The 72,089-nt window shown below is 35.7% G+C and overlaps 1 protein-coding gene, 3 long non-coding RNA genes and 1 pseudogene across 4 annotated transcripts; 1 reads left to right on the plus strand and 4 right to left on the minus strand.

Annotated features, from left to right (window-relative positions):
* Window positions 1-15,280: 15,280 nt before the first annotated feature.
* LOC149192406 (uncharacterized) lies at window positions 15,281-16,519 on the minus strand. The gene is made up of 4 exons (XR_016254882.1): window positions 16,186-16,519; window positions 16,054-16,081; window positions 15,786-15,853; window positions 15,281-15,710 (listed from the first exon to the last, which is right to left on the minus strand). It is a non-coding gene; the product is annotated as an uncharacterized LOC149192406 (long non-coding RNA).
* A 2,256-nt stretch (window positions 16,520-18,775) lies between these two features.
* LOC149192407 (uncharacterized) lies at window positions 18,776-19,179 on the minus strand. The gene is made up of 2 exons (XR_016254883.1): window positions 19,102-19,179; window positions 18,776-19,026 (listed from the first exon to the last, which is right to left on the minus strand). It is a non-coding gene; the product is annotated as an uncharacterized LOC149192407 (long non-coding RNA).
* Window positions 19,180-29,191: 10,012 nt separating this feature from the next.
* Window positions 29,192-30,034, minus strand: LOC149192408 (uncharacterized). The gene is made up of 3 exons (XR_016254884.1): window positions 29,921-30,034; window positions 29,697-29,765; window positions 29,192-29,621 (listed from the first exon to the last, which is right to left on the minus strand). It is a non-coding gene; the product is annotated as an uncharacterized LOC149192408 (long non-coding RNA).
* Window positions 30,035-31,606: 1,572 nt separating this feature from the next.
* Window positions 31,607-32,537, plus strand: LOC149192409 (non-specific phospholipase C2 pseudogene; annotated as a pseudogene).
* A 30,466-nt stretch (window positions 32,538-63,003) lies between these two features.
* On the minus strand, window positions 63,004-65,233 carry LOC149192410 (non-specific phospholipase C2-like). The gene is made up of 3 exons (XM_089406374.1): window positions 64,036-65,233; window positions 63,677-63,853; window positions 63,004-63,551 (listed from the first exon to the last, which is right to left on the minus strand). Exons 1-3 carry the CDS (start codon window positions 65,042-65,044, stop codon window positions 63,190-63,192), a joined length of 1,548 nt encoding a protein of 515 aa, XP_089262500.1. The 5' UTR covers window positions 65,045-65,233; the 3' UTR covers window positions 63,004-63,189.
* Between the last annotated feature and the right edge of the window lie 6,856 nt (window positions 65,234-72,089).

Here is a 72,089-nt window from a genome sequence, read left to right on the forward strand (position 1 = left end):
AGGTTGACAGTTAGACATTATTTTAGACAAGTCTTACTGGAATTTGAGGATCTAGAGTCGAGTTACTTATTTGATTTTGTTTCTCCATAAAATTTTAAAAACATCCTGAAATTTGCAATCGAAATAAAAATAACATGTAATAAGAATTTAGATGATAAGGTTTTAACCATAGTTGGACGACAGAGGAATGAAGGCCATGGTTGCTATTTTGCTTAGCCACTAGGCATTCAATGTCCTCTACCAGGATTGATAACACTGAGCTGTTTAGTTAAGCAGTTTTCCCAATTTCTGTCTCCTTGGTAGATGGTGTTTTTTCCATGGTCAGATTTCTTTCCTTTTTTCGAGCCTTATCACGGAGGACAACGCTGTTCTGGTTTCCGCATGGATTTCTGGGGAAGCGCTGAGAATGATAATCAAAAAAGAAAAACACTAAACAAGTATGTCCCCATCATCAAATATTAAGCCTAATACATAGGTATTGTTGCATGCTAAATGTGTTTTTCTGGGTTAAATTTATGGTCTGTTTGTTGGATAATTGAAATTATGCTGTAAGTTTTTGGGCTAAACTTTTAGAATGGTCTTCATCAACTCCTAAAATGTCTAAGATTTGAATCATTTTTTTGCTGATTTGCACACTAAATGTTCATTCTGGGTATAATATCCTACTTAATGATCATCGTAATTTTACTGGATTGTCTGGAATAGCATTGTTTTTCCCTGTGCATATAGTTAAGTTCTTGGCTTTAGGGGCTTACATTTATCCCCCCATTTCCATATGCCATGGGGATTACAAAATTTAAAAGACAATTTAACAGGTTTTCTCACATACTGTTTATCCATTAATTAATTCAACTGTCATTTCCCGTCATGGCTCAAGCTTTCCAACTTCTTAATTATCTCTAGCCCCTTTAAATAGTGCGGGTTTCGGTTCTGTAAATTGTGGTTTGTCTCTAACTGTTGCTACTGATGCTGTGTGAACTTCAGATGCTAAATTTCGTTGTTCTAGCTGCATTAAACCTTGTCTTAATGAGCTAACATTGATTTCCTTCCCTCTCGGTTCTATCATACTTCTCTCAGCCTCCTCATTTTCCTCGTCATTATAGAACCCCACCATAGCTCGCCACCTTCGTTTGATCCTGTTCCTTCTCGACCCTCTCAATTATCTGTTGGTTTCAGACTTGTCTGGGCGGTTTCAACATTTCCCGGTGGGAGGTGGGATTCCGGTCACATCTGACATCGTATATCATTTATGACACTTATTCTATACGCGTCATCCGCACTCATCTCAAGGCACCTATTTATTTCCACATCAGGCCATATCCGCAGTATCATTCCTTTTGTCAGTTTTTTAATAAATATTTCCCATTTCGGATTGTCAATCGGCGACGTCCGAACACAAGGTTCAATATAAATTTTTACCTATCCCCCTCTTGGATTACCTCTTTTCTCAGAACTTGGTGATCCCAAGGGGTTGTACAGATAACCACATCAGACTTTCTCTTTTTTCCCTAACGTCAGATCTGAAATTCTTTAAAAAGCTGTCAGAATCCGCTGACTTATTCGCCAATACATACCCTGAAATATTAATTCATGGCTGATTATCCTTCTAATGTTTCTGCCATATTTGCTCTCATTCGTGCCACTATGGAGGCCGAATCCCATCAGATTGGTGCTGATATCCATGTAGGCCAAAGCAGTCCACACTCACTTGATGCATGGCACACTATCTTGGGTGACGACAGTGTGCTACATGCCGCATAAATGCCTCCTGATCAATTGGGTGGTGGACTTACATTTCAACATCGACGTTCAAAACATCGCTCCATTAAAACCACTCCTCCACCTCCGACTTTGACTTTGGACAATGATACCCTGGCGGACCATATTACAAGTCTCCAAAAACGTGCCTTAATTGGTAGATGGTATTTCTCGGAGATGGAGGACTCTGAAACATGTAAATGGATAGATAAGAAATGGAAATTGATGTTAGGGTATATGCCTACGGTTGTTAGGCTTCTAAAGGGATGGTACAGCTTTCATTTTCTCAGTCATGAAGACTTTGAGAAAATTATAGCCATCCCATGGATTCATGGAAAAAGTTTCCTTGCCCTCCATAAGTGGTACATCGGGTACAATCCCCTTCGTAATACACCCTCCAACAAGCTGGTATGGGTAAAATTACCAAGACTCCCTCTGGAATTATGGACCAAACAGGCACTTGCTGACATTGGTGACGCCATCGGAAAATTTATCTACGTGGACCCTCGCTATTTGGGAGCACAGGACAAAAGGGTAGCTTGGATCCTCATTGAAAAGTATTATAGAGGGGGAATCCTTGATCACATCGAACTTCATTGGGGTGACACCTTCCTTTAGCAAAGATTGGACTATTGGGGGGTTCCCTTCAGATGCTCTTTCTGCCACAGAACTGGACACATGCGTGATCAATGCCCTTTCCGTCCGGGCGGACGCTTCCATGGCAGAAGATGATATAATGGCGACACGGGGCCTCACTCAGATATGGGTCGTCAGAGTCTAAAAGTTAAAAAGAACATGCCACATAAGCATCCTCCTCATCAATTAGGTATGCACTCACACCAGAATTCCCACCTTCCTCATGTTTTTTGGATCAATTGTTTCTTCGCCCATTACCATTCCATCATCGAATAATTCGGCCAAATTGGATTTCCCTTCTTCTGACAACCCACCAACTTTTATGTGTCATCCACCTCCCAATCTTGCAACTAACCATGACATACCAATTCCCTTTACAGCTCCGCATCCATATCTAAACATTCTGTCCACCTCGCAAGTTGCATACGTTACCCCTCTGGCTGCACCTCGCCGACAATCAAAAGATAAAGGCCCATGCCTTAGAATTACTCCTCCAAATTCTCCCACAGCTTCGCCTACAAATTCGGTCAGGAGTGACTTAGACTTCCTCCTACAAAGGAAGATCCTTGATCTCCGTACCCTCACTATCCACAAACCCGTAGGTAGCTCATCTCCCCACATTAGGCCGACCTCGACGAGAAACATTACAGTGTGCAAGAAGCAAAACCATGGCAGTCGCCACTTTCGGGGACTGATCCAATAAAAATCCTTTTTCCTCCCCCTTGGATAGGTTTCTTATTGATATACCCATTGTTGACATCTCCCCCTCACGGGCCCTTAGAGCACAGATGCTTGAGAAAGACCTTCCATGATGTGCATCATCTCCCTTAATATTTGAGGTCTGGGGAATGCCCCAAAATATTTAGCCCTCAAAAACCTGTTGTTATCTTTAAAACCTTTCATTATCCTTATTCAAGAAATGATGCATAATGTTCCCGACACTATTCAATATTTTCAGAAAATGTTTTCGAACTAGTATATATCTACAACTGCTGCCATGGGCCTCTCGGGTGGTTTGGTGGCTTCATGGGATCCGAGTTGGATCAACATTAAGGCCTTTGAATGTTTCGCTGGTATACTACTGGAAGGTAGTATTCGTGGCCTGCTAGGTCATGTACCTATCTTAAACATATATGCCCCATACAAAGATAGGGGGAACTTCTGGGACCGGTTCATATCGTTAGGTTTGATGGACCTAGAGATGCTCACTATAGCAGGAGACCTAAACTGTACTATCAATCTTGATGAAGTTTGTGGATGCTTCATGAAAGTCGATCCACTGGCTGGGAAAATTCAGAATGCCATCATCATGAACAACTTTGTGGATGTTTGCCCCTCCAAAATTGCCCCTACTTGGGACAATGGACGCTCTGGATCTACCTGTGTTGCTAAGAGACTAGATCGTTTCCTGATCCATGAGTAATTTCTGGACCACTTGGGGATGTCCAGGTTAACACCATCAGTAACTTTATATCGGATCATAGGCCCATCACTCTGCAATGGAGGAAAAGGGAACTCTGCTCGGGTTTCCCTTTCAAATTCAATAGAACAATCTTGGAGGATCCTGACTTTAATAAGTTGGTGCTCGAAACATGGGGCAGTATTAAGGTCACAGGATCCTCTCCCATGCTCAATATCCTGGAGAAACTAGACTCCCTCCGGGGAACTGTTAAATACTGGCAGAAAAAGAAAATTAGGGACAGTAGAAAGGAGCTTGTGAAAATACAAAAATGTCTGGACTCTCTCCAGGCCTCCATGTCCACCCATTTCTTTCCTGATCACATCCGAGCTAACATTCAAGCATTGGAACACAGGAAGAAGCAAATTCTAATGATGGAAGAATCTACATGGAGACTAAAGAGCAGGGCACTCTAGTTAAAAGAAGGTGACCGAAACACAAAATTTTTCCACAAATATGCAAACTACCGCCGAAATATAAATTCCATATGGAAAATCACTGACTTAGATGGACGCATATCCCAGACACAAGAAGAAATAAGTGATGCTGCTATAAACTTCTTTCAAAATGCTTATGGAAGCAATGAAAATTCTTTTGTGGAAGATATGATTTGGGGAATTGATCCATACCCTATCATGTTTGATTTGGAGAAAAATGAGGATTTTTTTAAGGAAGTTTCTGAAGATGAGCTACTGGGAGTCCTCAAGTCTTTTAAGAGTGACAAAAGTCTCGGTCCTGATTAGGGAAAATTTTAAGAACCCCCTCTAAATTTATATGTATAATAAATGGGCGAATCTCCATGGTATATAGGAAAAATGGAAGGCGATTTTATCAATAATATAATATGTATATATAATTTTTTGGCGAATCTCTCATCAAGCATGGCGAATATTTTATTCAATTATAAAATCTTGTGAGATCTTGGTGAGTCTTTCACTAAATAATAAAACTTTGTAAGGTCCTAGTGAATCTTAGCATTGTGAACTCTTAGAGATTTTTTGAAAGAGTATAAAACCATATATGACAAGAGCCACATGGTGGCAATATCACTGTTTTTTTTCACATTTCCACGACATGGAACTTGTTTATAAAATTTTAAAAAAAGCCAACCAAGTCCCTTATAATATGCAGGTAAGCTTATAACAGAGTCTGATACATCTACTATGCTTGTCTTCATTCAAGTGTCATAGCTGCTATACTTAACACTGTGAATCACAACTCTCTTAGAACTCAATTCTATAGTGTAATTAAAACCTTTGGAAATTGAAACTGACAACTCTATAAAAAGGATTAGTGAAATAGAAGCTTTTGAGGATGAGCCCACTAATTATCACTGTTAAACAATCAATCTAGACTATGAAGTCTTCCATCTTGATCACAATCATGCTCACGATCAAGGGAGTGTGACCACCTAGCCTGACATAATGGCCATCATAGCTTCCAATAATCAATAACCACCTTGCAAGGACATCCTAGCTCATGTCTCATGAATTTTATTCATCAATCTTAACTGATATAAATCTTATAAAGATAATATTATAATCCTCTTCGGATTCACTGTTAAGACAAGGGTAAAGGAAATTTTCTAACTCAAGGCACTAGCCAATACCAACTTTGGTATTTGTGACCCCTTTGTGGGGATGCACCTACCCTTCCCCGTTGGGTTTCTGCCTTGTAACATAGTTCAAGGATCACAAGACTTTCCAATCTTCCTACTCCATTAGACACACTTTATATGCTATACATAGTGAATGGAAAAGAAGCATTATAGAACACACAATTTCACAGAAGGAAGAAAAATCTTAGCCAGTTCAATATCAAAATCTTAACCATTGATTAATAAAGAATAACAAGTAGTGTAACGAATTGTTCCGAGTTATTTATTTACAAGCTGTAAAGAATGTAGTGGAATGGAAAATATTACTCAGGAAACCCTTCAATATTTTCTACTAATATGTCTATGCATGTACATATGAAATTAAGAGCATTGTTGAATACAAATTTTCCTTTTCCCTTGCCTCCATTTTGACAAATCAGTGTGAAATCAGTGTCACTTTGAATCTCCTTTCCTGTGTGGATGTTTTGACAAATCAATGTGAAATCAAAGTCACTTTGAATTTCCTTTCCTGCAAGGGATCACATCCACAATTGATTAGTAAAATATAATCTACTATATATTATGTTCAACAAACTGACTGCAATCTACAGTGGAAACGAGACCTCAATTCTTATTCTGAATTTGAATATCTCAAGACAACATAAGAGATAAAAATGCATATGGCCTTAGTAGCTAGAAAACAATCACTCCATCATTACAAGACCACCTAGATTTCAGCACTTAATCTAAATAATGGCACTAGTTGTAGTGCTTATTTGCATGAACACCATGGAAAAGCAACAACAATGTTTCAAAGCATACTTACTAGAAAAGTTGTAACATTCTGAGAATATTTAATGATAGCATCTGAACCTCATAGCTATGGTGGGGAAATTAGGGAACCCAAATATTGGAAGATATCTCATACCAAATCTGAGAAAAAAATAAAAAAGGGAAGAAATCAAAATCTATAAATCAAGCAATGAATTGTTTACAAATCAAATACAATTCCTTTAACTAACAGTGAAATTGTGGTGATATATTTAAATATTTAGTAAGAGGGTAACTTCAAACCATGGAATATTACCTTTGTCATTACTATCATCCCTCAATGACTAAGATTACAAATCAATACTTATGGAAAGATTGTAAGAAATTCTGTGAAATAGTAAAGCGTAACCTCTATTTTCAAGCAACAAAATCAAGACATTGTTACATCAAGAGCCATAATTGATACATAATCAATGAATCAAGTCCTTGTATGGCACAAGCTTGTTTCACAACCTCTATTTTCTCAATAACAAAATCAAGACATTGTATGTGGTTATTGCCAAAAGGAAACTGCATTCTAATTTGGAAGAGGATCTTATCAAAAGACATGGATTTATTCAAAGCCACAAAGCCTAATGGGTTACTGAAAAATAAGTTGGAATATGGGATCATGATACTTAAATTGAAAAAATATGCTTTCCTTTTAGAAACATTATAGTTATACAATGCTTTTTGAAAGCATTAGAATTGAAATTGGGCCTTTCTATCAAGACAAATTTTCATTAACAGAATGTACTTTCCTACCTGAAACATTGTAGATATCCAAGAAAAACTTGAAAAACATAAGAGAACTTAGCATAATGTACTTTCTTTCCTTCCTTAACATTCTTAAAGAGTTGAGGTTCTCCAAGTCATAAGGTAACTTTCGAAGGAAATGACAGTTAGTAGTAGTACAATTCACAACTGAAGATGTGTCACAAATACGAGGGGGCATCTCCTCCAAATCACAAAAGTGCTCCAGGTTAAAATCTAGCATTATTGGAAGCTTAATGCTCGACTGGTTGTTATTGAACCTAGACATTTTCCATTCTTCACTAAAAGCTTAAAGATAGCTTCTATAAGTTCTACATGACTTTACTATGCTCTTGAAGTGGGGGCACATGCAGGCTCTCCAAGTGAATAGTCTTAAACTAAGTGAAGATAAGGCCGATAGATCATTCAGTGTGGATCTCTTTAACCCATAATTGAATACTACGTCTCTCTTGAACCCATAATTGAATACTATTAGGACTTTCAAATTTTTCATGGAACTCAAAAATGTTGGAAGAAAGTATTTACTTCCAAAAAGAGTAAAACTAAAGCCTCTGCTTGGGGACAATTGATGTCACACCACTAACACTTCTCCATGGAATCTATATAGGTAAACCACAAATCTAGAATTCCATTAGAATATTGTGTTTATTGAATACACAAATGAAATCATTGCATTTCTTTAAAATATCTTTTGAAATCAAAATTACCAAAATTACATATTGATAACCTAGTGGGTGTAGGATAAAATTGACCTGTGTCATTCACAGAAAGCATGAGAAAAAATCTAATACTATATATAAAACCAAGAAAAATTCAAATTCATCACTTCTAGGGACCTCGTAAACACCTTGCTAATACACAAGTATGTCCCTGTTTGCAGTTAGAAAAATTACTCAAATTACAATTTTTTTACTCCAGCATATGTTGGAAAGTTATAGAAGGATGACTAGTGCAATCAATCCGTTCCTTATAGCCCTGGATTTGTTTCAGTTTAAAACAGAAGTATACAAATATACTTGTCCAATGTCTATGTTTTAACCATTCACCTTAAGATGTTTTTACAATATAATTTCCTAAGTCTATTTAATATCTTCATTATCATAAAAACCAACCTATATCCATCTTAACTCCACATCTACCACTCTTAGGGGGATGAAATCTATTTATCCCTCGAGCACTTGGTAGACCCAAAATTAAGATGGATCTAAGATGATAGAATTTCCCCTTTAAATAGTCTATGCTCACATGAATACCATGGTATTACCATGGGTCAATACCATGGGTTATCATAAACCTGGAGCTTAAAAATTACTATTAGTAATTTATAAAAATTAATAAAATTAATAGTTGAATTTTATTTTATTTTTTATTTTAACCAAGCTAAAATGTTTAACATACATTAAATCCACCAAGCCCCGAGACGGATCAAATATTTTTACACTCTATGCTAGTTTGCATATCACGATATTTGATACCTCTCGGGGGTTAGTAGATCCAGAGTAAAGATGGATCTATGCTGGTTTAATTCCCCCATTTAAATAGGCTACATTCCAGGTGAATACCATGGGTCAATACCATGTGCCATTTTGGTGAATACCATGGGTCAATACCATGTGCCATTTTTATTTTTATTAATACTAATATTAGGGTTAATAATGTTTTTTGCATGGTATTAATAACAATCTAGTCCATGGCATTTGTCCCATAGTATTTTGCCCATAGGTTTCACCTAAATATAACGCATTTTTTGAGTGTTCGTAAATATAAGGTGACTTTTGGAGTAAATATAAAAAAAATGTTTTATTTGTTTACCATACCTCTCGTTTATTTATATTTTTATTAATTTACCGTACCTCTTTTACAAATATGGTATTTGGCCCATAGGATTCACTTAAATAAAACCTCTTTTTTGAGCCTTCATAAATAGAACGAGGGTTATGGACTAAATATAAAAAGAGGTTTTATTTATTTACCATACGTCTAGTTTATTTATATTTTTATTTATTTACCATATTTTGAGTAAGTATAAAAAGACGTTTTATTTATTTACCATACCTCCACTTTACTTATATTTTTATTTGTTTACACCCTTGCATGTATATAAGGTGACTTATGGAGTAAATATAAAAAATGTTTTATTTATTTACCATACCTCTCATTTATTTATATTTTTATTAATTTACCATACCTCGTTTATAAATATGGTATTTTGCCCATAGGGTTCACTTAAATAAAACCTATTCTTGAAAATGGGCGAATGGATTCACTTAAATAAAACCTATTCTTGAAAATGGGCAAATGGAAGGTTGTAACTCCTAGTTTCAAGGGCTAAATTTACCTTTTTTACCCTCTACATTAAAATAAGGTGGGCTATTTGAGGTGATTTGTAAAAAAGTGCTATGATACAAAATATTCGCCCACTAAAAATTTAGAAACCCCTTAATTTCGCCAAAGGGCGAACATTCGCACCTAAAATTTTCTATGGTCCTGATGGGTGGACTATCGAACTTTTCTCTCACTTCTTCGAAATTATCAAGATGGTCCTACTGGGTATGATTGAAGAATCTAGGAATATTGGCTTCATTCATCATAAGATTACTTCCACATACATCACTCTCATCCCTAAAAACAAATCTGCTGAAAGTTTCATGGACTTCAGGCCTATTTCACTGTGCAATGTCATCTATAAAATCATATCGAAGACTATTGCGGGGCAGTTGCGCAGGACTCTCTCTCTCTTCATATCCCCTGAACAACATGGATTTTTTTCGAGCAGAATCATCCACGATGTTGTGGCAAATGCACAGGAAAGCATGCACTCCATCCACACAAAAACATGGACGTGACTATTCTTCAAGTTGATCTTCGTAAAGCATATGACTGTCTGGATTGGGGTTTTCTTAGACTAATTCTTAGCAAGATTGGTTTACACCCTAGGTGTATTAACTAGATCATGGCCTGTGTGGATAATGTAAATTATGCTATCATTATCAATGGATTCCCAACAAGATTCTTCTGGGCTGGCAGAGGTCTTTGTCAGGGATGTTCGTTATCTCCTTTATTATTCATCCTGGTCATGCACTGTGTGAGTTTACATATCAGAAAAGCGGTCCTGGAGGACCAATTCAAACCATTGAAGCTAGGGAACAACACCAATATTTCTCATAACCTCTTTGTTGACAACATCCTTATAATGGGTATGCTTTGCCATTTTTCCTGGTATTATCTTTTTCATATTTTCAGTAGATTTGAAAATGCTTCGGGACTGTACATGAATTCCAATAAATCTGTTCTTTATCATAGTCAATCTGATATGGTAACTATTGCATATATTAAAGACTTATTTGGAATTGAGGCTAGACCTATGCAAAATGGATTGAAATATCTTGGTTACCGACTTAAACCCTCTTGCTATAGAATTTTTTTATTGGAAATGGCTAACTGAATGATTCTATAATAGAATCTCTGGGTGGGAATTTAGATGCCTGTCCTTAGGGGGTAGGGCCATCCTTACTCAAGTTGTTTTATCTCAACTGGGTGTCTATTGGGCACATCTTTTTCATATTCCTACCTCCATCATTAGTGACATAAACCGACTTATGACAAATTTCATCTGGGCGGGCAACCACAATAAAAAAAAAAATTCCATCTGACCAAACTATCAAATATTACTCTTCCAAAAGACATGGGTGGTTGGGGAATTTTGGACCTTCGTTGTTTTGGTGAGGCATTGCTTATCAAATCTCTCTGGAGGGGTTTATTTGGAGCAGGCACATGGAGCAAGATTATCCATCATAAGTATTTAAAGAATAAAGACTTCATTTTTTGGTACCGATTTGGAACAATCGGTATAAAACAAGGTTCAACAATCTGGTTAAGTTTCCTAAAAATCGAGAAACTTTTCATTCAGCATCTGGCATGGAAATTCCAGTCTGGAAATAGTATTCTTATTGCCATTGACCCAATATTGGGTGCTGAATCGAACTTCTCCATTTGTGACATTATCATCCAGCACCTGAACGAGCATGGTTTCTTTTTCTGGGGCCAAGTCATAAAAGGCTGGCAAGGTACGCTCCCCATATGGAAAAGTGCCCTCGAGTTGGGGTTAACCGACCACTTGGAAGGGGAATGGTTTTATACCACCTCAACAATGAAGCAACTTGGCATCTGCCGATCAGGGACTCAGGACAGAATTATATGGTTAGGCAAAATGATTTCTGATAACATTATTGTGGTGGACATTTATCATGCATTATCAAATATGGTCGCCAAAAAAGGGGAGCATCATACTCTTTATGCTTTCTGGAAAGCTAAAGCTCCAATAAAAATTATACTTTTCATATGGCTTGTTTATCATAACAGGAATCTTGTATGGGGTAACCTGCAAAAAATGAATTGGTATGGCCCTGGTATATGCTACTTATGCAAAAATTATACAGAAGATAATGATCACATCTTCCTGCACTGTCATTTCACCACTCAAGTTTGGAAAAAGACTACTTCCCTATTTGGCTTCCCACATATTAAACACTCTTGCGTTAGAGATTCATTGAAAGTCTGCCTGGCGAATTATTCCTCTCTTCCTCTTCTGGGCAATCTGGAATTGTAGAAACATAAGTATTTTCCAGAACTGTAGGGAGGAGTTCTCTATGATAATTGAAAAAATTGCCTCCAATCTTTCTTTCTTTTTTCTACACAACCTATACGTTCTAAAGGTGACCCTAAAATGAAGGATGATATTCAATTCACATACCCCATGGGTTTTTTTGATGGGGCCACACAAGGTAACACCTTTGCTTGTGGATTTTGGATTGCCATAAATGCCGATTTGTCATACAGAATGTAGTGGAACTGTGGTGGTGGTACAAACACAAAAGCTGAAGCAGTGGCTCTCTGGGGTCTCCTATGGTTCAACAACTTCCTTGGGAACCCCACTCTGCACATATATGGTGATTCGATGATTATAATTGATCAAGTATTGGGGAGGGCATCCATCAACAATCCCAAACTTCAAGGATGGATGGAAAGAATCGAACTTCTATGGCAATGTCAAGATAGCTATACAATCCAACACATTGGAAGAAGCCTTAACAAGGAAGCAGACAGATTATCTAAAAAAGGTTTGCAAGCTCGCGTTGGCAAATTGTATCTAGAGATCTCATGGGAGCAAAACACATTTGATATGGGGGATTTTCCAAATCCGGGTTAAATTTCCTCTCTGCATGTTTTTTCACAATTTTTTTGTAAATTTTGTTATATAGGCTTATAATCTCCATAATGTAGTTCAATATGTCCAAAATCTTCATATGGCAGCACATTGTGCGAAGTTGGCATACAGATAGGTCCTTTTAAGGTTGATCAATTGTGTTTAAATTTTTGTGACATTATTGGATAACTACCTATTTCTTCATTTTTCTTTTTGAACTTGTTTGCCTAGCCACTGAGCATAAACAGTGTCCTCTACGAGGGACTTTTACTAGTTTCCTCGTTAGATGGTGTAATTTTAAGTACCTATATCTCTGTTTTGACCGGGGTGCATTGTACCAACAGAAATGGTCTCGTTGTAACTGCCTTCAAATGCTACAAGACTCTCATGTGGGAGTAACAAATCTACAACTGATTCATGCGACATCAACACTGTGTGGTTTTTATCTCTGCTTTTCATCACCTCAACTCAATATTGATGCAAGACAACAACACAGTTCTGAATTGATGCATATCTATATTACTGACTTGTAGCTGTTGAAATATGAATCTATTGTCATCCTTCATTTCCAATTACCGGAATTCATCTTGTATTAAATTATTTTGGTATTTGGTTTTTCATGATGTAAACGGACTATGGACTGCTTATTTCCCGGTCATAGCAGAGTTTTAAAGCTCAAGGGATCTGTATGACTTTTAAAGCTCAAGGGATCTGTATTTTGATTGACCAAAGAAGCACTTGATATGAATTATAGCATATGTATATCTATTTTCTAATATAATATAAATCAAGTTTTTTTTTCGTACTGAAGAAGAAGAAAAAAAAAACAACATGTAATAAGAATTTCTTGCTTTAAAAATTAAGTTGAGGTTGAAATTCTATTGTTAATCCATTCGAGTGTGTCCTCTTTAGTAAAACTTCTCAACTCAGACCTCCACTATGATATTATGCATCCAAGGTAAAATTGTAACCTTACTTTCAATCCACGGTAATGTTGGTGAAAAATATGTGTTAGATCATTTGACAGAATTGTTGAAAGATACCAAGAATAAGATGAGATTACAGATCCATATCTAATAGACAAAGCTCGAGATGAGGGACAAAACCAAATAAAAGACTTAGGTCGAAAACCAACCCAAAGATGAGAGATAGAGGTAGATCCGACATTGAAAAACAACTTCAAAGGAATCCATGGTAAAGAGTCCCCGCTGGAAGACAACAAACTGAGAATATCAGAAGAGCCATGGGCATCCCTATAGCATCACATGAATGGGTGCATGTGAAACCCATGTGGGATACGTGTGTCCCATGACACAAACCGTACTCTCAATTGGTAACCTGACGAGGTGGAACCTCCATGGGTAAAGAGAGTTTGAGTTTGTATGACGTGATTCACTAAAAACAAAAAGCAACTGCAAGGGAATCCTTGCTGGAGATTTGTCTGATATATTGGTGTCACAGGTGGAGGGGGTTCCCTAACGAAAAATAATTGAAATTTTATTAAAATAGAGACGAATATATTCCATAATCAAGTTGTATTATATATGAAATTCAAGGAAAGAAAGGCGGCGTAGTTGTTTCCAAAATTTTAGAATGGTTGTTTCTATAACTCAATGACGACAACAACTTTGGAGTTTTTAAACTTTGAAAATTCAAAGAAAACGTGCTCCGTGTTCCTTTCTTTTGTGTCTTTTCAAAATAGAAAAATATCCTTTTCTTTGTTATTCATCTTCGTTTTATATATCATATTAAAGAGAATCCTAATAATAATAGCATTGTAATTTTTTTTTATAGTTTTAATTTTATTATTCTATTAAAAAATAAATAGTACAATATTTGTTCAATAAATTGTTTTTTAGTGTAATATACCTATTGTGATTAACCCCACGTAAAGTAATTTTAAATTACCACTCAGTTAATCAAACCTGCGTAAAAGTAATTTTAAATTACATATCAGTTACAACTGATTCTTGGCATTGGTTAAAATGGATCAGCAAGCACCCTAACAGGGGGGTGAGGATCAGATGGCAGAGAAAAAGAAAGGAAAGAAAAAGAAATGCTATGTCTGGTTAGGATCAGATAGCATAAGGGGAAAAGGAATTTTTCCTGTGCACGCTATGTCTGGTTAGGATCAGATAGCGTTGACTGGCGAGACCAGTGTTATTGCGGTCGAGTAGGACCTGCAAGTGCTTGGGGGTGGAAGCTCAGCGAAGAACTTCCTACGGACGGGTGGATTGACAAGCACTCAAGTAGGTTTGCAGAATAGCAAGTATGGCCTACTGTGAGACTATTTATTTACTGAAGTTATTTCTTATTCTGTACTGTGCTAAACTATTACACTGTTCTGTGAGAAGAAATGGAGAACAGTAGGGGTTAGTTGACTGTTAACCTTATCTGAATATAAAAAGAGATTCAAGCAGTATTTGTATAAACAGAGACCGAAACGCATTTGTATTGAAAGAAGAAACAGACATCAAACGCTTGCATCTTAATTAGAAATGACCATACGACATAAATCTGAGTAGACGAGTCTTTATAATCAGAATGATATTTAGAAATATGTAAAGGGTATACCGTAGACCCTCTGTTTAATTTACAGGACAAGCAAGCGAAATATACATTCGACCCAGCAAGATTCGAGAAAAGTAGGATATGTATTCCTGATAGAAAACCCTTAATATGCATTCACAACATGACATTGAATCATAAGGCGGACTGGTAAAGTGCCGCAATAATAACGAGTGCACATATTTATTACAATGTTGTCAACATAAAATAAAGAAAACATATGTGCAGATTAAACCCTGGACTCGGATAGCCGGAGCCGGAGAACGACAAGAGCCTTATACATTATGAAATCAAACTCTGCAATTTTGCATGCACAGAATACATATCCAGAGCAAACGTATTGACCGTCCAACAAATAAATAATATATATGACCAGAATAGTATGTTAACCGTGGTGTATGCATTCTTCAGACCGACTTACAAATAAACCCCTAGCTATACAGTTGAACGGAAAGGAAAACGAGCCGCAGGGTATCATAAACAAACCAAAATGTATCATAATGAAAATGTATAGCTGTATATTAAACATTCTGTGTGGAAAGCTCAGAATATAAATCTAGGAAACAGAGGATAAAACCCGTCCGAGAGGACTGTAAACAAGAGAATGGGAACAAACCAAACTTAAAGGGTTAACCTCATTATACAAGAAACTAATAGAGCAATCTATGTCAGAGTCAAACATTAAGTTCGTTCATAAATATTTGTCTGTAGACATAATGAGCCGGATGGCTTAAAGCTTAAAATAAACATGCTAAAATAGTTCCTGAACTAATCCATCGAAGCTCAGAGTGCTGTGCTTCTCGACAATGGAGTCCCGCTTGAGCAAGGTTAGAAGTCGTTTCATTGCCAGAGAACCCTGGTATATGCGGAATCTGAATCGAAACAGTCAAAGTCTGACAACCCTGATCAAGGGAAGCCGGATTCAGACTTCGGTTCGATTGTTGAGAATGGAAAATAACCTACAGTAATGGGCATACCTGGTTAAGGGCGGCCGACAACATGTTGGAGGTTACCCTTGCCTCAATGTGCGATGGCAGCCTCTTACCTGAACCAGAAAACCATTAGTTAAGAAAACCTGAGAACGAAATGCAGTATGGAACAGTAGCATTATAAAAACCAAAACCGATAAGTAATAGCTGGAAATCGTGACAGACAAAGGGACTGTAATAATTAGAGATATGAGGAGAAATGGCGTATTACCGCTAGTAAACATTGAAGCATTGCAAACTCTAATGGAACGCATACCTGAACCGTTTCATAACCCTGACAGCAGCTGTAAATTGCATAAGAACTATTCAGGAACTCAGAGCTACAGCACACTCATCGCAGGACCAAATGAACAATAGAACCCGAAAGAAAGGGGATAGGATTATAAACCTTCCATACCAATGATCGATTCGTGGCATGAATTCCTCCGTCGATCTGCCATATGCATTGTTCACCGTTCGATAGTCGGTGGAGATGGGCGCGAAACCAAACATCACCGAGAAGCCAGACTGTATCACCTCGAGCTCCGGGAGCACATGGCCAAGTGCCATCACAGCCGTCCACCTTGCCAAATGGACGACGCAGGTTTGAACAGTTGGTACCAAATGCAGAGGCCGGACGAATGTATTGAATGCAGGTAAGTTCGGGATATGGAAAAATCCGAATGGTAGCTGTTGCCATTTAATGATAATTGAATTCTGTGCATTGCATGTAAGCCGAAGGCTTCGTAGTGGCGGAAATTGCTAAGGGGTTATGTAATTAACGCTATGCACATATGTATAATCATATAACTTCGTCAATCAACCAGGGTTAATAGTGATGCGTGCAACTATATACTTGCCACATATGCATGTTATCATCTTTAATTTATGCTGCCACCTTTTTATATATAGATATTGGAAGTCCGCTGTTTGTGTAATAAGTTTATAGTTTAAAATCAGGTAATGTAATTTACATGTTTTATATGAACCCATGTATTTACCATATCTTAGTGTTAAGATAAAAGATTGCCATGTAATATTAAATTTTTTTTTTACTTAGTATATGGGAGTGCCGTAGACCCCGAAAAGATTAAACCACCTCATTTTGATGGAGAATCTGAAGAAGCTGCAGAGGCATGGCTGATTAATATGAATAAGTGTTTTCAGGTATACGAATACGATCATCATCTGAAGGCAAGGCTGGCTATATTCCAGTTGCAAGCGAAAGCCACATTATGGTGGGAAGAGGTCAAGATGGTGCGGGGAATAAGTGAACAGGATGTTGTAGAATACCTGGCGCGCTGTTTGGAGTGTCAGCAAGTGAAAGCTGAACATCAACACCCTGCAGGATTGCTACAGCCAATACCCATACCGGAATGGAAATGGGAGACCATAACCATGGACTTTATTTGAAATTATATATATATGTGAGTGCGAATATAACAACATATATATCCACTTACGTTCCACACACTCATGACTTCAATGATTCAATATACATTATACCCTAATTATTTGTGAATGAAAAAGGCATAATCCATGGCTTATGGAAAAGATTAATCGTTGACCACGCAATATATATAGTTGTATGCAATGTTGATCATGGAATGTTTATTACATATCCCGAGAGATCGGGTTTGATAGTTTAGTCTTTGTTGTATATGGATATAGTACCTTTACGACCGTCTGGTCATTGGTTTCAATGGGTCGTGCCATTTGCTTCCAATGAACAATATAAACGTATTTCCAGATCTTTATTACATGTTTGAGTTTTTACTATCGTTCAGATGAATGACCCTAAGGCCATTCGACTCCGGCTTGGTTACTCCACCGGCTGAGCGTAAGCTCCCGCTGCAATAGTTACCAGGTCAGGGTTTTCCACCGGCCATAACCGCCTGAGAGAGCTTGTAACCCTGGTTACGCTGCTCTGTCCTCGGCGTCCATTATTTTTACATATGTTATATAATAATGCTGCATGTCTCATTTCCGCGTTTACTTAATATGTTTAGAGTAATATGAATGCATTCTGTTTCAAATACCCGTTGAGGCCCTCCTCACGGCTTTACACCAGGGTTTCTATATTTAATACCCTTATTCATTCGAGCGTTTTATATATTACAGTGTGAAGAAAGACTCCAGTTCGACATTGCTGTGAATGTGAAAGTATATACAGATAGTCTCTATATTTTCCTTTTGATGTGGAACACTTGTGTCCATTACATCTTAAAATGTTGCTGTGTAATGTTTCTTGGTTCGGTTCTTGAACGCGTCTTAGGGTTTCTCAGTAATCTTTACAGAACTGTATATTCTCGTTTAATAATGAGGCCTGTACATTTGGTTTAGCTTCTTATATGCTAATGGTTGCAAATCATTTGGAATGGAATACGTTTTCCCTATCGCAGGCCTATCTCTGCATTCTCTGTTATAATACAAAAGACTGCATTCTCTGTTATAATATAAAAGACTGCATTCTCTGTTATAATATAAAAGACTGCATTCTCTGTTATAATATAAAAGACTGCTGTAATAAAGAGGGTTTTGTTCTTCCTTATACTCAGTTATAAATGAGTAACTAGTATCGAGCTCTGTTTATAGAGTTATTCTTATTTTTATGTTATTCTCAGGAAAGGAACAGCTAATATTAGTCTCAGTCCGAGTTATAGAGTTCATCTTTCTTTATCATTTATCCTCGAGAACAGAACAGCTAATATTAATCTCTGTCCGAGTTAAAGAAATTAATCTTCTTTACATCTTATACTTAAGAAAGAACAGCTAATAACCGTCTTTGTCTGTGTCTTAGAAATTACTCATCTTTATCATATATTCTCAAGAAAGTAGCAGTTATTACCAGTGGTTTTTCCTTCGACACAGAATAATAACAGAAGTATTTCTAGTAGGTGTGAGCATTATGAGCCATACCTGCTCTTCCGCAACCTACTTGCAATTGCTTGGGGGTGGAAGATCAATGAGAGAAGTCTTCCTACGGTCGGGAGGTTAACTAATAGAGCAATCTATGTCAGAGTCAAACATTAAGTTCGTTCATAAATATTTGTCTGTAGACATAATGAGCCGGATGGTTTAAAGCTTAAAATAAACATGCTAAAATAGTTCCTGAACTAATCCATCGAAGCTCAGAGTGCTGTGCTTCTCGACGATGGAGTCCCGCTTGAGCAAGGTTAGAAGTCGTTTCATTGCCAGAGAACCCTGGTATATGCGGAATCTGAATCGAAACAGTCAAAGTCTGACAACCCTGATCAAGGGAAGCCGGATTTAGACTTCGGTTCGATTGTTGAGAATGGAAAATAACCTACAGTAATGGGCATACCTGGTTAAGGGCGGCCGACAACATGTTGGAGGTTACCCTTGCCCTCAATGTGCGATGGCAGCCTCTTACCTGAACCAGGAAACCATTAGTTAAGAAAACCTGAGAACGAAATGCAGTATGGAACAATAGCATTATAAAAACCAAAACCGATAAGTAATAGCTGGAAATCGTGACAGACAAAGGGACTGTAATAATTAGAGATATGAGGAGAAATGGCGTATTACCGCTAGTAAACATTGAAGCATTGCAAACTCTAATGGAACGCATACCTAAACCGTTTCGTAACCCTGACTGCAGCTGTAAATTGCATAAGAACTATTCAGGAACTCAGAGCTACAGCACACTCATCGCAGGACCAAATGAACAATAGAACCCGAAAGAAAGGGGATAGGATTATAAACCTTCCATACCAATGATCGATTCGTGGCATGAATTCCTCCGTCGATCTGCCATATGCATTGTTCACCGTTCGATAGTTGGTGGAGATGGGCGCGAAACCAAACATCACCGAGAAGCCAAACTGTATCACCTCGAGCTCCGGGAGCACATGGCCAAGTGCCATCACAGCCGCCCACCTTGCCAAATGGACGACGCAGGTTTGAACAGTTGGTACCAAACGTGGGCATAACATTGATTTTTATTATACTTGTGGCCTTTACTTCACTGTTACCAACCGCTCCGCTCCTCACCTTTAGGATTTGATTCTTTATACCCTGACCAAACTTGCCTTGAGGTTCATTAACTTTGAATAGGCTTCGCTCACCGCTGCGCGCCTGCTGCCACTTGTCTTATTGGATGGAAGGAATCACCTTAAATGCTGGCGCAGAGGCCGGACGAATGTATTGAATGCAGGTAAGTTCGGGATATGGAAAAATCCGAATGGTAGTTGTTGCCATTTAATGATAATTGAATTATGTGCATTGCATGAAAGCCGAAGGCTTCGTAGTGGCGGAAATTGCTAAGGGGTTATGTAATTAATGCTATGCACATATGTATAATCATATAACTTCGTCAATCAACCATGGTTAATAGTGATGCGTGCAACTATATACTTGCCACATATGCATGATATCATCTTTAATTTATGCCGCCACCTTTTTATATATAGATATTGGAAGTTCGTTGTTTGTGTAATAAGTTTATAGTTTAAAATCAGGTAATGTAATTTACATGTTTTATATGAACCCATGTATTTACCATATCTTAGTGCTAAGATAAAAGATTGCCATGTAATATTAAAAAAAAAAAAAAAATTAGTATATGGGAGTACGACACAAATGAATATGCGAATGATTAAACTCATACCTGAGTTAATGCCTACTAATGGCGTACTTCAATATCCTTTCCGCTTACCAATTCCCAAAGGCGCCAGTATTGCAACCTTTAGCTCTGATACCAATTTGTCACGCTTCCACAAATAATTTTTTTTTTTTTTTATTATAATACAGCAATGTTAGTTTTTCTACCTAAGCATTATTACTATGACTTACACATTATTGGATGCATTCAAACCTTACCAATACTTAAACATTGCTACTTTGTTGTACTCATGGCTTGATATATATGTTGTTATATTCGCACTCACATATATATCCACTTACGTTCCACACACTCATGACTTCAATGATTCAATATACATTATACCCTAATTATTTGTGAATGAAAAAGGCATAATCCACGGCTTATGGAAAAGATTAATCGTTGACCACGCAATATATATAGTTGTATGCAATGTTGATCATGGAATGTTTATTACATATCCCGAGAGATCGGGTTTGATTGTTTGTCCGGCCACCGTATTCCCGGACCAGGTGTATGCATCCTCCATCGTCCATTTGGAAAGATGTGCGGCAGATGGCAATCTTGCCATGTGCGTCCTGTACATGGCCCTGACTCCTCGGCCTTGATGCTTTTCGCGCCAGAGAACCTCCACGGTAAACCGGCAATCGTATGGTTGACAATTCTTTCTGCAGATCAAGGGTTCACAATGAGCCACGAGCCGGTAACCTTCTGGAGGGTTTATAACTTGTCTAAACTTTCGGGTTGCCATAATGTTTATTCCATTTCCTCCGCCTCGTTCCAGCTCTGTAGCCTCATGGTGCTCCGCCGCATCGGTCTTTGGCCTCAGGCATGCAGATCAGGCCACCATTCATCCTCATTGCTGTTTGAAGGTAAGGTGCCGTGTTGCAGAAACCAGGTGCAGCTCGGTTATGGTTATGGTTTAGTTTCTTTGCTCTGGATTCCTTACAGTTTTAATACCAAGTTTATATGATGCTAACAGTGTGTAGTTTTTGTGCAGAAATGGAATCCTTCCGCCATAAGGGACGAGGGTTCTTCTTCTCCTCGTCTTCCTCACCGACGGGTAAGTTTCAACCACTTATGGCCGCTGTACATATGAGTTCTGTGAAGTTGAGTCTAAGACGTGCTCATCCGCTTGACAGGGGTTCCGACACTGAGTCTCAAATCTATTCCCTGCACAAGCTCAGGGTCTATTGAAGGCATGTAGTGTTAGCTTTTGTATATTAACCCTTCGCTAGGACTCCGAGGGTTGCATTACTGGCTCATGAATGATTTACAGTTCTGTCTCAGGCACTGTACTGACATTTTATTCTTTTTGAAACACAGTCTAATATTATTTCTTGAGCTCGGCTTCGGTTCTAATGGTTGTTTAGTCTTTGTTGTATATGGATATAGTACCTTTACGACCGTCTGGTCATTGGTTTCAATGGGTCGTGCCATTTGCTTCCAATGAACAATATAAATGTATTTCCAGATCTTTTTTACATGTTTGAGTTTTTACTACCGTTCAGATGAATGACCCTAAGGCCATTCGACTCCGGCTTGGTTACTCCACTGGCTGAGCGTAAGCTCCCGCTGCAATAGTTACCAGGTCAGGGTTTCCACCGGCCACAACCGCCTGAGAGAGCATGTAACCCTGGTTACCCTGCTCTGTCCTCGGCGTCCATTATTTATACATATGTTATACAATAATGATGCATGTTTCATTTCAGCGTTTACCTAATATGTTTAGAGTAATATGAATGCATTCTGTTTCAAATACCCGTTGAGGCCCTCCTCACGGCTTTACACCAGGGTTTCTATATTTAATACCTTTATTCATTCGAGCGTTTTATATATTACAGTGTGAAGGAAGACTCCAGTTCGACATTGCTGTGAATGTGAAAGTATATACAGATAGTCTCTATATTTTCCTTTTGATGCGGAACACTTGTGTCCATTACATCTTAAAATGTTGTTGTGTAATGTTTCTTGGTTCGGTTCTTGAACGCGTCTTAGGGTTTCTCAGTAATCTTTACAGAACTGTATATTCTCGTTTAATAATGAGGCCTGTACATTTGGTTTAGCTTCTTATATGCTAATGGTTGCAAATCATTTGGAATGGGATACGTTTTCCCTATCGCAGGCCTATCTCTGCATTCTCTGTTATAATACAAAAGACTGCATTCTCTGTTATAATATAAAAGACTGCATTCTCTGTTATAATATAAAAGACTGCATTCTCTGTTATATAAAAGACTGTTGTAATAAAAAGGGTTTTGTTCTTCCTTATACTCAGTTATAAATGAGTAACTAGTATCGAGCTCTGTTTATAGAGTTATTCTTATTTTTATGTTATTCTCAGGAAAGGAACAGCTAATATTAGTCTCAGTCCGAGTTATAGAGTTCATCTTTCTTTATCATTCCAAATGCAGAGGCCGGACGAATGTATTGAATGCAGGTAAGTTCGGGATAGGAAAAATCCGAATGGTAGCTGTTGCCATTTAATGATAATTGAATTTTGTGCATTGCATGTAAGCCGAAGGCTTCGTAGTGGCGGAAATTGCTAAGGGGTTATGTAATTAACGCTATGCACATATGTATAATCATATAACTTCGTCAATCAACCAGGGTTAATAGTGATGCGTGCAACTATATACTTGCCACATATGCATGTTATCATCTTTAATTTATGCCGCCACCTTTTTATATATAGATATTGGAAGTCCGCTGTTTGTGTAATAAGTTTATAGTTTAAAATCAGGTAATGTAATTTACATGTTTTATATGAACCCATGTATTTACCATATCTTAGTGTTAAGATAAAAGATTGCCATGTAATATTAAAAAAAAAATTTACTTAGTATATGGGAGTGCGTGACAAATTGGTATCAGAGCTAAAGGTTGCAATACTGGCGCCTTTGGGAATTGGTAAGCGGAAAGGATATTGAAGTACGCCATTAGTAGGCATTAACTCAGGTATGAGTTTAATCATTCGCATATTCATTTGTGTCGTACACTACTTTTGGTATGACAGGTGTGATTCATGTTTATAACTTCTTTGAGAAGTAGGTAATAAGTTGTTGCATAACTACATTCATAACATTGGATTCCTGATGAGGAAAAAGACAATGAAACTTTTGTCGCACTTAAGAACAATATTGAACACTCATTGAGGAAGTGACAATCAACTACCAAGTTTTAATTTGCAAATATGGCAATAACAATGATGCATAAATTGAACTAGATTGAAATTACAATGAACGAAACTTAATAGGCTAATGCATGAATATAAATCAGGGGAAACATCCTTGAATAGGATGAAAAATTGTTTTTAAAAAAAAAAAAAAAAAAACATGCAATGAGTCAAGCAGCGAGACTTGATTGTCATAACTAACTTTGATTCAGTCTTATCATGGATGCATGAAGATGATTGGTAGTTGAGATTGGTTAGTGTTGTATGACTAACCCATGGAACTTATATGCATTAATTGAATTGGACTAAGATTGCTACAATCCGTAAACAAGTGAAGTTGATTGATGTCGCATGCATGGAATGTGTGTGTGAAGATTCTTACTCTCTCTGTGCTATAGTTCTAGTTGTTTATGAGAAGAGTTCTTAATTTTATTCACCATGGGAATGCATGATGAATAGTATATGCTTATGTCCTAATAGATTTAAAGATGATTGCCCTCTAATTAATTGAAATCCATTAGCATGGTATCTGTTTATGTTAATCATTACTTGTTGGGAGATAAAAACCATTGGAGCCTCGATTTAATGATGGTTGAATTTATCTCTACTATGGGAATGATGGATTTCTTATGCATGTTGCATTACAGGGTAAAGTTAATTGTAGAGGCATGTTCAGTGGGTAACATTTCTAGGACCCATTCATGGTATAACTACATGTGATAATTATTCATTAATAGACTACCTGTGTTAATACAGTTGTCAGTGAACTCTAACTACCTTCCCCAACTATAGATGCTTCCAAAGGAAAAGGAAGCAAGGAGAAGGAAGAAGACCGTGCTGTAGGGACAGACGGAGATGGGAAAAAGAGTCTGGGAATGACTAGATAGCGCTTGATGTGCATGTGAGTATTCCCTTGACCATGCTTAAGGAGTTGGAAAATGATAACTATAGTGTGTTGCTGTTAATGATTTTCGTAATGTCTCCTTGAAGTCATTATTCTGAAATGGATACATAGTACTGTTATGATAGTTGTTGCATCTAGCATCAAGTGGTAACTCTGGTGCGTGTGTGACACTTAGGAGATTATGCTTCTAATTGCATAAGTAGAGCAATTGTTTCCGGTAAGGGTAGTTTAACTTGTTAAGTTATGCATGTTGACCCAAGGATAAGATAAGTGTCTTGTTCACTTACTTGAAGAACACGTATGAATGTTTTATATGATTTCTTAGTAGAGGAAGTATTTGAATGCATGCAATAAAAGAATGGTTCTTTTATAGATTTTCTTGGTAAAGAAAATGTGTTAAGGCATGCAGTTAAAGATTGATTATCTTGTATGTTTTCTTGGTAAAGAAAATAGGTAGTTCCTATTAGAAAGACTCCACGTGAGTCTTGTGTGTGAAATGCTTGTCTCTGGTCTATAAAATCCTTGTTAAATATAGCCAAGTATCTTCTTGAGAAAGAGGATGAGGTATATAAATGTCCTGAGAACATAGCATGGAAGGTGGCCAAGTTTGCTTGAATTAAAATATGTATCTTTATTTGATAAAAGCTTCTTGGAAAATATATATATATATATATATATATATATATATATATATATATAGATATATATATATATATATATATATATATATGCTAATTGCATTATGATTCTAGTTAGTCTCTAAGTTCTAGTGAAATGATTATGCATTACATGCATGATAAAAGATAACTAAGGATGTGCTTCTAGGCACATAGATATTTATCCCTAATTTCTTGAGGAAAGAGTATATTACATATATGCATAAATATAGTCTCATCCTAAGAGTATGCATATTTCATGTATGAAGATGCAGGATTTTATGAGAGTTCTTGAAAATGGAATATAGAGGTTCTTTTCTTTAAAGACACATTAGAATAGTGTTCATACAAGAACCAAAATCCTTACTTGTTTCATGAAAAGAACTATGTGCATTAAAGTGAAGTAATTGTGTTAGGAGAACACATGTTGCATATTGGTAGCTATTTTGACTTTGGAATTATGAGACTGTACGTACTTAGAGAAAGTGGTCATGATAGCTTCCTTGAAAATAATAATCTCTTGGAGAGATTGTCTTGTTGGAAGAGCTGTGTTGATTGCTTGATTTGATGCATAAAGGATAAGTAAACCTTGTTTTTGTATCTTGGTTTTCATGCCGAAAGATAGACATCTTTAATAATTTCTTGAAAGGGAATCTTGAGAAATCCTCACATCAGAAGATAGAGAAATGAGGATTAAAATGACTTCCTTAAGAAAGAGGTATGTGGTTTGTCGTATGAAATGATGGTGGTCTTCTAGTGAAGGGAATAAGTGTTGCATACATTAAAGAAGGGCTTATATGATAAGCAATAGTATGCACAAAGATTAGTCATTGTGACATAAGAGTTATGTTCTTGTATGTTAGAGAAATTATGTTTAATTACACTAACGATGCATGACTAAAGCTAGCCATAGTAAACGTAAGATAATACTCCGTTAATGATGATTTGAATTGGAACAACAGACTATGGCAAAATTGGGAATGTTGAGAGTATTAACTCAACTGTTGTTGACATTTATACATTAATGAGTATTTGCATATGTTTTTATACATGACAATATTGTATGCATGAACATTCTGGGAAATGGAATACGTGTTAACTGATGCATATTTATAACTAACGTTGCTGATGGGATTAAGTAGTGGTAGCTTAATGGCAACAAGAAAACTCATCACATAAATTGCTGCAATGTGAAATACAATTATAAATGAGAAAGAATGATGTTATATGATATGCATGAATTATGTTATTTGGAAAATTTGCATGCATACAACGTGTATGATGGATATGTTTCCCATCAATCTTGATGTTGTGGACCCATGTTGGGGTTAAGTGTAAATGCATGGTATACATGCATGTTTGTTGTGCTAATGATAATGTTCATATGGTTCATTGTGTAAATTACTTTGAGAAAGAGTATTAAAAGAGAAAATATTCATGCTATGTCTGGTTAGGATCAGATGGCATAAGAGGAAAAGAATTTTCCTGTGTACGCTATGTCTGGTTAGGATCAGATAGCGTTTACTGGCGAGACCAGTGTAATTGCGGTCGAGTAGGACCTGCAAGTGCTTGGGTTGATGGCAGTACCTGCCCGGAGGGGTTGATGGTACTTGTCTGCCCGGAGTCGGGTTGATGGCAATTACCTGCCCGAAGGGGTTGATGGTACTTGTCTACCCAGAGTTGGGTTGATGGCAATTACCTGCCCGGAGGGGTTGATGGTACTTGTCTGCCCGGAGTTGGGTTGATGGCAATTACCTGCCCAGAGGGGTTGATGGTACTTGTCTGCCCGGAGTTGGGTTGATGGCAGCTACCTGCCCGGAAGGGTTGATGGTACTTGTCTGCCCAGATCTCCTCTCCCTAGAATTCTTGAGCTGGTTGGCCAGTGGAATTCTATGTTAGACTTGGTAAGGTCTCTATCGAAGAAACTGTCTGGATGTGAAAATGACTCGGTTTGGTTATGGAAACCGGTTCCCATGGGTTGGGAATTCTTTAGCCTTTATGGTACTCATAGTTAAAGAAATTAACGAATCAGCTATATGATATGTTAAAGATGAATTCTATATATGGTTGTGTAAAATATGTTATGCACGTTTAACAGGAAATGAATTTAGTACTCAATAAGGAATTATTGGAAATTTTAATTCCTTTATCATATTATTAATCTTGTGAAAGTCTTAGTAGGGACTAAGACCATTTTCAAATGATGCAGTGATTGATTGTTTTGATGATTAGAGAGCTAGGTGCTCTTTTGATACATCTAGAAGCACTTTGCGGATGTCTTTAGTGAGAATTCGTTCAGTGTGCACGTGAGCAGTGATTTATCATTTGATGATTAGTGTTAGTGCTCTTTAAGTACATGTAAAAGTACTGTGATTTAGAAATCATCTAGCATTGCACAGTTGAATTGATAGTCAAAAATATTTCATTTGACTCAAAATATAGTGACTAATGCAATTGAATTTGTTAGTCATATATTACAGGAATTACTTACCGTGGAGGAATGAAGAGATTTCCAACTACTATTAAAATGCTTACATGAAAGTATTCATGATTTTCAAGCATAAGATGGTAAGTTATGGTAAGTTGACACAGAGAATTGTTTATTATGAATGAATAAGGGCCAGGTGGTGGCGATTAGAAGTTGCATATTTTTGCAATTATGAATGATTATGACTATTGATGCTTATAACTAATGATATTTCTTATGACTATATCATTACTATTTTGTTTGTCGTCTTTTCTTGGAATGAAATCGTTGATTTCAAAGAGAAAGGATCACATTTTGTGTGGATTAGATGGTAATACCACAAGTAAAATATCAAGTTCCGACGAAAAATGAACACCGAGGACGGTGTTCCTGTTAAGGGGGGGAGTATGTAATATACCTATTGTGATTAACCCCACGTAAAGTAATTTTAAATTACCAATCAGTTAATCAAACCTGCGTAAAAGTAATTTTAAATTACATATCAGTTACAACTGATTCTTGGCATTGGTTAAAATGGATCAGCAAGCACCCTAACAGGGGGGTGAGGATCAGATGGCAGAGAAAAAGAAAGGAAAGAAAAAGAAATGCTATGTCTGGTTAGGATCAGATAGCATAAGGGGAAAAGGAATTTTTCCTGTGCACGCTATGTCTGGTTAGGATCAGATAGCGTTGACTGGCGAGACCAGTGTTATTGCGGTCGAGTAGGACCTGCAAGTGCTTGGGGGTGGAAGCTCAGCGAAGAACTTCCTACGGACGGGTGGATTGACAAGCACTCAAGTAGGTTTGCAGAATAGCAGGTATGGCCTACTGTGAGACTATTTATTTACTGAAGTTATTTCTTATACTGTACTGTGCTAAACTATTACACTGTTCTGTGAGAAGAAATGGAGAACAGTAGGGGTTAGTTGACTGTTAACCTTATCTGAATATAAAAAGAGATTCAAACAGTATTTGTATAAACAGAGACCGAAACGCATTTGTATTGAAAGAAGAAACAGACATCAAACCCTTGCATCTTAATTAGAAATGACCATACGACATAAATCTGAGTAGACGAGTCTTTATAATCAGAATGATATTTAGAAATATGTAAAGGGTATACCGTAGACCCTCTGTTTAATTTACAGGACAAGCAAGCGAAATATACATTCGACACAGCAAGATTCGAGAAAAGTAGGATATGTATTCCTGATAGAAAACCCTTAATATGCATTCACAGCATGACATTGAATCATAAGGCGGACTGGTAAAGTGCCGCAATAATAACGAGTGCACATATATATTACAATGTTGTCAACATAAAATAAAGAAAACATATGTGCAGATTAAACCCTGGACTCGGATAGCCGGAGCCGGAGAACGACAAGAACCTTATACATTATGAAATCAAACTCTGCAATTTTGCATGCACAGAATACATATCCAGAGCAAACGTATTGACCGTCCAACAAATAAATAATATATATGACCAGAATAGTATGTTAACCATGGTGTATGCATTCTTCAGACCGACTTACAAATAAACCCCTAGCTATACAGTTGAACGGAAAGGAAAACGAGCCGCAGGGTATCATAAACAAACCAAAATGTATCATAATGAAAATGTATAGCTGTATATTAAACATTCTGTGTGGAAAGCTCAGAATATAAATCTAGGAAACAGAGGATAAAACCCGTCCGAGAGGACTGTAAACAAGAGAATGGGAACAAACCAAACTTAAAGGGGTAACCTCATTATACAAGAAACTAATAGAGCAATCTATGTCAGAGTCAAACATTAAGTTCGTTCATAAATATTTGTCTGTAGACATAATGAGCCAGATGGCTTAAAGCTTAAAATAAACATGCTAAAATAGTTCCTGAACTAATCCATCGAAGCTCGGAGTGCTGTGCTTCTCGACAATGGAGTCCCGCTTGAGCAAGGTTAGAAGTCGTTTCATTGCCAGAGAACCCTGGTATATGCGGAATCTGAATCGAAACAGTCAAAGTCTGACAACCCTGATCAAGGGAAGCCGGATTCAGACTTCGGTTCGATTGTTGAGAATGGAAAATAACCTACAGTAATGGGCATACCTGGTTAAGGGCGGCCGACAACATGTTGGAGGTTACCCTTGCCCTCAATGTGCGATGGCAGCCTCTTACCTGAACCAGAAAACCATTAGTTAAGAAAACCTGAGAACGAAATGCAGTATGGAACAGTAGCATTATAAAAACCAAAACCGATAAGTAATAGCTGGAAATCGTGACAGACAAAGGGACTGTAATAATTAGAGATATGAGGAGAAATGGCGTATTACCGCTAGTAAACATTGAAGCATTGCAAACTCTAATGGAACGCATACCTGAACCGTTTCATAACCCTGACAGCAGCTGTAAATTGCATAAGAACTATTCAGGAACTCAGAGCTACATCACACTCATCGCAGGACCAAATGAACAATAGAACCCGAAAGAAAGGGGATAGGATTATAAACCTTCCATACCAATGATCGATTCGTGGCATGAATTCCTCTGTTGATCTGCCATATGCATTGTTCACCGTTCGATAGTCGGTGGAGATGGGTGCGAAACCAAACATCACCGAGAAGCCAGACTGTATCACCTCGCGCTCCGGGAGCACATGGCCAAGTGCCATCACAACCGTCCACCTTGCCAAATGGACGACGCAGGTTTGAACAGTTGGTACCAAATGCAGAGGCCGGACGAATGTATTGAATGCAGGTAAGTTCGGGATATGGAAAAATCCGAATGGTAGCTGTTGCCATTTAATGATAATTGAATTCTGTGCATTGCATGTAAGCCGAAGGCTTCGTAGTGGCGGAAATTGCTAAGGGGTTATGTAATTAACGCTATGCACATATGTATAATCATATAACTTCGTCAATCAACCAGGGTTAATAGTGATGCGTGCAACTATATACTTGCCACATATGCATGTTATCATCTTTAATTTATGCCGCCACCTTTTTATATATAGATATTGGAAGTCCGTTGTTTGTGTAATAAGTTTATAGTTTAAAATCAGGTAATGTAATTTACATGTTTTATATGAACCCATGTATTTACCATATCTTAGTGTTAAGATAAAAGATTGCCATGTAATATTAAAAAAAAAAATTACTTAGTATATGGGAGTGTGTGACATTTAGCCTATTATAATAATTTATAAATTAAAAGTAATTTAGTAATATTAATTATGAAAATAAATTTAAAGATTTAGTCAAACCTCATATTAAATCATATCGTTATATATCTTTTATTTTTAAATTTTTTCCTTATTTTCTTTGTTCTTTGGTGTTTTCTTTCTCCTCTTCCTTAAACTCATATCTTGTTGATTTCCTCCCTACTATTACTTTCTTTTAATTCAATTGGTTGTTCTTTGGTGTTTTCCTTCTCCTCCTCCCTAAACTCATATCTAACTGATTTCCTCCCTACTAACTATGGCTTTCTTTTAATTCATTTTTTTCATCTATTTTATTTATGTTGATATGAGATGAATCACTATATGGTTTGTCATCTATTTTGGTACTTTTTAAGGGGAAATATAGACTCACGGACTTGGGCAACTCATTTTAAGTTAGATCTTATTTTGGTGATTTGGGTCATGGAATTTTAAAAGGCCATTTCCAATTCATTTTAGGTTAGATCTTATTTTGGTGATTTTGGTCATGAAACTTTAGAAGGCCATTTCTCCATTAAGTGATTGTTTATGGGGTCAAAATTTTGTAAACAAAGTTGCCCTGCCTCTATTGTTATTCTACTCTTCTAGAAATCATATCAATAATAATCCATTCTAGGAAGTTATACCTACTATTAATTTACTTATGCTTTGATCACCTTACTAAGTAGGTGACACAGTCACTTGTGAGATTCCAAGAATATTTCATATTATTCAAAACCCTAACCTGATTCCAAGAATATTTCATATTATCCAAAACCCCAACACTAATTGAGAAACGAAAAATGCAAAAATCCTAATTCTAATGCCCTCCCCATGTGATATCGTTGGACCGGCGCCTTATTACTTCAAATTCGACAGATGGGGCGTCCATGTACCTACTATCATGGTTTCCCCTTCGATCAACAAAGGAAAAGGTTAGTTGTCTTTTCTTTCTTGAGCAGCTGGAGAACAATTGAAAATTATTTAAAAGACACATTGTGACCAGAATTATTCGTAGAAAGCCATCATTTTCTGGTACATAAACGATTGTAATTAATAATACGAAGATTGATGTATTATAGTAATAAATTTTGCAGTGGTACATGGGCCAAATGGGCCATATCCTTCCTCTGAGTTTGAGCATTCGTCCATCCCTGCAACTGTTAAGAAAATCTTTAATCTGAAATCAGAGTTTCTGACAAAGAGAGACGCTTGGGCCGGCACTTTCGAAGGCATTTTACAACTCCGGGACAGCCCACGAACAGACTGCCCAGCTATTTATTTCTTGTCCATATTTGTACTATTAAGACCAAAGTTTTAAGATTGAATTGTGAGAAGGTCATAACCTTTTTTTTTTTTTTTCCTTTTTTTTCTGGGTATTTGGATTTGATGTTGTGAGATTAGATAAGATGTCCGAACCAACGAAGCTGAGACAAACGGAGGCGAAGGAAGACGCCGCGTTGAATGATTTTCAGGTGGAATTGGTGCAACTGGCAGCTCAACTGAACGGAGATCACACACTGGATAGCTATCCAGACGAACTCTCTAAGAAAATGAACGTGGCAGAAGGCAGTTTATATGTCGAGCGTGCTGTAAAACGCTTCCTTGAAGCGGGTAAGACTGCCATTAAAAACGGTGAAAAGGATTGAGAAAAGATTGTGAAGGTTACAGCGGGTGAAGTGTCATCCACTGGTTCGTCAATTCGGGCGTTTCTGGAAAGTATGTCCTCCTGTTTGCTTTGGACGAGAGAGTAGTCATTGCAAACAACATTTCTGCGTCAGATAATTAAGCTTTGATCATGTGTGGAATAATTCTTCAATATTTTGTTAGGATGTTTTTCATTAGTTTGGAATAAAACTATGGACCACATATGAAATGAGTACCCGGACTATCGTGGAGTTTGACTTAATATTAGTTTGGTTCTATTTGTATATTTTATCTAATATTTGGAACATTTATTTATTATATAGAATTAATTTGAAAATAAATAAATTAAATTTGTCTTTATTTAAAGTTAAAGTGTTTTAATGAGATTTAATCATTGTTTAGGATGATGATGGTGGTTGATGTCCATGGAGACCAAACTTTGGTTTATTGGACCTAAAGAAACAAATTATTTAGTTTGATTTAAGATTTTATTCCTACACTCAAAAAGCTTGGAGAGAAGCCTTCCAAGCTCACTATAATTTTGAGCGGTAAAGGCTAGGAAGGTCAGTGTTGCGACAAAGATTATGAAATTGAGATCTAATGTGCGTACACCACGCTAAGAGGAAGTGGTTTTCATCCTCGATGATCTTCTCACAGAGATGGATCCTATATATATATGAGTTATTTTTAGTGAGATGTTTTGGAATTTTTTTTGGAGTTTTTCTCATTTAATTTTTCTAATTAAAATATATAACTATATATATAACTATATATATATATATATATATATATAAATATAATAGGCAAGATATACTTTTTTATTATACATAAGTGTATGATCTCAGAGTATTATTTGTTTCGAACCAATTAATATGGTTTATAAGATGGAGACAATCTGATCAAGTAAGGAGCAAAAAGTCACAAAATGAGTGTTAGAAAATTATTAAAATAAAGCAAATTCACACTTAGGAAATAATAATAATGAGAGTAAGATGGTAGTAGAGGAATAATAATATAGTATTAAGGATAATTAGGATAAAATTAAGGAAAGATAAATAATTAATATATTAATAAGTTAGATAAATAATTAATATATTAATAAGTTAGAATATATATATATATATATATATATATATATATATATATATATATATATATATATATATTAGTTGTAAACTTTTTTGTCACATCAAAGTGGTAAGTTGTATGTGTCTATTTTATTATGGGAGAAAATAATTGGAAGATGAGTTGCAATTCTGAGGTGAGACAATTCTCATGTTGGAGATTGCTCACACTCACTCTTAAATTCATCAAGCCAACAATCAAGTACATATATAAAATTATAATATAGTTGAATAGAATCTTAGAATATGAGATTTGAAAATTAATAAGTACTAATTAGGAGAATTAGTCCTAACAAAATTCTAACAAACATAACAATCTCTAATACTAGCTAATTATGGAATTCTCCATTATTCTGATACTCCCTCTTAATGGAGAAATGTATTCTCACCCACACCTAACTAATTCATACTTATTTTGAATTTTCCTTTCTAAGAGGGTTGATAACGACGTCAACTACATTTTCATTGGTATTACAATGAACTACATCAATTTTCTCAGACTATATCTTTTCCCTGACTAAATGAGAGTGATTCTCAATGTCTTTAAATCTTGCATACTATACAAGGTTGTTGGCTAGTTTGACGGAGCTTTGATAATCATATTTGATAATGGTTGACATTTTTTGTTCTTCTCCCACATCTTCAAGAACTTGTCTCAATCAAATTGCTTCACAAGTAGAGTTACAGAAAGCTTCGTGAATAGCTTCAGTTGACGATAAAGAAATAGTTAGTTGTTTCTTGTTGCTCCATGCCACTATCCTGGATCCAGCACTAAATGCATATCATGAGGTTGATCTTCTCTCATTAGGATTTTTGGCCCAATCTAAATCGGAATAGCCTACCAACTCAACATTTGTTAGACTTTCCAAACACAACACTCAGTATTCAGTTCCCAACAATTAATAAGCTCAACAAATACACGGCTAGATTCCTAACTCATAAAAAGCATATCAAAAGAAAAAAATAATACTTGATCTGAATCACACACACTCATAATAAGTATAGAAAAAGTAAAAAATAATACTCGATCTTCTCTCATTAGGATTTCTGGCCTAATCTGAATCAAAATATTCTACCAATTCAATATCAAAATCATTGTATATTTAATACCAAAATTAGCAATCCCTTTCAGATAGTAAAGGACTATCTTCATTGCTTTCCAATGGATTTTGAGAGGCTTATTCATGAACTAACTTAGGATGCTAACTAAATATGATACATATGGCTTGGTTGCAGCGAGATAGTTTAGAATTCCCACCAATTGACGATATAGTGTACGATTCACCTCTCTTGCCCCATCATCACTATAGAGTTTGATATTCTGTTCTAAAGGTATTGATACTTCCATACAATAATCCATTTTGAATCTTTTGAGTATCTCTCTTGTATATCTAGTTTGTGTCACCAGTGTCTCATTAACTTCTCTCCATATTTCAAGACCTAAGAAATAATGCAATTCACCAAGGTATTTCATTTCAAAATCTTGTAACAATTTTCTTTTAATTCCATCAATTAACTTTGAAACATTACCTATTATAATAAGATCATTAACATACAAGGAAATCATAGCAACATACCCCTTTTAATCTGGCATGATATATAGGTTAGGGTTGCTCTTTCTTTAAATTAAACCTTTCTAAAGAAAGAAAGAGTCAATCTTCACATACCAAGATCTTAGTGCATATTCTAATCAATGTAAAACTTTCTTTAATTTGGAAACAATACGCTCTTGACCCTTCTTTATGAATCCTATTGATTGAACACGATATAATTCTTATTTTAGTTCCCCATTTAGAAAAACGTATTTAACATCTAAACGAGGTAGTTTCCATTTATATTTTGTAGCTAATGCAATCATTATTCTAATTGTTCTTAGCTTATCTATAGGTGCAAAAGTTTCTTCATAATCAATTCCCTCTTTCTATGAGTAACCTTGCACAACCAACCTAGCTTTATATTTATTTGAACTTCCATTAGCATTAAATTTGTGTTTGAATAATGATTTGGATCATATGGGTACTTTAGTTTCACGAAATTTGGTTAATTCCCAAGTATCATTTTTCATTATGGACTCATATTCTTCATTCATTGTGTCTCTCCATTCTTTATGCTCATTATCCTTTTCAAATTTCAAATATTCTATGACATTCATTATTTCAGTCATTAAGGAAAAATCTTCAAACCTTACTGTTGGTTGAGTTTGACATGATGACCTCTTTGGTGATTCACTTCTTTCATCTCTTCCCCTACTTTGTGATGAATCATCCCCTTCTCTTCTTTTAGTTGTGGCTGCTAGAAGTGTCAATGTCACTAGATTCTTCCTCCTCTTTTTTAGACTAAGGATGAAACTAATTATTATGGAAGACAAATTATTGGAAGATGAGTTGCAACTCTCAGATGAGACAACGCTCATGTTGGAGAGTGCTCAAACTCACTCTTTCTATTCTTTTTTTTCATCTGATTCCTCTTTGACATCATCATAATCATAAGAAATATGTCATGCGTCATAACTACCCTCCTTATTACCTTCATCTACATGCTCATAAAGTAACACATCTCTACAGTTTGAAAAATTTTTATGTGTGTAGGGATCAAACAATTTATATGCTTTATGATCTAAACACTGATCAATGAAAATACACTAGATAGCTTTTGCATCAAGTTTTCTCTTGTATTCTTTCAGAATATGAGAAAATGATTTGCTTCCAAACATTCTTAAATGACTTATTATTGGTTAGTAATCATAAAGAGATCCAAAAGGAGTCTTATGATCTAAACTTTTAGTTGGACTTATATTTTTCAAATAAACAACAGTACTAACAACTTCATCCCATAAGGCATTGGTAAGGTTTTTACCCTTTAACATGCTCTGTGCATATTCTACTAGGGTTTTGTTCTTCCTTCCAGCTACTCCATTCTTTTGTGGAGTATGTGGTATCATGTATTGTTGTACAATTCCACGTGCTTTGAAGCACTTGATGAATTCAATTGAAGTATATTCTCCTCCTTGGATTAGAACATAATCATAGTTCCCTTGATCGAGTTAATTTTTTTTTTTTTTTTACTGAGTAAAATGTTTATATGACATTACATTACATGATGCAACAATGTCTCTACCATATTAGACTAGAGAGTGCCTCTCGACACAATTAAATAATTTTACTTTAAATAAATAAATAAATAAATATATATATATATATATATATATATATATATATATATATATATATATTATATATATATATATATATCAAAAAAAGTTAATTAGTATTAATTACTTTTAGATAGAAGGGTAAATTATAATTAGTAATATTTAGTTTCAAATATAAAATTTATTAAATGTTATTAAAAAACATGTTTTTGTTCGAGGTAATTACAAAGAATATTAGCTTTTCTTATGTATACGGTTTAGGCTAATGTTTTCTTTGGGTTTTAGAGAAAGAAAGAAAATTGCTTTTGATTTACTAAAAGCTCATCCTCTTAAAATTTAGGGAGATAGGGTACCGAATCAAGATCTAAATGTATATGAGAGAAGTGAAAGTCTACCCTTCTAGAGACCACCAATGAGTTATTTCAAATAGTATGATTTTCCTTAAATAATAATGATGAGTTAACTTGCATTTGTGAATAAAAATTAATGATCAATATCATCACTAGTAACTACTAGTGAAAGTCTACCCTTCTAGAGACCACCAATGAGTTATTTCAAATAGTATGATTTTCCTTAAATAATAATGATGAGTTAACTTGCATTTGTGAATAAAAATTAATGATCAATATCATCACTAGTAACTACTAAATAAATTATGATAAATTTCAACGCCTTTAAATCCTAATAAATATTAATAAAATTATTAAATTAAAAATAAAATAAATATTTTCTCAATTTTACTAGAATCTTTAGAAAAAATTTAATATTTTTTTTTTTTTTGGGAAAACTTCATGGGCTCTTATCATTATTTGAATAATATTAACTTTATAATTCATAATCGCATTCAGAAATCGAACTTGATTTTTTAATTGCTATTCCTAACCTTTTTAACCTTTAATAAAAAAACATTAATTAAGAAATCAAATTCGAATCTTTCATTGCTATTCAAAACCCATGTATATTGAATTATCTTTCTTATTAAAAAAATATTTATGAGGATTATTTCTTATTATTTACGTAGAGATTTAATATTTATATAATATTTTATTTTTAATAATATAAATTAAAGATTAAGATTTATTTCAAAAATAGTTATTTCTTTTTAATGTACCTATAGTTAAATTGATTAATTAAAAAAAGAACATTAAACATATAGATATGAGTTATGATTTTTTTAGGCATATGGTATTAAAAAGAAATCATGATATTAACTTGTAGTATTGTAACAACACCTATGACTAAAAAATATTTTTACTTTATCTATATATATATATATATATATATATATATACAACACACACACACACACAATAGCCCCAAGGTTTAGCTCAATTGGTCGAGTTCTTGTCACTAAAGCACCTCGTTAATGAGAGGTGACCATGGAGTTAATTCTCCTCGATGCCTTTGGGGTGGGGCTCTACTAATAAGTCAACAAGATGTGCAGCCTTTGGGTGGATCTGCTTGGATATTTACTTAGAAATAATAATAACAATAATAACGTTAATTTTTATGGCTTTTTAAATCTTAGTAATGTATGATGTATGTATGATAAGGTAAATGTCTTAATGTATTTTAAAGCCTATGGACTTTTAGTAGTCATTCAATTTATGTGGCTATGCTAGTTATAAGTAGTTTTTAAAAGAATATTTTAGAGAGATTGGGTGTTTGTCATTGGAACTAGTTTTCATTAAAATTATTATTATGCCGAGAGGTTCTCTACAACCCAGTATACGAGAGATGTGTAGGCATTAGACACTAGGCGATAGATGTACATATATTTCAATATGGGGGAGAGGTGTAGTGATTAAACGCTAGATGTTAGATGTAAATAATGTTAGCTCTATTACTCATTACATATTACTATTGAATGATTTACGAACAAAGGGAGAACAATGAATCAAGATTCCACTAGCAAATATTATGAGTTCAGAGGACCAAATCTCTTGAGATGCAAATACTATTTCTTTGTCAAATCATGAATTCAAAGGTTTTTGAAATCAACATCTATTTCTAGTCTCAGGTTAAGATGGATATAAGATATTACAACAGTTTTTTATTATTACTTTTTTTCGTTCCTTTATGTGCAAGATAACCCTCTGTTGTAGAAACTACGTATAATGAAATCAAGGTTTAAGTCTATGCCAATGCATCCTTACAAAAAAAACAAACGAAGCAAGTGAGAAACTAACTCAGTATTTTGGCCAGCTTGAGAAGTGAATAAAGCTATAATTCATGTGGAATGTTTCTGACATTGCTGTCAATTAATTTTGTTTCTAGGATTCACTACATTACTATCATTTTGGTTTGTTTTTAGGTTTTTGAAGGGAGGTAGAGGTAATTGTGTCATTGGAAGAGAATTTGTAAGAGGAGTAGACTCTCCAAGGAAAGACAAGGGAAGGAATACCTTTCTAGAAAACCATGATTTCGTAAGGGAGGAGGCATTCAACTTCGCTGTAGAGATGATGACCAACATTCCTGGTGTGAGGAAAGTAGATAATGGTTTTAGAGTTAAAAGGACCACACATGACTTTGATGCATCACCGATTTCTCCATCTTCAGGAAGCAAGCATCAGCATGCTATGCTACTTGACTCACATAGACCTAGAGATCAAAGAATGGAGTTATCTGTGTGGACCCTATGAAGTTTTATTTTATTCAAGATATGCTTGGCTTCGACCAATTGAGTCAAGCAATCGAATGGCTCATTGAAAACGTTGATGCTACCATTGGGGAGTTACTTTAATCCTATTCCATCCCTACTTCTCACAAATCGCAATATGCGGATTCCAACAAAACCATTATTTGTTCATCATGTGTTCAAACTGGAGACCTAAACACCTACTTATATGAGAATACATCCTCATAGGATGTTACCTGAATCAACGAAATGTAATAGAGATGAAAGAACACAAATGTATTTGTATCATAGTTATCAGAACCAGACCATTCATTGAACCGGTAGACCCCCTAGACTAGGAATGGGTCAGAACTGTATGGAAATTGGTAAAAAATTGGACCAAAAAACGGTCAACCAAAAACACATAAAATATTCAAATTTTAAAGAAAAACATATATATTCATGTGCATCCATATGAATCCAAACAATTTCTACACATAAGCAAAAGTTCTCATTTATATAGCATGTAAGGGTGCACATAACCAAAATAGCACTGAGTGCAATCCATCTTTAAACCTTAAATACATCACCATACAAACTCCACATGGCCTCTAGCATCCAAAAAAAAATTATATTACAACAAAAACCTACATACCATCAACCTATATTCGGATTTTCGTCATCAATATCACCCTCTAAGCATTAAAATAAGGTAGAAAAATCATAGCATGTCAAGTCAAAATTTTGTTTGAGTGATGGCTATTTTTTTAGTAAGCTCAAGATAGAGGAGTTCAACAACCAATGCCACTAACATCAAGGTACATAGATGGCTTGGTGCTCTTGATTAAATGCTAGTTCCATACTCTCATGCATGAGAAAATCTAATGTATCATTGCAATCCATTTGCATTCTACGTGACTTTACCGTAGCAAATCAGACAAAAATAGTTCAAATCACCAATTCGGACCAATTTTTACCCCATAATAGTTAGCCGGTCTAAACGAACCGGTTTAGTTCAATCCTTATAACGCTGCTTTGTATACCTATGTGCATGCATTTTGTTGCTTATGAAAAGTGAAAATTAATGTGTTAATTTTTATGAGGATAAAGAATTCACAACTTAATGAGGATATAACTTCTTCCCATATCTGTTTGCTATTTTCAATTCTTATTTTTTCGTCTTATACAAGACTGTCAAAGCTTCTGTTATTAACCTAAAATCATACACAATAATTGTCCACCGACTAAAGTAAATTAGTTTATGTTGCAATCATAGAATGTACTCCAACGGTTGATGAAACTAACGACTCTCCACAAATATTTTAATGTATCATATCATTTTTATGTCCTTATGGCATGCTCCTCGCAAGAACGTGAATAAAGGAGGGGACGACTTTACGTTGATGCATTTATACCTGTGTATTTTTATGTTCACACTTTGCATCAGTCGTAACAGCCGGAAGAACATAGATTAATAATTTATAACGAAATTTATAAAATTGTTCCACTAACCTCATGATGCTTTTGACAAATCTCATTCACCATTATATTCTCTTAACCTAACTTTGACAAATCTCATTCACCATTATCCTCTCTTCACCTAACTTTGACAAATCTCATTAACATCATCCTCTCTTCACATAGCTTTGGCAGTATCTTATATCTTTTCGGTGTCTCTAATATTAATATTTAACAACTAAATACACTCCAACCGTAACAACTAAATAGAATCCTCACACATAAATGGACTCTTCGAAATGATGATAAATAGAAATATAGGAAAATTTTTACTTTTAACACTTTTAAAAACATATTTATTCCTTTAATTAAACGTTATGTTCAAATATTCATTTGAATGTCACTTTATAAAACTTGATATCGTTCTCACGGAGAAGATAAATATATTATTAATATGTAAATGTGATTATATTATTAATATATAAATGTGATTATATTATTAATATGTAAATGTGATATAATCAGGGAGAAGATAAATATATTATTAATATGTAAATGTAATATAATAAGGTTGTATAGTTATTGTTTTTTTGGCTTAGTTTAATAATTACATTTTGAAAGTTATGAATTAATTATCACAATTAAATAAGGGTTATATTATAGGTACTCTCATTTAGTTTAATATAGTTAAATTAGAGTAAAAAATGATATTTTCATTAAGAGTGATTGAGAGATGTAATCATGATAATGGGTAATGTATAAGCCTTAGTTTATACTTAATCTTAGTTTAATGGGAAAAGTATAACCATAATAATGGACAAAGTATAAGTTGAAACATTTTCATACTTGTATTTAATGTGATTAAAACAAAGTGTCTTGCACAGTCACAAAAATGTCTAAGTTGGAACATTAGTTGTTAGTTATAATGTATGAATACACTCGTAAAACTATTTTTCATATTTATTTATAATTTAATTTATATAATTATAAAAACTAATAAAACTTGAATCAATAATTGTTTAAAAAATTTGAATCAAAGTAACTATTTTTTACTGTAAATTTCAAGTAATAAAAAATAACTATAAATTGATTAATTGTATAATTTACTTTAATAATAATAATAATAAAATTATTGTTTAAAAAAAAAAAAACCAACATGAAATATCACCAAGATATATGGAAGGAAAATTAATGTAATAGTGTGGAGTCTATTTATCTTTTAGTTTTTTTGAACTTTTCATTATATATTTATGTAAAATTAACTAAAGGTTTTTAAATTTATATTTTGTTGTACAATGATAATTAAAACTAAATTTAGATTTTGAATTACAAATATGTTGTATTTTGTTGTAGAGTTTGGTCTCTCTATGTTACATTATGGTTTTGTATTCAAAGGAAAAGTTTTTCCTTACTTGAATATGAAAAACACAAGAGCCCTTTTAGTGGTAAGATGTAATGATAAACAATCATTAGTAGATCTTATTAAGATTTCCATGGCTAGATATTTGTTCCTTTCACAACTTCAACAATTGTAATGCTTGGGAGTAGCAGATAAGCTATTGTAATTGTTAAATTGCAAGAGAAACTTCAATGCACATAAGTTTATGTAAATGTTAATTTTAGGCAACAATGGTATGTTATATGATTTGGAGCAATTTTACTTAAATTTATTTATTAGCCCAGTATCAATATTCAGATTAGCAATCACATCAACATGATAGTACAATGCAAATCAAACATAAACATAAACAGTAGAAGACAAGCCAAGAAACGAGGACACAAGATGTGGCACCAGCTAGGGACAAACCCCAATGTGAGGAAACCCTTGATCAGATCATCTTTTAGTCTTCAATAGTTCAGTAGAGAGAGATAATACAATTTACAAATATGATAATTTATAACAGTAGCAAAAGAGCCTTAACCAGAAAGTCAATGCTCGTCAACAGGGCAGATTTGACCCTCAGCAAATCGGTCAACTTTAGTCAATCTTTAGCCTCCAAACAGGAAGATATAACAACCCTCAGAATAATCAAATTTAGCCCAATCAAAGTCTAGTCAAACAACCCACCTGCGATCAACCCTAGCTGCAGTCACGTTGGTCAACAGTCAACATTTAACCTCAATTTTTGTGCCCAGAAATGTGGCCTGCCCAAACAGAGATAGCCCTCAGAAAAACGTAGTCCAAGGAGGTCAATGAATGTTGGTCAACGCTTGGTCAAACTATCCAGAAATTTGGTCTCTTGAAATTTTGTCCTTCTGAATTTTTTCTGTCGTGAAATTTTGGCCTCCTAAAATTTCAACCTCTTGAAATTTCACTCTCCTGAAATTTCACTCTCCTAAAATTTCGAAGAGGGAGAGAGAGAGGCCTAGAATTACATACCCAATCAATGAGGAGAGAGAGAGAAGTGTGAAGATGAGTGTGTTCAAATGAGGCTAGGTCACCTTCTATTTATATGTAATGTTGAGGATGAATAGAAATGATTGTTGAGCTTCTGAGCCTACATGAGTTTGTTGGCCGACCTTGACAATTTGACTATAATCAAAATAAATTCATAACTTCATTTGTACATGTCAGAATTGGATGATCTTTAGATCAATATTACACCTCTCGAAGAAATGAATCCAAGAAAAATATTAGCTGTCATAAATAAGATAACCCATGTGGAGTTTGGCCCTAGTTGCCAATTTTAACAATAAAATAATAAAGGTGAAACATGAATCAAAGTATTTGTTCTCCATAGATGTAGAGAAACAATTTATAGTGATAAATACTTCAATAATGGACAATTTTGAAAGTCAGTTCAGAAATTACAATTAAAGAGAGAAACATGGGGTGTGATTATATGGTCGTGATTATGAATGGATAATTTTAAAGGTGAGTTGACATTTGAGAGAAATTAAGATTAAAGGGAAAAAACATGAGGGTATGATTGTATGGTCATGACTACGATTAGCTTTTGATATAGATAGTAAAATATGAAGTCGAACCTTATATTTAAGGAGGCGAATGAAAATTAAATAAAATAATGATATACATTTATACTATAATTATGAAAGTCACTAAATTGATTTATATTGTGTATTTTATGTTTGAATTATAAACTAGTTTTTATAATTTATAGTTCATTTTTTCTAAATAAATTCTATAAATATTATTTGTTTATATAAAAGAATGAAAGTTGTTTAAATTAATATATTTTTTTTGTAAGCTTGGTAGGACTTTTCTATTCAGTTTTTGTCAAAAAAGAGAAAGGTTATATCCAAATTCTAGATGGTTAGGTGGCCTCAACTTGCCCAAAGGGAATCTAGGTCTGTTGACCACCTAATGACATGATAAGCCATCCAAAAGAAAAATTGTATGCCACGCTAAATAAGTCTAAGTGTCCTTATATTTCCTACAATCTAGATAACTATAAACAAAACTGTAAACATTTTGAAAAATATGAGACTATTGCATACAATAAAATTCAAAACAAGGGATACACCATCAAATTACTCATCATCAGCTGAGTCAAGAGGAGTGGGGTCCTTCGTAGTAGAGCCTGGGAGCTTAGTTTGAGGGATGCATGGAATATTTTTCTTGATGCGACTGAAACGACCATTCTGTTGTTGCAATTAAATTTGTATCTTCCGAAACTCCTTGTGGTAATTTGGGAACCCATGAGAGGACGAGGGCACACCTGAAGGGATTTGTTCTAGGGCTTTAACTAGGAGGTTCTTCATCCTCCAGTACAAATGAACTATTATTGGGAGGATATTCCCCGAGAATGATCGAGGTTGGGCACCAGAGTCTACCAATCATCCAAATCAATATCAATAATTTCTGCTTTTAGATTAAGCTCCTCTTTCCATTATGCAATGAGCGTATGGACCTGGGAAGAGCTACTCGCATGGTATGCACGGGTCGCTTCATTAATGACTCAGGATGTCGACTTATGCCCACGGGCTTTACCGACTGATACGCTAACTTGACTGGTTGTAGGATATGTTTTAATCTGTTTACCTTGGTCATGAGATCCCCGGGAAACCTTACCTTTACCAAAGGTAGCGCTGGCCATGAAGCTAAGGTACCTGCAAGGCTTTTTAGAAACTAAATTGAACCCTGTAAACTGACCCAAAGGGAGCTTATACTTAGGAGCAGAAAGCTTCCAGGGGTCGCTCTAGAATAGGGAACCTTCCAAAGCGACCACATAAGAGGGAAAAAACTAAAAAATAAACCAATTCATTTTCTGATCATTTTCATGCAAAAAAACATGATAAATTTTTAGAGAAACTAGTGGGACAAATTTGGGTTTTGCGCCCAATGTAAGGGTGGACAGTGTGTTGCAGTGCTCCTCCAGTGTTAAGTATCTAGTATCAACACACCTTTTGACCTTCTAGGGGTGCATTGATGCAGGGGAGAAATACTTGTGCCCTAGGGCCTCCAAAAACCCAAAAATTTTGCATGAAACTGCAAAATGCCACCATGAAAAGAAAGACAAAGGTCTTAGCTCCTACCTGGAAGCAACGACCCCTGAAATGATCCTTCAGATTAACCACAATAAACTACAGAAGATCAAGGGTAAAAAACACTCAGAGCTCCAATGTCAAATGGTAAAAATGAATTGTCATTTTAGATATTTACGGTCATTTCTCCATTATTTTATTCATATTTAATGTTTTGACCTAGTTACAGTTTAATTTCATCATGAAACGAGAATTTTTAATGTATTTGATGGTGTTTTGAACAGGTCGATAGCTGTTTAATAAAGTATATCGTGTTTTGAATGGAATAATATCATTATGACCGAGAGTAAACTTTTATCACTTTTTCGGGCTTTGTAAAATTACGAAAAAAGAACCCCCTTGGACTCCTCTTTCAACTCTTTTCAGACTCCCAAAATATGAAAAGATTCTTGAACACTTGTCTTTATGAACTCGTTAAAGTAAATGAAAAGACCTCCAGTCAGTATAAGTTTAACGCTTTTCCAGGCTGAGATAGACTACTTACGAAAAAGGAATACTTAGTAAAACATGGCTAAGAGGTTCTCCTAACTATCGTGTTCTGCCTTTTTAGACTCAAGAGACTATTTGTGAAAATGAACCTTTGGAGTTTTCTTTTTCGCCTCTTTTTCAAACTCTCTAAACATGGAAAAAAATGAAGAGTTTTCACCTTCCCTGTACTTGTTAAAACATTAAACAAATATGGACTCGTTGATCATGAGAGGACCGAGCCACTCCTTCTCTAGGTTCGTTAAATATTCTCAGAGGGATTCATCCGAAGGATGAGCTTAAAAATCAAGCATATGTTATACTCCTCAATATTGTCAAAAATAAATAGGTATTGACCAATAATGGTTAGGGAATTGGGAAAATGGGACACTCCACTTGTTAATTGCAGCAAGTTGCTCTTGAACATGACACTCTTCCACTTCATCTCCGTGGTTTTTTGGTTGGGATATCTTCTTATCTTTTGGTTTTTCATACCTTTTAAAAACCTCCATTTTGGTTTTGGGTCAATGTTGCCAACTCCATTTCAGTGTCACAACTTTGTTCAAGAGAATTCATTCTGTAAATATCTGCTACAATACTCTTAAGCCTTCATTCCATGTCTACCTTTCCTGATCGAGTTCTATATCAACATCATTATTATCAATTTGTCTCAAATAATCATACATATTTCGTGTCGTTGATGGGGGATACATGAAGGCCCTCTTGCGATGGGTCGCTTCATGTCAACGTCAGCTCATTATCTCGGAAGTTGAATTAGAAACATCCCTTTGGTACCTTGGTGCTTGCATACATCAATGAAAAGTATCCTCGCTCTCAAAGACATGTTTACATCATTGGCCTTCGACCGAGATATTCGGTGTGGTGTTCGACATCAATTCATTCATTCACATCATAAATATTGTAATAGAGTACCTTGAGAGCCATTAACATTATGAGTGGTTTCTCTTGTGTTTGTTAATGGTTTACATCATTGTTCAGTAATTAGATGGTGTCTACCATGTTCGAATTTAGCTCATTGATTTGCATGGTTAGACTCGTGCATTGGTTGAATGTGTGAATGAGATAGAAGACCTCAGATATAGTTTCATCCATTCAAGATGAACTTTCAGGATTAACAGAAGATCACAATTTATGATGGCTATAATCATATAGACAGTCATCCAGTCATGGGTCCACTATCAGTTGTCCATGGACATTTCTTTTGGTCATTGTACATGTAATGTTAGCTTATGTGCCAAGCATGGGTATGCCTCCCTCAACAAAGATATCATGGTGTAAATGTATTATAACAAATAATGATCTTACTGGTTTTTCTTGATCCTAAATTGTCACAAGGTAAAACACTTCAATCATCAGTTGTCATTTCTGACTTTGCACTTTAGGAGGCAATCTATTATCATCCATTTTGTCGCATTTGGTCAATAGACCTTCAAACAAGATAAATTCACATCCTTCAACATATTCTAATCATCCCTACACAAAGCCCTAATCCTGACTCTGCTAAATACCTGAGTTTCTTCTCTTAATTGTTGAATTCCCAAGCTTTTAAGGTCCAGTGCACTTTGGTGCTTTAGGGACCAACGTTGGCAACCAGGTTGACCCTCTTTGCACTTGCGCTGATCACTAGTAGATTGCTCAGTCTTGGGGGTGCGTTGATTCTAGAAATTCGGGAAAAATAAAAAGAATCTCGAAGCTTCCTGAGGTTTTTTTAACCATTTACCCTGGATAAACATTCAAATCCTACTTGATTCCACCTTGGAGAAATCACCATCTTATCCCTTGAGCTCATCCTCCCATCACTTTTGGATCTCAAGCCTAGATTGGTAAATGGATAAGAATTCATGAACTACCTCCCTCATCTATATATTTACAACCATCCATGGGCAAGGGGTTGGATTTTGGAGATTGATTCTACCCTCATGTTGTTGCTTTGAGAGTCATTATTCCATGCATTAGGGTGACATAGAGGCATACTTTGTGGCAAGGAAAGGACAAGTCAACTTGGGGAGCTCTTTTACAAGATCAACTCCTATTTTTGGTTGTAACTCTCTCTATTTCTATTAATACAAAGAGTAGATTATTTTCCTATATATGATGTTATGATTTCATGTATTTTAATACCATGTTAATCTATTTAATAAAGTGATTGGATTATGCTACATATATGTTGTAGATATTTGGCTTGTCTTGTTTGATTATGCAGGTTCTAATTATAGCGATCAAAGCTAGGATTGGAGCGTACAAGCCGAGGAAGGAGCGAAGCTTGCGACAGATTCCAGGTAGGCCTTATCTTATCATTCAATTACTTTAAGGAAGAAATTGTGCCCTTTGCTTTTTTTTGTTCAAGGCCAGTGCACCAGGCCTAGGGAAGACACCTTTGTCCACAGTCAACATTCACATAGCTTCACCAAAAACGTATTGGAATGATCAATGATAATGAATTTTTTTTTATCGTCACCATAAGTAACCAAAAAGAGCATTGGTGAGGGTAAAGAAACTATCATCACTAAAAGTGTCACCAAAGAGAGAATTAGTGATGGACCTTTAACAACCCTCACCAAAAGTGTCATTGAAAATGGCTTTGGCGACAAACCTTAAAGGAACATCACTATATGCACTTACAACAATAACTTTTTAAGTACATCACCATCTGCAACATTGGTGACGAACCTTAAAGGTTCATCATAAGCATGACCCTCACCAATGACCATTTTTGTTGCAAACAATGTAAACTTTGAAATGAGAACTATAAACTCAAAATAGGATCTTTGGCTAAAAAACCCCGCAAAAACATCAAAAACAGTGATAAAAACAAAAAGTGTGTATACTCGAACGATGGTTTTTTTTTAGGGTCAATTTTATACATGTTTTAAAAATGGCAACGAAAACGAAATTTTCGTGCAAAAATTGTGCAAAAAACATCTTGAAAATGAAAAGTGTTGACACTGGAATGATGGTTCTTTTTTTTAGGGTCAATTTTCAACATTTTAAAAAAATTCCAGTAAAACCAAATTTTTATCTGCAAAAAAACAGTTGTTTATGAGGAAAAAAACACAGTAATGTTTTTGGTAGAATAACATTTTTCTTTCCTATGTATAAATTCAACAAGTTTTAGTAATGACAATAAAGATAAAATAATGGGATTTAAAATACATTAAAATTATATTAGTTTTCATCCATGTTGTTAAACATATAATAACATCACACTAAAGATTGCTAAAATTCTAATTGTTTTCAACCACAACATTTTTTTTTTCTCAGTAAGACTATGCTAGGTAATTATATTATGTACAAAATAACATTACATGCAGTGAAACTAGTTTCCCATGGCCATCTGTGGCACTGTGGGTTGGCAGCTGGCTTCAGCATTTAAATGTATCCAGGCTGCCTCAAAACTCATCAGAAATCGTCTTTTGACTTTGACATTGCCCTCGCAGGGGCTGTGACTCAAAATACTACCCTCGCAGGGGCGACCGTGGACATGTGCAAACGCCCAGAAAATACTTGCTAACTGAAACCAAAACAGAGAAAGACCTGCAGACAGACTACTAGACCCATATAAAAACATATATTTTATCCCAAGCATAGAAAGCGACCGAGACAGAAGACCTCAGAACAGGACCTGGACAAAAAGAAGGATGGTGGCGCCCATGTCTGCTACTCCTCTGGTTCCAATTCCTCTGGATCCATTTCCACAATCGGGACCCATCCATATTCTTTCTGAGGTTCTGCTCGTACTTCTCCCGCTCTGGATGTGGACGCCTCCTGCGTCTGAGTTTGGACGGGTGCCTTCCCAGTCGCGTCTCTCGCTCGTTCCTCAGCCATGCCCACCTGGTCCTCGGAGGGCAATTCGCTGCTGCTCGACCCAGCATTGTCCTCCTCTGCGTCTCTGATGAAGAGGACTGAAATGTGGGCACTGAGACTTCCCAAATTGAACACTGCGGTGCCAAATGCTGGAAGCTTTGGCCGTCCTTCACTTGGGTTGCTCGAATCCAAGAATTGAGTTGCTTGCAGGTGGGGAGTTCCTGCCCTTCTATAACAGTAGCAGCAGCAACAATGGTGGTGGGCATCCGCTGCTGGAGGGCGAGAGGAGCTTCCACGCCTACACGGTTGCCGTTCTCTCGTTCTGGCCATGTTGGCAATGGGATTGGCTGCTCGAAACAGAGCTTCCAATGCAAGGTTCCAATTCTTAACACCTGCAGATGGTGCTTTGCTATCTCTCCCTTGCGATGCAGAAGATTCAGAGTCCTCAGCGTCTGCCTGGAGGCAGAGAATGTCCCGGCACGTCTGCGCAGCGAGCTTGTCTTGCTGAGAATGGCGTAACTCCACCCTTTCCCCCATCTTAAGTTCATCAGCTGGCTCTTGAAACCTGAGCGCCATGAATGCGCTCTGCCCTCACAGCCTACCTCCATTAATGCGATTAAGGCATTTGAACGGGAGCCCCTTCATTTATGCCTGCGGCGGCGTCCCTTACATCCCTCCACGCGCTGGCTCGTGGCAACACTTGCTGGCCATGTGGCCTAGCATTTATGCTTGTGCTAACACCCGCATCCGGGTTTCAACCACAACATTAAAGATACAAAAAAAATTGGAATTTTTTCAACCATAGAATTAAAAAACCATGACATTATGAACAAATTACATGACTAAATTAATCAAAATGTCATTATTTGTATATTGAATGAAACATACATTATATCTCTAATTTATTGTTGCATTGTAGATATTCTAAACAATAAAAATCATCATAATTAAGACATATGATCTAACAACATAAAAATGACTCATAACTTCTGATTTAATACCATATGGAAATCAAATTTTTTTATTTCAAGATACGATGCAAACATCAGTTATATAAAATGTCTTAGACAATTATTCAAAATCACTCATATTTTCTTGCACACCATCAGAATTCACAACTTCATATGAATGATTGGATGTAGACGAAGATGTTCCATATTCTTCTCTTTCATCAACTAGTGCCCCATCTGAGTCCACATGTATTCCCACCATTTCAGGTTTCAAAATTCTTCTGGATATATAATTGGCTTCAGCAGACTCCCATCTCAACACTATTCCTTCAACCTTTTCAAAATCTCTATCATCTTGAAGTGAAGATTTCCTCTCTTTGTTAAATTGAAGTCATAAACAAGTATGTCAACATCCTCCAATTTTAGGAGGTCTATGCGGTGACGATTTATATTTGTACCCTTTCTTTTTCTCTTTCCACCATTTTTTTTGTTAACTACCACCTTTGGCTTATACACACCATTGAATGGGTGTGTATTTGTGGCATACCAATGTACTTCAACACCTGTAACATCCTCATTTTTTGTAAAGACCTTTATAACCTTAGCAACCCATAATGGATAGCCATTGAGATCTCCATCTGCTAGCACTGCGATCATGCAACCCTCCTTAATATCCTGTACTGAACCCCTGTAAAGCTCTTCCATGGCTTCATGTTGTGCACGAGATATTTTGGAACCAATATACATCTCTCTTTCCTTTGCTTGTGAAGAAGTAATAATACCTTGAGATTGTTGCTATTCAACAATGTTTATTTCCTCATGTTCATTTGACACATTTTGTGGCCAAATAAATGGATTTTTCAAAGGTATATCTTCATTTGTTGTTGTTGAAATGATATCACTTTGACTATTGAAAAATGACTCCCACTAAACTGAATCAACAATGTCAAAGTACTCATATGTATATCTAATACATTTTTTAATTTCTTCTATGCAATCAGAATAATTTATATCTCTATTCTGTCTGCGTGCATTGTGAACTTCACCAAATGATTGTAATAACAATACTTTTGATGCAAATATTGGATGATCTGGAATGAACTTCAAAAATTCCAAACCTAATGACGGTGCCCATTCTGCAGTAGTTGAATACTTCTTGCCCCATATAGTGTTTTCCCATCAATTTTTTTGATATGAAATTGATGTTGGAAGCTAATGTCATTAAGTTGTTCAATGCATTTCTCCTCACCATGCGATCCTAGATTAAACCTTCACATGTCAACAGTTTCTTCCAACACATCAAAAGTAGGCTCTGGCATGTATGATTTCTTAATACATTCAATTAATGATGGCAAACTCCCAACTTCCTTCCTCCTCAATGTGACTGAAAAACGACTAAACATCTGATCAATATGGTCATGTGTGTGCCCAACAAGAAGGAAACCAACCTTTACCTTCTGAAAAATTATCAATTCAACAAGCATGTTTAGATATCCAAAAACAACCTAATTTTTGTTTTCACGGAAAGTGTTGTCCAATTGTAGATACAAAACTTCAGGAAGATTACCAGACCAATGAGAAAGCACATCATGAATTATGGTTATTTTCAGATTTGCATCATTATGAATATTTGGAGCTGTGAAGTACAGCCTTGGCAACATTTTCCCATTGAAGACCATACAACCGACTAAGTGATACTGAATAAATTTTTCCTCCTATAAATTTTTGCGTGTGCGAACAAAATGTGGTAAAAGTGTTTTCTTTTGGTCCATACCATCAGTTATCAAACCCAAATATTTATTTGGATTATCATAACACTTCTTTCGATACTTGTACAATTTTTTCCTTTCATTTGTTTATTGTTCGCAATGTTCCTGAAGTTCTTTGACAATTGAAGCTACACAACATAAAAGAAAGCCATTAAGAAATACATTTTCATAGTTGATGACTATACAATTTTATTATTTTAAGTTATGAATGCTTACGTCTTTTTGACCCTTCACATCTATCCATTTTGGATTTAAAAGAAGCACATGTACTGCAAATCCCCATCCTTGTCTTCTTAAGAATACAAACATTGTTGAATTATTTCTTCCATACCTTCACAAAATATAGATATGTAATAAACTGACCATGTCCCTCAGAAGCTTCTGCATATTCTTTGTATAAGTTGTAGATTTCTCATCTTGAAAAATTATCTAGAATATGTATTGTCTCTCTATTTGGCATACACTCTCCATGCTTTGAAAATAAATCTTTCATCCATGACATTATAGTATTTGATAATGGCCGAAACTGTTGTTTATGACGTGCTTCTGAATAAAATGTGGGACCCTTTTCCAAATTTTCTTGGATTCTCGAGAGACGAAAATTACCCATCGAATGAAACATTTTGAAAGCCTTTCTACAGATAAATAAAGACCCAATATGATAATCATAACCTGACAATGTAGATTGCATGCATTCAACTAAATATGAATTTTGCATTCTTTTACTCACTGAAAAATATCTCTTCCTTTTCTCTAATGCAAATTTGAAATCCATATGTTTCAAGCAATCTTTTTGAAAACATTCACTTGAAATGAGAGCGATGAGAGAACTTCTTCTCATAAGATATTCTACTCTACTCCTTCTATAACTAGAACATCTTGGATTGATATGAAAAGGTCTGCTCCTACTCCTCGATATAATATTTCTGAGCAACATCTCCATCATTGGATCATCATTTGTGTAAGAATTTTCATCATCATTCTAAGGAATGTTATCCACACTATGATCAGTTGTGCTTTTCAAATACTGACTTGGAGGATGTTCTTCATCTTCCCCTTCTTCAAGGCTACTGTCATATTCCTTAGAATTGGGACTAAATGGAAAATTTGACTCGATGTTTATTGAATATTCTTCCTCATGTGCATTGTCAGTGCTGCTTTCATAGTCCATAGAATTAGGACTATGTCGAAAATGTGACTCTTTACTTACTGAAAATGCTACATCCTGTCCTTTGTCACTACTACTCCCATAGTCATTAGGATTAGGACTAAGTGCTTCATCATGTCCTTTGTCACTACTACTGTCATAGTCCATAAGATTAGGACTAAGAGGACACCGTGACACTCCATTCTTTTGAAATTTTTCATCATGCTCTTCATCACTATTGCTTTCATAGTCCATAGGATTAGGATTAAGTGGACACCATGACACTCCATTCTTTTGAAATTCGTCATCATGCTCTTCATCACTGCTGCTTTCATAGTCCATAGGATTAGGACTAAGAGGACACCGTGACAATCCATTCTTTTGAAATTTTTCATCATGCTCTTCATCACTGCTGCTCTCATAGTGCATAGGATTAGGACTAAGTGGACACTATGACACTTCATTCTTTTGAAATTCTTCATCACTGCTTCTTTCATAGTCCATAGGATTAGGACTAAGTGGACATTGTGACACTCTATTCAATTGAAATTCTTCATCACTGCTGCTCTCATAGTCCATAGGATTAGGACTAAGAGGACACCGTGACACTCCATTCTTTTGAAATTTTTCATCATGCTCTTCATCATTGCTACTCTCATAGTCCATAGGATTAGGACTAAGTGGACACCGTGACACTCCATTCTTTTGAAATTCGTCATCATGCTCTTCATCACTGCTGCTCTCATAGTCCATAGGATTAGGACTAAGAGGACACCGTGACACTCCATTATTTTGAAATTTTGCATCATTTTCTTCATCACTGCTGCTCTCATAGTCCATAAGATTAGGATTAAGTGGACACCGTGACAGTCCATTCTCTTGAAATTCGTCATCGTGGTCTTCATCACTGTTGCTCTCATAGTCCATAGGATTAGGACTAAGTGGACACCGTGACACTCCATTCTTTTTAAATTCGTCATCATGCTCTTCATCACTGCTGCTCTTATAGTCCATAGGATTAGGACTAAGTGGACATCGTGACACTCCATTCTTTTGAAATTCTTCATCATGATCCTAATCATTGTTGCTCTCATAATCCTTAGGATTAGGACTAAGTGGAAACCGTGACTCTTTATTTATTTGAAATTCTTCATCTCGTTTTTCATCAGTGCTACTCTCATAGTCCTTAGGATTAGGACTAAGTGGAGGAATTGACTCTCTATTCGTAGTAGAAGAATTTCCATTATATTCATCAATATGAATAGAGTTGTTACGTGATGAAGATGTTGATGCTTCACAAAGCGAAACTTCAGTATCAGAAGAATCCATCCATTTCAAATAGAAGAGGTTGAATGATACAAATGCAGTCTCTCCTAATGATATTATATAGCTTAAAGAATGAAATTTTCCCTCCAAAATTTTCGTTTCATGTATTTCTCTCAATTATTTTCTTCTACAATTTATTGAAAAATTTTAAATAATTTATTTATTTATTTTAATGAAATAAATATTTAATTTTAAAATTGTAAACTAAATATTTTACCTAAATTAATTTAATAGTTAAACTATATAATATTTACTAGACAATTGAATGTTTTTTTAAATTTTTATAATACCTTCTAAAACAAATTAATCTCACATTTACTGTGTTGTAAAAATTTTCCATGATATTCACTTTATCATAGTTTCTTATATCGCCATAATAAAATTAACATGTTAAATTTTATAAAAACAAATTAATCCCACATTAACCTCATGGTAAAACATTTCCGTAATTTCACGTATTTAATAAATTTCATTACCACTATTACTCACATCACATCAAGGTTTTCTGAGGTTCGTTAAAAGACTTGGAGCAAATTTGTGGAGCAGCTACACTGTTGTCAACAACATATTCAACAGAGGATTATTGCATTTGAAAGGTTAGTTAATTTTTCTGCTTTGAAAATTTTAAAATTAAATAAGTTTAATGAAGTTTAAATTTTTGTTTTAAAAATTAAAAAATTTTGTGGATCAAATTTACCCACTACATCTGCAGTGGGCATGGTGAGCCTAGTAATGATCACGACGGCCAAATGGGCCCATGGGTTAGGGGCGGTGGAGTTGGCTACCCGACACCCCACACCACTCCGGTGGTCCAACAATGGAGGTGGGGCGGGGGCTGGCCGTGGCCCCCTCGCCCCACCTCAGCGGCCCAATGTCCCGCAGGGGTGGTGGGTTGTTGGGTCACTAGGGTGGGGTGGGGTTGTAGTTTGGGAGGGGGGTCAATTGTTGGGTCGCCAGGGTGGGGTAGGTGTGCCGAACCGAATGGCCAGCTTGGATGGTCGGCTGATTTTGAGGGTGGGGCGACAGGGTGCGTATTTTTTAAATGTCTTTTTTTTTTAATTGTTATGGTTTACAAAATTAATTATCATTTATCGTTTTCGTTGTTAATTTAAGTTATTATTTTTTTGTGATTCACTGATTTATGTGTCTTTTTCTCAGGAAAATGACATCAAAGAAGATTTCTGTGAATCTCTCTGGACCAAAGACTCTTAAAGTTGGATCTTCAAAAAACATTGTTGAATGAACCCCACCTGAGTTGACGACTACAAATATTTCAAGTGCTTGAAACGATAACAAGATGATTTTATACTGGAAGAAATCAAAAGAAGTGAAACTTCCAACAAATGTCTGGTATGTGAAAGAAAGAGAAAACCAAAATGTGCAAATATATCTATATGTTGATATACTTAACGATAATAGAATTTATGAGGTGATGGGAAAGGTCATAGACATGTGTTCGGTACTGGACAGTGAAGTTGTTTACATACTTATAAAACTGCCCAAGTTCCATGAAAAGATTAAATACCAATTATCATATTTATTGTATGACACGAGAGAGGTATCTACAAAGTTGTGTAAACAAATCGTAAATGAGATAATACAAAATACCGTAAGTATTGTTATTTATATTTGTGTTTTGCGTTCTTGTAACCGTCTCACTATATTTTTATAACTTTGTTTTTATTGACATATGATATTTTGTTTGGCAAAATTTTGTTGAAATCTGTTCAATTAGGTCGAGAGACATTCATTTCATAGAGCATGATATTATGAAAGTTGTCAGCAATTTCTATTAGGTGCCAGAAGAAGATATGGCAAACAATCAAAATGTAGTAATTCATGATGTTACAAAACTATATCCAAGGGATCACGAAAAAAAGCCTCTAGTGGATAAATCTAGCAAAGGTAGACAGGTTACTTTTGCAGATGAGGAAGTTGAAACAGAAAACGAAGAATATGTTGTTGTTACTGAGGATGACATTAGCACTGAGAAGAGCCGTAAAAGACCAAAAGTAACAATGCCCAAGAATAAAATTTTTCTAGTTAATGATGAGAATGTTATGAGGAAGAAAAGTAAAGTTGAACATTTTGAAGTAGTCATTACCAACAGTGAAGAAACTAGTGAAATTTCAAAAGAAAGCAGAGAAATCATTACACCAAGAGCTGATTTAGAGGATCGCATTATCAAAACAAAACAAAATACCATTAGACAGAACTTGACAATGAGAAACTTAATTGAGGGTGGTCGTAAATTTCAGCTTAATGTCAAACAAATCTATAAGGCAAGTGAAGGACAATGTAAATATCAAATCAGAAAGCCACACCATCTGCATGTTGACAACTTGAAGACATTGATGAGGTACAATCCATATGCTCATGTGGTTAATTATGTGCTTCTTGTTGATCTAGTTCAAGTTCCCAATAAAAAAGCATTTGATAAGTCAAAATTTTTTGAATACAATTATTATGTGCTGGGGGGAACCATTCTGTAGAAGCTCAAAGACAATTGATGGAAGAATATCCCAATAACCCATGTTTTGAAACAATGAAATGTATCATTTATGTTGGTTTATCAGTTACAGAAGCAAAGTTAGTGGTATGGGATCATAATTCAGATAATGAATATGGGATGTCTATGACTTTCATCCAAAGGGTTAGATTTATTCATAGTGAATTTGAAGAAAAATGTGGTGGGGATAAGTTAAATGTTACTGTAAATTTCCGAAAGGAATGTTGTATGGAAATAGGCTATCAAATTGAAGAGAAAATCAATTCAAAAGGCGGCAGAGTAACCACTGATTTATTCAGAGGTATTGATAACATTTTCCAGTTGGCATTTAAAACTGGAGAGATATGGGAATTGATTAATGAGATTTTTAGCATGTGGAAGAACATTGGCATTAAAAACGAGAAGGTCAAAAGGTCTAAATCAATGATATGTAGCAACAGTAAATCAGGTCCTAAAATGAAGCAGCTTCCGAAAGATATCACTATCACACCTTAGAGAGCATTGCAAGGAGTGAAGGATGAAAAAATTGTCAAAGCAATATTATCTCGTGTGAGGTCAGGGGAATTATCATTGGAGGAAATGTCCAAGGAATTTCAAAAGTAAGTTTGTTGAATTATTTTTATTTATTTCTAGATTATAATTTTCTTTTAAATATAACATACTATTCTTGGTAGTATTTGTTGTACATATCATTATATTAACTTTTTTTACTTTATCTATGTAGTCACAAAGTTTATATAAAAATTCAAAACAAATGGTTAAATTGTTGAATGAAGATAGTTGAGATGATGTGGTACACAACTATCTAGATTCAAGTTCTATATCAACATTAAATCTTTTTTATCTTGCATTTAAAAAGGTATGTTGATTTATACATTCATTTTTATTCATCGGTATACTATTTTTAATTATAACTTACAAATATGTTTGTTTATTTTATAAAGATGAAGAAGGATGCAAATGGAGCACCAGATAGTTTCAAAACCTTTATTGAAAAAATTAAGATCGAAAGACTGAAGAAATAATGTCTGAAAAATGTTGAACTTGATCCAAATCTTACTCATTTCATTTGGAATGGGCTTGACACTATTCAATGTCGAGTAATACAAGGAGACTGTGAATACATTGCTAAACACATACCTAAAAGGGATTATGCTCTAGTTATTGTAGATATTCCCCATGGTTTCAATATTCCAAACATTGACTATGATAGTGACCCTTATACTTATCAAGCTCTTAGTAAAGTGGTTGTGGGATTTCTAGAAGTCACGTCATCACCATTATGGAGATGTGACATTTCATTCAGACACACAATTGGAAATGTTATTATCAAGCTTCAAGGGGAAAACAAATTAAAGGATACAGTGTACATGGTAAGACGTTTAAAATGTATATTTGATTAATGTTAAAAAAATAATTTATGTACAAGTTAATTGAACTTTTACTATTTCATGTTACAAGCAAAAGTCAAATCTTCTTAATCGTGAAGATCAACCATTTATAAATGATTGTGAGTTCATCCATATTGATAGTTGGGCAAAAGATGATAGCTATATGTCTATGATTTTTAATCGGGTAGATGGAAAGAGTCATAGCCAAATACTGACTTATGATGCTGCTGTGAGACAACTAACATATGAAGACAAAAAAACAAAAGGAGAGATAGTTAACATTTATCAAAAACCACAGTTATTGATTAACTATCTTATCGACATATGTTCAAATGAAAGAGATTGGGTTCTAGATTTATTTTCTGGCTCATGTAAGTTTTATTATATGGAATTGAATTTCAATATGTTACTTCTTAATTTGTATGTCATTGTACTAATTTACTTAATTATTTCTTTTGTGCTTTATAATTAGGTACAACACTAGCATGGTGCCTTCAAAAAGGAAAAAATGCATTGCCATCAAAAATATCCAATACTGTGCAATTTTATTCAAAAAAGAATTTATGCTCTTCAATTTCTTCCAGATGCAATGCAAGAAATTGGGTTGAAGAAAGGGGACTTTAGTGAATCACGTGTGGCAAAAAAGGCAAAGGAACCCCAACCACTATTACACGGAATGATTGGAAATGCATACATTGGGAGATTCACAGATATCAAGGATCCATTAGAAGAGGGAAATGAGAAAAATGAAGCAGAAAATATTATGGGAGAAGATAATGATGAAACTCTAGAGGACGAAGAGTTTGGATTACGTGACATTGTTGATTAAATTTAAGTTATGCTTGGAAATCAAGCTCATTTTTTGTAACTATTAATTAGTTATACTTGTAATGTTTTGACTTTGACATTTTATGAGAAGAATAAGCACTCAAGTAATGTTGTTATGCATTCAATATTTGTATTATGTGATTTTCGCATTAATTTTTATGTTAATCATTATTTTTTGAAAATAACAGTGATTATTATTACTTTTTTAACATGAAATTCATAAAAAAAAACTATTATTTAATCATTTTTAGTTAAAATTTTCCTATAAAAATTGTGATTTTGACATGTCATTTCTAGTTAAAAAATTACAAAAAATTATCAAAATGTGTAGTTTTTTAGTTATATTTATGGTGAAAATGGTTATTTTTATGTCAATTGTTAAAAATTATTGTTTTTTAGAGACAATTATTTCATGTGGATTGAAAAATTAATTAAAGATGTATAAATATGTAGAATATCAAAAATTCAAAATATCGATCTTCTTCTTTAAATATGCAAAACAATAAAAACCTCACTAAAAAAAACAAGAAAATATGAAGAAGAAGACCACTTCAAAAATTATTAAATTTAGAAAATAATTATTTACATTTCATACATTGAAAAATTTAAAGTAAAAAATTGGTTTTTTAAAAAAAATGGGTTGATGCAGAATTACCACTTTTTTAAATCAGCATGAAAATCACTACCATTCTAAAATGTAATGTACACAAAAAAAATTTAAAGTGCAAAAAACTATGCTCTAAAAAAAACAAGTGTGTTCTGCATCGCCCCTTTTCAAAATCGGGTCACTTTTTTGCTATTTCTATGAAATGGGTAATAGTATCAGTTCCCATTCCAAAGTTTACATTGTTTGTAGTGTCACCACCTGGTCACTTGGCTCGTATACAGGAGTTGGGACATGAAAAAAGAAAAATCCTAAATTTTATGGAGGAGACATGATTCCTGAAGAGTAGGGCCACCTCGCTAAAAGAGGGTGACAAAAACACTAAGTTCTTTCAACACTATGCTTCAAAAAAAGAGTTGCAATTCCATTTGGGAAATGGAATCGGTGTCAGGAGGTAAGGTTTATAACACCTATGACATCCAAAAGGAAGTTGTTATATATTTTGAAAATATTTTTTTGTCTCGTGCAAATGTGGATGTTCAAGAACAATTTTGGGGGGTGGAGGTTTTCCCTTGTATGTTTACCCTAAAACAAAATTATGAGGTGGGTAGGTCGATGACCATGCAGGAGATTCTTAATACTCTCAAATCTTTTGCGAAGGACAAGAGTCGTGGTCCGGATGGGTGGACGATAGATATATTTATACATTTTTCCGATATCGTGGGCAAGGATATCTTGTGTATGGTTGAGGAATTGCGTCTTGTGGGACAGGTCTTAGAGTCGATAAACTCTACTTTCATTGTCCTCATCCCAAATTTGTTGCATCCGACAACTTTTTTCTGATTTTAGGCTGATCTCCCTTTGTAACATCCTATACAAACTAATGTGCAAGGTCATTTCCCAAAGGTTAAAGCATACCTTCTCTAAACACATTATGCAAGAGAAAATTTCTTTCTTTCTAAGAGGAAGATTCAGGATGTAGTTGTTATTGTGTAGGAGGCTATTCATTCGATTCACTCAAAGAAGCGAGATGCATTAGTTATGAGATTGCACTTACATAAGGCATAAGACTTAGTAGATTTGTCTTTCCTACGTATGATTTTGACTAAGATTGGGGTTTTGGTGGAGAATGTGGCCTTGATCATGGCCTGTGTATCCTCGGTTCCCTTTGCGATCCTAATAAATGGCGCTCCTTCCAAACAATTTTGGTCTAGTAGGGGACTACGACATGGGTGCTCCCTATCTACTTATTTAGTCATCATGGTCATGGATGGGCTGAGCCAGAATATAGCAGAGGCTCGAAGGATGGGTTTTTTCAACGACATTCAGGTATCTCACTAGGTCTTTATTTCACACCTTTTTTTGTAGATGATGTGCTCACCTTTGGACAAGTTACTCTGACTCAATGGACCTACTTACATCCCATTATTTCCAAATATGTTTTTTCTTCTGGACTACATCCAAATGGCCACAAATCCTTTCTATATTATTCTTCTGGTGATGAGCAAGTGATCTCCAGTATCACCTCTATTTTTGACATGATAGTTTCACACATTTCAGATGTTTTTTTTCTTATTTGGGCTTCAGGTTAAATTCTAATACTTATAAGGTCATTGAGTGGTTCTGGCTAATTGAAAAAATTCAAAAACGTTTATCTTATTGATCACATCGTTGGTTATCACTTGGTGGTAGGGTCACCCTTATCCAATCTATGCTCCAACAAATTTTGGTATTTTGGATACTTTTATATTAGATTCATTCGATACATGAAAGCTATTGTGGCTCATTTTCTTTGGTAGGGAGCTAAGGGACAACATAAATTTCCCTGACTCGGTTTGAAGTTGTCACTTTTGATAAGAATAGTGGTGTTTGAAGCCTATTGGATCTCAGGATTTTTGGTTGGGCTTTGTTAACCAAAAGTCTATGCAGGGCTCACTTTGGTCCAGGAATATGGCAAAACATTATACATGATAAATATATAGATCATATGTCCATTTTGGATTGGTATAGGTGTGGCGGGGTTCCTTTCACAAAGGGGTTGCATATTTGGCTTAGTCTCGTTAAGGTTAAGGTTCATAACTGGTTATTCGATAGGCTTAATTGGTCCTTTGGAAAAGGGGACAAGATATTGATTAGGATTGATCACATACCAGGTATGACAAATGATTACATTCTCCCTTTAGATTTGCTAGATACATTCCAGTCAACGGGATTCTTGCACTCTTTGTCACTTCAAACTCCTCATATCCAAATTGGTTGGAGGCAACAAATCTCGACCTTCAAGGTTTAAAGGAAGGCATGGGGGCTTAGCTTGGTTTTATTCACTACACGATATTTCAAAACGTTGTGAAGGTGGAGGAGGGTACACACGCCCTGTTTTAACTTCTTCTTGTATTCCGATATTGCTCTTCTCTGTCCTTTATTTTGGGTTTTGATTTTTGGTTTACGGACTATTCTCTATATATGTGCGTCTTAATTTTTGTCTCACATTTATTAGTTGGTCTTTTGTCTTTTCTAATCTCTTTGTTACATCTGATCTAAGCTTTGTTATATCATATCTATATTGGAATACATGGTGAACATTATATTCTCTTATGTACTAGATATATTTTTAATATAAATCTACATTTTTTCTTCCTTAAAATAATAAAATTAAATGTGTTTCTTTTTTGAATAGTGATTTTTTTATCTTTCACCATATTTTTTTAACTAAAAATAGAATTTTAAATTTAATTAAGTAAACGTCACATGAATCAGTTAACATTAGATGTTTTTCCTTTTTGTTGATTTGAATTTTTGGTGACTTTTTATCTTTCACAATTTTTTTTTAACGTAAATTTTAAGTTTAATTAAGTAAACCTCACATGAATCCATTAACTTACGGTTATGGATTTACCCAGAAATAAACAATTATATATATCATTTATGATATAAAAAAGTCCCAACCCCAATCGTTGGGAATCATTAACTAATTGAAAGAATATTCTTAGCGGACATAATAAGCCACCCTGGATAATATGGGCACCAGCAATGATAGATACATCTAAACCTACTACACGGTACAATACAGTAAAAGTATTCTGGAGTAACTAGCCAGACCTACAGACGATGCAGGACCCAATATTTTCCAACAACTGTCGAATTCGCGAACGAAAAGACGATGAAGAGCCGGAGGGGGGCGTTTCACAGGGAACCTTCACTATCGTTTCCGGATCTTCACCATTTCTAATAGCGGTCTCACAGGCGTCTATAAAACGTTTTACCCCACGCTCAGCATATGCGCACGCTTCTCCCACGTTCATCTTTTTCGGGAGTTCATCTGGATAGCTATCCAGAGCGGAATCTCCGTTCAATGAAGCTGCTAGCAGCACCAATATCGTCTGAAAGTCGTGTAAAGCCGCATCTTCCTTTGCTTCTGTATGTCTCAGCTGGGGCGGTATGGGCAACTCATCTGATCACAAAAATAACAATTCAATTAGAAATTAAAGCATAACTATCCGATTTGAAATCGAAGCGTAATCTACCAGGCTATAAGACTTCATCTGTAATTCTTATGGTGGATAGATAGGTAGATACCCGGGCAGTCTGTTCGTGGGCTGTCCCGAAGTTGTAAAACGCTTTCAAAAGTGCCGGCCCAAGCGTCCCTCTTCGTCAGAAATTCTGATTTCAGATTGAAGATCTTCTTAACAGTTGCAGGGATGGACGAATGCTCAAACTCGGATGAAGGATATGGCCCGTTTGGCCCATGCACCACTGCAAAATTAATTAGTGTAACTCATCAAATCTTCACATTTATTGCACTCGTTCTTTATACCAGAAAAGGAAAGCTTTCTTCATTTGATAAGAATTAAGCTATGGTCTTTCTCCTCTGAAAATTCTTCAATTATTGTCAAGCTGTACCCCCAAGAGAGAATGGAGAATAAAAGAAAACTTACCTGTCCCTTTGTTAATCCAGGGAGAAATCATGATAGTCGGCACACGGACGCCCAATCTGTTGAATTCGAAGTAATAGGGCTTGGGGCCAACGATACCATCAGGAGAGGGGACATCCCTCACAGGCGTGGGAACATGATCGTAGAAACCCCCGTGCTCATCGTATGTAATAATGAACAACATCTCGTTCCACTGGGGACTCGATCTCAGAATCTCGTACACTTCTTTCACAAACTTCTGCCCTTCACCAACATCATGGGAGGGATGGTCATCGTTTCCAGGCAAAATCTTGAGATCGAAGTAACGTTGCTCGATGACCACATAATTGGGGAGCTTCCCTTTCTTGGCATCGGATTTGAAGTGGAGATCGTATTGGTGAAACTTGATGATATACTTGAGCTTTCTCAGGTTTCTGTAGAACAGAGTGCTCGGAGGATACTGATAGTAAATACCGAAGTCGAGCCCGGATTCGGCTATGGATTCGAAGATGGTCTTTTGAGGAAATCCCTCGATGAGCTTTAATGCATCGTTGCTGGTGGCTCCATGGGAAGTCGCAGAATGAACATAGAGTCTGTTGGGTTGTGTGGAGGCGGGGACCGCAGCAAACCACCTGTCAAAGAGTGCGTATTCGCTTACAAGAGCTTCATAAACAGGGAGCGCTTGAGGTCTGAATCCATTCATGACGGTTGCAGACATACCCTTCTCAGTACTCTCGGCCTGTTGGGCGAATCCGTTCATTGGAGGAGGATCCGCAGAGGTGTCGGTGGAACCAAAAACCTGTTGTCTAATGGCTTGGTATGAATGACCAGGATCTGGATCGACATATTCGGCTTTATTTTGGAAAAACACTTTAGTGGAGTTGGGATCTGTTGTGGACATGGGGTTCCATTCCTCCCCTGTTACGCCGTTTATCTCTGGATTCAGCTCCTTCATCCATCCCATCATGTGGTCGAACGATCGATTCTCCTGGACGAGCACCACGATCGTTTTTATTGGTCCGGGTATTGCCATCTTCAATCCCGTAGCTGCAATCTACAAGATCGTATGTATAAATCAGAGACTGCAGATTTCAGTATGAAACTCTTAACTTCTCTGCGAGTGTACAGGTGAGTTTGTTTAAATAGTTATTTGTCGTTATGAGCAAGGTTGTGTGCAGATTAGTCCATTGTGTTACGTTGGCTGCCAATTTCTGATGGATTATTTTCGACAGGCCGAATATTTCGATCCTGTGGGTTATCATAGATATCGTGTTAGCCTTCCTCAATCTATCAATTTAAGAAGGGTGGTTGTGTTACAAAGAGACCCACAGGATTTGGATGAATAAGGTCATGAGTTACACGTAGAGTGATTGATATGTGAATGCGTGATTAATCCGCAGTCGAAAAAACTGGTTGGGTATATATACAAAGAATATTCGTCCCTTTTGGATTGCACAGATGTTATTTATCTTTCCACGTTCCACTGAGTCACATGCGTGTGGTTGCAGGTACATATATAGCGCACGCAAAGCTTCATGTTTTCCATTCAAAGTGTTTTGAAGTAGATTGGACCTATAGCTGTAATTGTTTACGTAATTAGGCTGGTAATTATTGTTTCGATCCCGTGTGCAGAGTTGTTCCGAAAATCGACGCTAACTCGTGGAAAACCAGAACGGTTGAATCGCCTTCTACACTATTACACAATACCAGGAACCGTGGCGTATTAGAAAAGTGGTTTTTCTAGAAGGAAATGAAAATAACCGCTAATAATGATATTGAAGAAAAATATACAATATTGCCGTTTTTATAATATTGAATTATATACATTCAATATCCTGAAAATCCTTTATAATATTTAGATTATATTAAACAGATTTATAGCTTCGTTTCAAAACTCCCTGTCAAATTTTAAATAAAATTAATTAAAAAAACAAAACATACCAAATTTAAATTTAAATTTATTTAAATATTACCAAAAAAATATATATATTTTTAATTAAAAATTATTACTATATATTATCAAATTTAATCAATATATAATATGTCTTTTTTATAATTTATTAATAATCAAAATTATATCCTCTATTAATTCTCTCACAATATTATCTATACTTAATTTATTATATACTTGAATTTTCATATATATATATATATTACATACAGCTCATTTGATTTTTAAAGTCATATTTGTCTTTTTATCTTTTTCTTCTCTTCCATGTGTATTTTATAAATATATATTCTAGATTTGAGTTTAATTTCAAATCAAATAATAGATTCTCACTTCACTATCCAATGTTTCAAAATAAATGAAATTATATTCTTTTCCACTAAAAGAAATAATTTTTAAAATTTTAAAATTAATTTTCATAATTTATAATATATAGCATAACCAATTTTATATACTAATTTCCCATTAAAAAAAACTAAATTAAATAAAAATAAATCTCTGATGGGGTGTCATATCTGGGATGTCATATGTGATTAATTCGGGAACGCGGGGCTTTAATGGCCCACCAATGGAGCATTAGTAATGTTGGAACATGGCGAGTACATAGGATGGGGTGATATGCGACGGAAGCTTTGCGATCCTCTCTATGACATTATAATGACACAGATGGCCATTACGCATTGTGTTTGCACATGGAAGATGAGAACTAGCGTTCCGCAAAGTAATTCATGCTTGGTTCGCTTGGAGGGTCTCTCTGGAGGGCCAAGCTGGCACAGTGATCTACTGGAAGTGATAGTTTTGCCAACCTGGTGGGATGTGTGGGGGAGAACTCGCTTCAAGAGCTCAATCAAAAGTTTGGGACCCGAAGCTAAATTAATTAGCGAAGCAGGTGCAACAGTCTCCTCCAGTTTGGGGATTTGGTGGAGCAAGCAAATGGAAGACACCGCAGATCTAGTTTAGCATAGTGGTAGAGTGTTGAGACATGGGCTATATCGTCTCTCAGGTAATCTTGCATTCACCGTCTCTTACAGAGTTCTTAATGCTAGTTCACGGGGGTCGAATTGTTGCTTAAAGGGCAAGTCTCTCAGGTAGATAAATACATTGGTCTATTGTCAATTACATTATACTTTTAGAGTGTTGAGTTTGTGGTTGGACTCTAAGGTGGGTTGTCACATTATACTTTTAGAGTGTTGAGTTTGTGGTTGGACTCTAAGGTGGGTTGTCACATTATACTTTTAGAGTGTTGAGTTTGTGGTTGGACTCTAAGGTGGGTTGTCCTTTGAGGTAGAGTGTTGTTCAGAACCATGCCTCCGTTTCGGGGCTTGAGTGCGGAAGGGTTGGGCGGTTTCCGGACCTTTCGAGCTTAAAAGCCTTGCCTATATGCTCTGTCTCTTTCCAGGTCCATGTGGGACAACTGTGGTGCGGGGTACTTATTCGAAGTGGGGTGTGCTTATTTTATTTCTAGGTAAAATTATTGGGACCAGTGGGGCTGGGTCGTCTCCAGCTTGGGGTTGGGCCTGTTCGTGGAAGGTGAAAAAGATGATGAGGCAAGGCAAACAGGACAAAAGGGGTGCCAACCCATATATCCATCCAAGTGAGCGAGCGATTAGGGTGGATGAGCAGTCAGAGGACGAAAGGGATAGTGCAGAAGTGGAGGGCAAGGTACCAGGGCCAGTCCCCAGGTCATGTAGAACCAACAACGTCATTGGGAAGGATAACAAAGCCATTGCGTGGCATTCTGATGAACCCTGGATGTTATCCGCCAACAGAGGTGTGATTATCAAAACAAAATAATTGCATATATCAATGATGTGCAGTTCAGCGAGGGCGAAATCCTAGAATGCCTTGCCTCGATGAGGCGCAGTCAGCGTCGCCACAGTGAAAGATTGGACAAAATTGAGGCTCGCTTGGCGCACATTGACTATCATGAAGCGCATGGTCCTCCATTGGCTCAAGGAAACGTTCAGGGCTAGATCCCCTGGTGAAATTGGTCGGTTGTTTCTTGATTTTGCTTGTATTTGGGGTTATTCTGCTGTGTTGTTCTGTTGTTTTTTTGGACCTGTGTATTTATTTGCGTCTTTTGTTATGTTTTTTTTGTCGTGCTCTCTTAGTTAACAAGATTGGAGTGAGAACACATTTAGATTGTATATCATACTTTTCTGATAATATAATCTAAGTTTTGATTGACAAAGATATATAGATGAATTTAATAAATTTAAATTCATTCTAAATTTCAATTTAAATTATTAAGATAAAAAAAATGAATAAAAATAATTAATTTTAAACTTAGATGTATGAAACACTATTAGGATAGTTTAACTCTTTTAGTGTGAGTTTTTAATCATTTAATTTGAAAAAATAATACATTGAAAATGAGTTAAAAAATTTACACAGATTCCATTAAATTTAAGATAAATTTAATTCATTTATATATTAATTTGAATTTATAAATTTATTATGATTTTAAAACAATATTTTTGTTTTAATTAATTAAAATACGATAAAGAAATAGTAACAAAAGAAACTCCCAAACTTATAATAGTTATACAACACTCAACTTAAAACCATCACCAAGTTTTTAAAGAATAACATAACAACTAATATAGATTCATATTAAGCCTAGATCTAATATGCAGAGAGAAATCAAATCTCTTCAAGTGTAAACATCTTTTAGAGTGCAAAATTTGTAAAAAAATAATTACATCCCTCTCATACCCTAATAGATCCCAATGAATCTATACTAATATTTTCTCTCAATATATATACAAAGTATATTTTTTCATTGTTTAAATTGTACTTTTGAATGTTATATAGAGTACAAACTAGTCTAATTTCAAAGAAAATTGACAAAAGATGTAAAATGGACATATAGGTAAAATAGTTAGACTACTTTAAACATTTTAACCATAAAAACTATTTTTTAATTGCTTTATATAATGCAGACATAATTTTTTTACACAATATATGATATATACATAGTAGACATTAAAATATTTTACATAACATGTGCATTGAGACATTTTATCTTTGGATTAAAATGTGCATTAAAAAGTTTTTTTTGTTATTAATATAGTTTTTTTTATAACAAGAACGGTTATAGTGTTTCATTATCTGCTTGGCCAATGGCCACAAATTCGGTTACAAAATGAGGAGCATTTTCCAACATGCCTTTCTGCCAGGAGGGGATTGGCTTTTGCTCTTATCCACTTCCTCTTTTTACAATTTTCAAAATGATCTTTGAATGCTAATTGTCCTAGATGAAAGATGCAGACAAACTGATTTAAAAGGGAACAATAAAACATATCTTTTCATGGAATAGGAGTCCACAGAAATTCCTTGTTTCTGAGAACAGTTCCAGCTTCTAAGTGAACTGCAATGTTTGCTTGGGTGTCTGCTGCTTTATTATTTGTTCTTAGAACATGAAAATATGTCAAGCGAAGCGATTTTGAAATGCTTTTGATTTTGGAAAGAAGCCTGGCTAGGTGCAGATCAGAAGGGTTGGAGTTGGTCACCACAACTCTTATGATAACTTGGGAGTCTCCAAGAATGTTAGCTTCCCGAATTCCCAGCTCCTTGAGGAAGATTACCCCTTGCAAGAGGGCGAGCGCCTCGGCTTGCATGCTAGATGTATGGCCTAGCCCCCAGGCAAAATTATGAGAAGAAATGTTGTCTGGCATGATAATGTGTCCTCCCGCCCCAGCCTTCCCTGGATTCCCTTTAGCTGCTCCATCAAAAAATAGAGATGGAATTAATTGTTTGGACAACCATTCCTGGAATTCGATCTCATTTTTCCTGATTTGCCAAACTTCAAGTTCTGGAGGTGAGCTTCTTGGTTTATGGAAGCTAAGCTTAAGAGCAGTTCCCAGCTCTCTGTCATGTTGACTAAGATTTGAATCATCATCTATGCCTTCCAACCACTCGCTTAATTGGCACTTCACTGAATTAGCTACTATTCTATGATCATGAGCTTTGTCTCGAAATATCCTCCTGTTCCTTTCTAACCAAACCTGCCAACTAGTAAATTTTGGCAAAGCACTCCATGCTGCTCTGATCTTTTTGTTCTTTGGTTGAACACCTGGATATCTGGCCATCCAGCCTGCAAACAGCTCTTGAACTGAGGTGGGGAAATTGAGATCGAGTTTCCAATTGTCCAGCAGCTCCTGCCAGACAGATATTGTGAAGTTGCATTCAATCATTATATGGAGAGCGGTTTCAGAATTTGTCTTACAAAGAACGCATCTGGACGGTCCATTAAATCCTCTGTTTTGAAGTCTGTCCTCGGTAAGAATTTTTTGATGGCTGAGAATCCAGCAAAAATGATCAATTTTTGGTATAGACGGGAAGTTCCATATCCCTGCCCAGGGAGCTGGGTTGGGAGGGACGTGGGGGCGCTCTAAAAACTTGAAGTAACCCTGCTTAACAGTATATCCTGAGCGACTATTCTCCCAGCCTCTCGCGTCCTTTCTGTTGGCGTGGAGGGGGGCCAGTCCATGAAGATGGGCTCTGAATGCCGTCCAATCGTTTTCCAGGTCGATGGGCACTGATAACCGCTTCCAGCCCGTCCAATAATTCTCTGTCCATTCCGAAATATCCCACAGAGTATGGACGTGCGCTGCCTCCAACCAATTCCTTAGCGCTGTAAAATTGCCAGCTTCTTCCAAAGGGGATCGATTCATGATTTTGTCCTTCCATAACTGAATTTTCCTACCGTTTCCAGGTACCCAATGAGCATAACTGTTAATCATCGGCGCGATTCTATTGAGGAGATTGCTGAAGTGCGTTCTGAGCGAGTTTTTTGGGTGGTCTAAACACCTGAGCCTTGGACCTCTAAAGTACTTCTTCCATAATGCAATCTGAGCCCAGCTTGGATTAGGAGCGATTATTTTCCATACTAATTTGGCTCCCATAGCAAGATTTTTGGCCTTCAGATCTTTGAGATTTAGTCCTCCTTCGAGATATGGTTTTGTGACTGTTTCCCAGCTAATTAGGGAGAATTTCTTGTCATTTTGCTTGCCTCCTTTCCAGAAAAAACCCCTGATTAATTCTTCCATATTTTTTATAATTCCCACTGGTGCCAGGAGGACAACAAATTTGAAGATCGGAAGACTTTTGAGAACTGCTTTGACAAGCACAGCTTTGCCGGCGATGTTAAGCCAAGAGGATCCCCAGGATTGCATCTTTGTTTTGAATTTATCTAAGAGAGGAGCCCAGTCTTTGCTTGACGCCCTCTTATTGAAGACTGGCAGCCCAAGATATTTGAAAGAGGACCAACTAATGGAGGCAGTAAATCCCAAACATCTAGCTATGGAGTTTGCAGTGGAAGTAGGAATATTCCAACAAAATATCTGACATTTCCCCTTGTTTAGCTCACTGCCTGAGATTTTGCAGAATTCATCCAAAACTGCTTTGAAGTTGATAGCTGATTGAGGAGTTGTAGCGCCCAGAAGGAGGGTATCATCAGCAAAAAGGGCATGATTGATGCGCTTCACCCCTCTTGCAATGCACAACCCGGTGATAGCATGATCTTGCTGCTTTTTATTCAGATAGAAACTAAGAACAGAAGCTTGAATGATGAAAAGGAGAGGTGAAAGAGGGCACCCCTTCCTCAGCCCTCTAGAGGCTTTGAAAAACTCAGCGGCCCTTCCATTCACCAGAGGAGCAATCCAAGGCTCCGAAATACAAGCTTTTATCCACTTTATAAAACCTTGCCCGAATCCCATTTTAAACATTACATCAAACAAAAATTTATGACTAACATGGTCAAAGGCATTAGCAAGGTCGAGTTTGATGACCATACCTTTTTCCTTACGATGTTGGCTGGAATGGATTGCCTCCTGGACCAGCACGAAATTGTCCACTAGCATTCTGCCTTTGATGAATCCCCCTTGATTGTCCGGGATGATTTTGGGGAGGAATCTTTTTAGCCTGTTTGCTATCACTTTGGTGATCACTTTGTACCCAATGTTGCATAGTGAAATTGGGCGGAATCTGCTGAAGGTGTTTGCCCCTTTTTCCTTAGGGATAAGGGCAAGAAATGCCGAATTTGTGCAGCCTCCAATCTTCTGACAGTCCTATGATTTCTGGATCATTTTGAGGAATTCCTTCTCAATAATCTGCCAACAAGTTTGTA

The sequence above is a fragment of the Pinus tabuliformis genome, chromosome 2_2 (genome assembly GCF_031772625.1).
Source record: "Pinus tabuliformis cultivar Carrire ecotype Pingquan chromosome 2_2, CPIR1, whole genome shotgun sequence".
NCBI classification, from domain to species: Eukaryota; Viridiplantae; Streptophyta; class Pinopsida; order Pinales; family Pinaceae; genus Pinus; species Pinus tabuliformis.

Excerpts from the sequence above, each read along its gene's own strand:
- LOC149192410 (XM_089406374.1), bottom strand. The coding sequence starts at position 65,044 with ATGGCAATACCCGGACCAATAAAAACGATCGTGGTGCTCGTCCAGGAG. Across the intron at positions 63,854-64,035 it reads CTGGATTAACAAAGGGACAG|TGGTGCATGGGCCAAACGGG; the intron begins GTAAGTTTTCTT and ends TTAATTTTGCAG. Across the intron at positions 63,552-63,676 it reads CCCACGAACAGACTGCCCGG|ATGAGTTGCCCATACCGCCC; the intron begins GTATCTACCTAT and ends TTTTGTGATCAG.